Below are 60948 nucleotides of genomic sequence, written 5' to 3' on the forward strand. Positions count from 1 at the left end.
TTGAAGTTTTCTTTATCTCTGGGGAACGTTCCGAAACACTCTTACTGAGATAGTTGAAGAGTATCACCACTAGATATAGTTCATATAACACTGATATTTAGTTTTTCAAGGGATATGAACCCTTTATAACGTTCCTAAAACACTGATTAAGGTTGATCGACGTTTTGTATCTGTAGGAAAAGATCTGGAACACTCATACGGAAATTTTAAGTGATTAACTCATAGATAACGTTTACTAAAATTGAGAAAGGAAATGGTGAATATGTCAAAGCGACAACCACCCGACCATCTAGTTTACTAGTATATAACACTGATATTGAGATATTATAAGAGAACTAGCACTAGCAAACATTCGTAAAACACTGATAATAAGTTGTTCGATGTTGTTTCGGGACGTTCCGAACCACTCTTACCAAGATGTTTGAAGTTCATAACCTCTACATAACGTTCACATAACACTGTTTCTGAGATGTTCGAGTTTTATAACCCCCTATATAAAATTTATATACTACTGATACTGAGATTTTCCAGGGTTGTGATCCCTATATAGCGTTCTTAAACACTAGTACTGAGCTATTCGAAGAGTGTGACCACTATATAACGTTCATAAAACACTGGTCCTGTATTTTAAAATTGATATGACCCCTAGAGATTTTCAAGGGATATGCACCCTAGATAACGTGAATTTAACACTGATTCTGAATTTTTCGAGGAATATGACATTTTGGTGACGTTTTTATAAGACACGAATTGACTATTTTGAGATCTAGTGTTTTACAAAACATACAAATAAGGTTCACAATTTCACAAAATTTCAACAAAAACAGTCCTCGTTTGGTAAGAATCTATCATGTGTGTCGTAATTTGATGTTACTTGGTCAAGCATATATGTGTTCCACTTTGAGTTTTGAAAGAAAGTGTATAATAAAACGTTCATATGGCACTAGCAATTGAAGGTGTTTGATCCCTAGATAAAAGAGATGCCAAAGATACCAGATGGACATACAATTCATTTACCACATATGATTAGTGTTATCAGAACGTGATCCTTAGATAACGTCTAATTAACACTGGTACTGAGTGGTTCGAGGTGAATAACCCCTTAACGATATTCATATACTACTGAAACTAAATTATCCAGGCAAATGATACCAAGATAACGTTTCTTTAACACTGGTACTGAGTTATTAAAAAAGTATGACCACTAGATAACGTGCCTATAACACAGATATATTCTTAACAAAACGTTAATAAAGATTCTCGATTTCTCAAAGTAAGTAAGAATCTATAATGTGTTTTCCCACTTGATATTACTTGGTCAAACATGTGTTTCCAAGTCTGATTTTTGTAAAAAAAAAAGAGTGTATAACCCCTAGATAACGTTCATATGGCATTGGTGATGAGTTATTGGAGGTGTATGGCCCCTAGATAAAAGAGGGGCGAAAGATACCAGATGGACATTCAATTCATTTACCATATATACTTAGTGTTATCAGAATGTGATCCTTAGATAACGTTTAAATAACACTGGTACTGAGTTATTCGAGGTGTATAACCCCTGCAAAAAAATTCACACACCACTGATGCTGAGTTTTTCTATGGATATGATACCAAGATTACGTTCTTAAACATTAGTACTAAGTTGTTCGAGGGGTATGACCACTAGATAACTTTCATATAAAACTGGTATTGAGTTTTTCAAGAGAGATGAACCCTGGGTAACGTGCATATACCAATGATACTTAGTTTTTCAAGGAATATGAACCCTATTAAAAGTTCCTACAACACTGATAATGAGTTGTTCGAAGTTTTGTATATGTAGGGAACGTTCAGAAACACTCTAGCAAACATAAACAATCACTAAAATGAAGAGAACATAAAACATAAAAAAAAACCGGAGTACATCAGCACAATAAACATGGTAAACTACAAAAAACTTTATCATCTTAATAAGTCTTATATGATTTGCATATTTACATGATTTACAAAGACTACAATGTCCGTTATATCCCTTGAACAAAAGACATGATCATTTGTATTTTCTATTTTTCGACTAATGAAGTGATGTTTGAGAGCAAAGACATATCGGCTCGAAGTCGAAATAATGTGTTAGGGATAAACATCAACAGGTCATTTTCTTGTCCAGCGTATAAATTTAACTTGTACATTGAATGTAAGCAGTCATCATTTTTATCGTCATCTTTATCGTTTTGAGGTTCTAAATAAAAATTAGACTAGTTCTAATTGAGTTACCCGCTTAACACATTGTTAAATATAGAAATTATTATTTCTATTATTATTATTATTAATATCGTTGTCTTTGTCATCATCATCATCATCGCCGTCGTTCTCATCGTCATCCTGATTGTTATCCATGTTCATGTTATCGTTATCGTCATGATCATAATCACCTCTCAAGCATTCAAACTAAATGTTAACAGGTTAAAATTGTGTAAACAGAAGTCGTCGTCAGAAATACAAAATTTCTTTACACAGATTTTAAATATCCAAAAGGCGTCCGATATTTTGATTCTTGTTCTAATTCGTTTGTATTGGGAGGATCAAGTAGGTTATATAACCTCCTTGATCCTCCTAATACAAAAGAGGTTCAAACACCATAGATGTAATACACATCAGGTATTTACGAATAAAGATCGGAGTTATGCCGCTTTGTTCAACGAATATAACTTAAAAAACACAAACTGTCGAATAATGAAAAACATACACAACGTGGCCTCAACTCACCTGATCAAAACTTAAAAACTGTTGGAACATATTAAACACTATATATTATGAACATTGCATCTCGTTGCAAGCTGCATAGGTAAACTCTCAAAACTAAATTCAATACAAGTATATCGGTAAAAAAGTTGGCTAAAGTTGTTTGCCCAGTTTGAAGCGTACTTAAGGCGTAATTGAAACCATACTACTCATCTGTTTGAAAAGAACATTATAAATTAACGATATCTTCACCAAATGTAATATTTGTTTTTCACATACAGACAAAAACATTCTTTAAAATTCTTATAGTTTTTTTTATGGAGATAGAGTCAATATTTACAATATTTTGGCAGAATAAAATTTTGTTTGAAACCTGAAGGGAAATTTGTGGTACTTCCGATAAGATTGCTTTAATGCCACATATTAAACTTACATACACGAAAAAGAGGCAACAATCAGGTGTGAAATGAAAAAAGTGTTCTAACACATACAAACAGCTATACTAAATTTAACAAGACTTTTAAAAATTACACATTTCGATAAAGATTAAACAAGTCAGTATTTTGATAAAGGCAATCCACAAACTACCAAAAAGTACAAATGGGGAGCAAAATGACTGTGAGGTACAAAAGTTTATCCAGAGGTTTCATGAAAAGACAGTTATTCATGAAGATGCAGAGTGTGGAAAGGTTGAACTTCGGTATGCTACTGTTGTATTTATATGTCAACTATACGCATAAAGGAATGAAAGGACAGAAACAATAATCATAATTTTTCGCTTTGCTAACAGGTTTTATAAATTAATTCAGCGTTATCATGATGCTATATATGTTAAAACTGTAAGAATCGTATTGCAATTTAAAATCATAATATTTAGGATATACAAAATATTCCTTACCTTTTGAAGTTCAAATCGTAAAACAAAATGTCGAGAATGGCTGGTTGTTGTTGCTTGAACAAATCAGAAAACACACCAAACGATAGATTTGTATGATGGATTAGTAACATTTTGTCGATGTCGGAAATAAAAGTGCAATTTTACTTTCTGAAGTTCAACATAATAAGACACGTGGAAATTAGATAAGAAGCATATGGAATATGAAGGACAGTATAGGCGTGTATTGTTATAGTGCAGTATGCAGTTGTTTGACGTTGTAACGTGACAAGATCATTGGTTTAAATCCACACGTAGTATGTTAGCAACAGTAGACGCTTGCATTTTTATTGCAGCAGACGCGTACGGTAGCAAGATTTTAAGACATACTTACTATATGACATCGAAACATAATATATCACTGACTGAAGTTATTATTAACCGCAAATGTATGTCTCTGGCACTCAAAAAGTTATAACTTTCCATTTTTTTTCAAATTTGTTTTTATTTTTGTCTCGTTAAAATATTTGCAGAACACAAAATATTTGCTGAACACTATATGTATACACACAATGTTATTTAACTTATCTCTGCTCTAATAAAAAAACACTGAAGTTCATTGTAAATGTTGCATTCTCAAATTCATTTCGGTATATATGTTGTGAACAAGTTGTAATGTTGTACTAATTTTAATTTGTACAGATTTGTTGTACAAGTTATCAGTGTTTAATGAACTGCTGAACAGAAATGGGAAATGCAAGCACACAGTCTTTTGTTTCGCATATTTCTGTCATATTTTCAGAACTTTATTATACATATTGAATACTGAGCATTGATACTAAAACATTATAAGACCACAGAAAGACTTTATATGAATATGGATATGGTTTAAGGAGAAAATAGAATTAGAATTTAAACCATTCATTTCAAGTTTAAAGGCAAGGAGAAAAGCACTTAATGTTAGGTTGAAGTATATACATTTGAATTTTAAACATTACACTGGTTCATTTTAGAAGATAAACCTGTATCACCTGTTGCAAGAAGGTATGCGTTAAATTAGCTATAGCTTCTCCTAAAACATTTCATCCAGCATGAATTGAATACACCAACAACTAACTTATAACAGATTGAATGTTCTCCTTACCAAAAAACTTTTACTACAATTTAAATCAACCGGAGGTAAACTATTCTTAGCTTGACACTTTCTCTTCAGTAATACATTTATTGTTTACTCAACACATGATTTTCAGACAATCAATAGAAAAGATTTGTGCAGCCGTTTTAAAAGTTTGTATCATATTATTTATTTCATTTTTACAAGAATTATCTTTCATATACATGTAAATATACAAAGTTGCTTTGTGGATCTTAAATAATTGATTTCATTTATGTTCAAGATTTATGAAAGTCAACAATTTTAAGGTGATCTCCAATTAATTTTATTGTTTATCATATAGTTTCCTCAAATAACCAGGTAAAATCTAAATAGTTCATTAAAGAAAGAACCAGAAACAGATTTTTACTCTAATGGCCATCATTGTACTATGTTTATATTTAGTAATGAAAATGAGTAAAATAAGTTTATGCATGTTTTTCCATATTGTCCATGATTATTAATTTAATGATTTTTTATTAAAAGATGTAATGAAGTACAGATTCTGTCTTTTTCAACTTTAAATGTATATTTGTCAAGGGAAATATCAGCAGCTGTTAAATGTAGAGTTAAAATTTTGGAAACGCTACAATTTTTGTGTGTATTTGAATGGATTTTCATAAAGACTGCATTGTGAAAAAAAAAATACCTTATTAGGCACCATGCTTATCATTTTGCGCATCTCATGCGCTTTTCGTCTTTAAATTGATAAAATCCTCTGTGTGTGTTTATAGGTTTTTCAATCACAGCGTTTTGTTTTTAAATTCTTAGTGTGTACATTTTTCGATGTAGGGTTGAAACATAGTTTTGACGAGTACGGCTTGCCATAGAAGCATGTAGGTTTTACATCATGGTATAAAACTAGAGCAGCGTTGTCTTTATAGAAAACTTGGACTTAGTAAATTAGTAAATAACGCAATTCAATTATAGAAGGCAGTTAGGCATTGTGAGTCTCGTCTTTTTACATAATTATTATCTATAAATTAATGACAATTTAAACTTGGTACTCTTAAGTAGGCAGTATAGGTTAAAAAACCTGAAATCGTACATGTATTGCAATTACCATTTGTTTGTATATAACTATGGTTTCTCTTATTTGCTTTCTGACACATATACCCCGGTTATGTTCTTGTATATTTTGTGATGGCATGATACTTATTCCTAACGTGAGGTATTGTCATGGATTTTAATATGATGAATACATACTCTTTCAATGATTTAAATTGAGATCTGGAGCTCGCATGTCAGAATCTGCTAGTAGTCCCTTGTTAATATGTGCATCATTTATGTGTTAAATATTTATTTTTCGTTCATAAATTCGGCCGTTAGTTTTCTCGTGTTTGTTTTTTATTGTCATTTCGTGGCGTTTTATTGTTGACAATGCGATTTGGACTTTGCTCATTGTTGAAGGCCGTAAGGTGACCTATAATAGTTAATTTCTGTGTCATTTGGTATTTGGTAAAAAAGAATGGCCAACGTAGATACAAGTATCTTGTCTTAGTAAGGGATAAATCATACTTTGTAAAGGAACATTCTGATTAAAACAAAAAGTTCTCTGAAACTGACATTATCAAGATGCTTTATTTCTTGATTGACAACAAATTTGTTACGTTCGGAGGACGTGTTTTTCAACAGACTGTTGGCATTCCAATGGGAACAAATTGTGCCCCTCTTCTTTCCGACTTGTTTCTTTATCATTATGAGGCTGACCTCATAAATGAACTTCTTAGTAAGAAAGATAAAAAGTTAGCAATATCCGTTAACTCTACTTTCCGCTATATAGATGATGTTCTTTCACTAAATACTTCAAAATTTGGTGACTGTTGAACGCATCGTTAGAACGCATAAGTTGATTTGGTTTGTGCATTTTATCATTTGTTTATATTTTGATATCTTAATGGTTTGTCTGTACATGTACGTACTCAATCTATTTTGATTCAACATTTCAATACACGGGTTACTGTCATATTGATGTTCTTTCCAAGATATGAAAGTAGAAGTACATTTAAACGGGCTTCATAAACCACTTGTCTTAAGCAAAAACCTGTTAAAAAGACCTTCAATTTTAGATCCCTCTGTAGGTCATTTAATTTGAATCGAACCTGTATTTAAAGACCAATCAAATTCAGGAGAAAACATATAAAACACACTGACAAATACCTACCATCAGCAATGAAAGAATATTTCTTTATTATATAATGTTAGACTTCGTGTCTTGTTTTGAAAAAAAAAATACATTTGTAAAAAATAAAAAAATGTATATAGAAAAGATGTGAAAACGATCTTATATGTAATAGAAATATCCATTCTTTTAACAAGCAAACATTTGGAAAAAATCTCGGATCAACAGCTGTATCACCGTGTGCTAAAAATAGAATAATTAAATGGAACGAATAATGCAATCCACTTATCTCCACACACAACGAGATTGGCTGGTTCGACATTCAGTAACAGACAATCTACTCCAATCGTAAGGAGTAAACATTATTAAATTGATATCTTGCATCTTTCATACTCTTACTGAAATCAAAATATGTTCTGTTTAAGTTGCGATGCTGTTCCCTATAATGACAATTTAACGATTTCCATAACGAGTTAAGAATACAAAGTCGGAGTCCGACTATGAAAGGATGTTGCTTTTAAGTTGACAAACAGGCACATCGTACTGCTCAAATAATTATTACGACGATGACCATAAAACATGGTCTCTCATAGCCATTTTAAAACAATTTAGGGGTGATTTGGACACATTTCTTATAATATGAACAAACGGACGAGTGCAAGATATCAATTTAATCATGTTTACTCCTTACGATTGCATGGAGGAGATTGTTTGTTACTGATGTGAAATGGAAAATTTAATTGTCATATTCGTCAAAGAAAATAGTATGAAGGCGTAAATCAGAAAAAGATTTAAACATACAAACGTCCTTCAAATGGCTGCTGTGTCTTTAACCTGACAGAGAATGAACGAGCAAAGACACTAAAACCATTTCTCGATATTCGGCTATATTTGAAAGTAAAATAACAGAACTGTTTTATTTTGTCTACGGGATATAAAGGAACAGAAATAGTTGAAACAGATCAAAAGGACCGGACAAAATAGCCAACGAGGATGATTTAATTAAATCTTTGTTTTTATCCAGGGTGTGTGTGTGGGCGGGGGGATCCCTTTTTCGGGACGTCGGAATCGGCTGTTTTTAAGCTCGTGATTTCGGGGTTGATCCTTGATCAGGGATGTCTGTAAACGAATGACACATGTGTCATATCTGCAATTCGGACGATGTTTGAAACCTATAATATTTGAAAATTAAATCTAAAATATATTGATACTTAGGTTACAGATACAAATAGATACGTTTCTCTTACAGACATCCCTCTACAAAAAAAAAGTAGGGTAAATTTTCCGTGAATTTATTTCGTTTGAAAGTCATTTTCAAAATTTATAAATAAGAAGATTACGCATGATTGCAAACGAGACAGCTTCCTTGCAGATACTAAAAAAAACAAAAAAAAACACGACGCATATTTAGCAAATATTGATCACTATACGGTTATCAAAATGGAACTAAATTGAAGGTCCGAAATCATATAATGTAAAATCATTCAAACGAGTAAAGCATTGGCCTCATTTATGTACAAAACAATAAATAAAAACGAATTATGGTGGAGAACGACCTACTGAATTAACGATCCATGCTTTTGACAGGAGCGTGGATAAAGCAGTGGTGTTTAAACCGACAAATAGAAATGTCTTTACTACTCTCCAACATTGTATAAAAGTGTTGCTGCAAACTTTAGAAGAATAAGTAAAAGTCAGTTGAAAAAGCCTAACCTGATAAAATTCAAAGAAACAGCAAAAGCACTCATTCTATCTTATTAAAAAGTCAAAAGAATAATCAGTTTCAACAATAAGAAACTATTTTCAAAAGCTTTATTACAAAAGTTCATGACATTAAGTTTTGCGATAGTTATAAGGGAATCAATTAAAACACTGAAAATACTTGTGAAACATTTACAAAAAAGGGTTTCAATCTTTATTTAAATCTGCAGCATCTTAGCTCCGTGTGTGTTTACTGTTTGAAATGGTTTACCGTTACATGTAATTGTATTACAGCTTTTTTGTTAAAATATAAAAGATCATTAAAGTACACTGCTTGGAGTTAGCCCCATATTCCATATTTGGAAAATTTTAGACATGCATATTTAAACCTTCGCCTTTTAGAAAAATTCAGATACTTTTCATTAATTAAAGCCATGTTGCGTCAATATTTCCAACTGTTTAAAGACACCTGCTACAAGTGACTTAACACCTATCATTTCTTCTTGTAAACATAAAAATGGAAAAAAAGGAGCACGTGAAAGACATGTGATATGTTTATCACGACTCCTGATTTTACCAGTAATTTAACATCTAAAACATATTATACTAAATCTTTCGAGCCTCTGGACTGTTCCACGGACAATGTCGTGTACGGAATCGAATGTATTTTGTGTGTGGACTACTTTATGTTGGTGAAACTCGTCAAACTTTGCGTAAAAGAATGAATCAACAACGGTCTGATAATAAAGATCCGCAATTTAGGGTTCTGTATAACCATTTTAATGAACCGGACCATGATCCTTCTTTATCTATGAAAGAACTCATCACCGAGAAAATTTATTACCACAATTAGCCCTGGACTAAGTACTCCTTTCCGTAAAGATATAGAAAATTTCTGAATAAGGGAATTAGGGACTGCAATGATAATCTCAAAGGAGTAGGAAATTTATCAAGTCCTGCCTATAGTGATGTTCATGTAATAATGTTATTTAATACTACCGTACGACAACAACGTATAGTCATGGGCAAACACATTACCATCGGCCTACTGTTAAAAAGTCTTCCAAATCTAGATCAACTTCCTAAAACTATGCAGCTATCTTAGATATATATCAAGCTTATTGAATCCCATTTCATTTATTTTTTTGTTGTATTGCTGTAAATTTAAGAATTAAAGTAATCTTGGTAAAAAAAAAAGCTAGGATTTGCAATTTGGACAAAATAGAGATAGTACACTTTAATTTTTTTTATAACTTTTTAAATCCAACTTGGATTTTCATCAAACTATGCAGCTATCTTAGATATATATCAAGCTTACTGAATCCCATGTCACTTAGTTTTTTTTTGTTTTTTTGAAAAATTAATGATGCCTATCTGAATTTTTATATAATAATTCTTTAATTTCACAGCAATAAATCAAACTACCTAATAAGCTTGAATTTTGTAAGATCAATATTTAATATAGTTAGATGGGCTGATTTACACCAGTCAAAACTAAATTTGAAGGTGTAGACTAGTCGAGACAGGTCGCGACTGGTTGAGACTGAGTGGAGACTAGTCGAGACAGGTCGAGCCTGGGTCAAGACCATTTCAGACTACACAAAGATCATCAAGTACTGAATCAGACTAATTAAGTAAAGTCGAGACCTAGTCGAGTACACTTAAGTACAGTTAAGTACAGTCGAGACAATGATGAGACTAGTCGAGTAAAATGTGTGCTCGATTTTACTGGTCGAGCACAAAAACTGGTCAAGTCAGATTCTGAGCAGTTTGTAGTGTTATCATCTTAACAACGTGTTATATTGTTCTTTCATTTGTCTTTGTCCTATTATTGTTATTACTTTTACTGTTTAAATTGATTTCTGTGATATTCATTTGACGTGGCTCGGTACTTATACATTCCGTCAATGTGTATTATCTTTCATTTTTGTTGGTGTGTTTTGTATACGCGACTGTTTCTTTGATACTTGTTACATAATACGGCACTTTTCCTTTGAAGTTTTTACGTGATAATCTGCTTAATAGTTCGGTTTCTGAAAACCATGGTTTAATATAAAGATTGATATGTTATTCGATAAAAAAGAATCATGACGTACTTTTTCCTTGCATTTTTATGTAAATAGGCGGAGCTTGTACTATGGTTTAATCTGATAATTTAAATGTTAAACCATGATTTTAACTTTGTCTCTTTGTTTTACGCCTTTACGGTGTTCTGTGTGACAATCAGTTTTTTCTATTCATTATATGTATGTGTTTTAAATATATCAATTCATAAACAGCTCCTTTTTTACAACATCACAGATTTGTCCATTCGTCCTTGTTGAAATTAAAATAACAATATGAAAACGTCCCTTTAATACCAATCTATCATCGACGTAAATCTTTAAGTACTTGAGTTTAATGTAAGCGAGAATACGGATAATTTCTTTCCGTTAAATGCTTACCTGGTAACCGCATAGTAGAGTGCATATATGAAAAGACACTTACGCAATGAAACATTTTCTATAAGAGAAAGCAATCTACAGGCAATATGCTTATACATATGCATGTGAGTAAGTATATGATCTCAATCATGATACCACAAAGTGTACTGCGTAATTAGAAAATAAAAGTAATAACTAACTAGTTGCAAAAACTTTATTTCAAACGAAATTCTAAAAAAATATTACAAACTACATGAATATATATTGTCAACATTTTTTTTGTGAGAAATATTTCTTTAAACACAGTATGTTTTAAATTATAATGTAGATGCAAAGTTCAAAATAACGCAGAGAGTTAAAATTTTCTGTTATCGATATAATCGAAAAATAAGAAATCTGCTTTTAAAATATATTTGGTCAACTAGAAATGTTTACTTATTATGTACTTATTATTAATTTTATGTACAATAGATGATATCATAATTTCAAGAGTTATTTACAATTTAATACGTATAGATTATAACATGCCTTTTTCCATATTGGCCCCGGTATATTATTATCTATTTATCACATATTTAAGTTATGCAGAATAGAGCGAAAAAAATCAATTATAATAAAATTAACGGTATCAATTTTCTTGCACCAGATGCGCATTTCGACAATACATGTCTCTTCAGTGATGCTCGTGGCCAAAATATTTGATAACAATTCAATGAAAAAGAACGGGTAAAATTTTAAATTTCTTATCACAAAAGTGTTATAAATTGTCGTTAAGTGCGCAATGATGTCACGTCATTTGGAATCAGGGCACAATAACCAATAACCTCTTTTTTTGCCCCGGGCAATTTTGAGGTTATTGCATATTCAAAACCCAACGTATTCGTGACAAATATGTGATAAATGCTGGTATACAATGTTTATATATTTGATATTACAGATATTTTAAAACATAGACAAATATGCTTTCATTGTTTTACTTGTATTCATATCACATTCCGAAACTGTGATTACATTATTATTTCCTCTCCATATAAAACCTCTTTTTAGATTTTGTCAATATATATACTGTAAGCGGAACCATAAGGTACTATGCTAACAATTAATGGACTGTGTGTCCTGTACATATAAACATAACTAATACTTATATAATACAGATTTATAAAAACATGTAAAAAAGTACACTGACAAAAAAAATATATGATAAAATATAAGAAACCAAAAATAAACAAAAATAAACCAAATGCAAAAATTATATATATAAGTATGACCTCTATCTGTACAATGTATATATAAAATGTATGACTAAAATTATAAGTAAATTGATAATGCTATTATCATCCATCTTCATTTCTAATGCCTATTTAACAAAGAGGATACTTTTCATATAACTTTATTGTTACGGTTTCAAAAGCCTTAAATCATCGTTTCTGAAGTTATAAATTTATCGTCTGTATGATAAAATATTTGAATAATTTTCAACAACTTTTTAATGTTCAATCATAGGCCAGATACAATATTTTCAAATTCGTCTTAAGAATAATGCAAAATCGTTCTGCTGTGTAGAATTTTCATATATTCCTACATCAACTGGCATTTTTAGGTAAAGGTTCTAAATTAAGTGAGCATGAATTAAACCATTTCCATCTAGGCGTCACTGATGAGTCTTATGAAGACGAAACGCGCATCTGACGTATCAAATTATAGGGCTGATACCTTAGATAACTATCAATAATTAAAAAATACTGCTGCAATCTTATAATGTCACATTCTGTCATTAATCTTAATGTTGGGGAACCCCAATGTTGACATGATGGTCATGATTATAAATTAACTGTTTGCAAAACTTAAACTTTTTTAAATGCTAAAGCTTTTATACCTTAGGAATATATTACCTGAGCTGTATGTGGCAAAAGCTTGCTTTGATTCGAGCGTCACTGATGAGTCTTTTGTAGACAAAACGAACGTCAGGCGCAAATACAAAATTTTATTCCTGGTATCTATGATGAGTTTATTTGCTTTATCTCTGAAAAAAATAATCACAATCTTGATTTTCTTCCCACTTGAATAATTCATCACCAAATCTCATTGAATGCTCCGGTTTGTAGAAAGCATAACATGCTCATCGAAGTAACTCATTTGTAGTACATGTATAATAATGTGATTATATGCGGCAATTTAAAGAGAGCACTTATACACGCTCGGTATGTGAAATGTTAGTTAACATGTTTACAGATCTACTTTGAAAAAAGACCGAACTTTTAGTGTTTTGCTTTCTTAAATTCTGGATAACTATAATCGGTACGGCATTGTTCTTGGAAGCTAATAAAATGTATGTACATTGTAGTATTTTAAAATCATTTGAAAAAAATTATAATACAGTGAGCATCCATGATGAATAGAATATAAAAAAGAGGTTAAATATCATTGGAAGCACATGATCCGAATATCAGAAAACCCAAATGCAAACCGTACAATAATTCACTTAAATACAAAAAGTCGTCAGATACCCCCGTCCAACCCCACCTAAAACGTAAAACACACCAATGTTCTTAGGAAAATAAGTGTATCAAATCACAAAAATGGCAGTTGCTTTCCAACTTTTCATTGTTTTGATAAAGTCTTGCGATTGCTTCCGTCAGTTTTTATGGACTTATCGTTTTAGAAAACTAATGAAACTGATAGAGTGATAGAAAGCAAATATACTCTGTGTCTTAACAAGAAACAGAATGCTGTAACTTGAAAAATAAGGGAATGGATTTATTTGTCTTTCGATCACAATTTTTAAATACTAAAATTGTATATTTTACCTTAAAGCAAAACCATTTACTGTATTGTCAGTCAATTGATAATCTTCGATACCCGAAATGGCTTTCCAAAATCATTTATATTTATTTCCATCAGCGTTCTCCCAAGATTTTCTGTTAAATTGATGTTCAAAAAGCGATGTCAATCGAATATGTGTCCTAAAAGGTATAACAAGAGTGTATACAATCAAATTCTCCTAGTATGATAGTATAAAACATTTTAGTTCTATGCTCTTGCCATACGTAAACCGCATTTCATCCTTTAGGACAGAATTAATAAAAAAAAAATCTATATTGGTGTTAAAATTGAATGATCATAGATAAAGTAATCTTGTTTTAACTATTTAAAGATATGATCCCTACAGATAGTAAAGATCATGGTATCAAAAATATTTGAATCAAAATACGAATAACTATATAGATAAAGGAAGATGTGATGTGAGTGCCAATGAGACAACTCTCCATCCAAATAACAATTTTAAAAAAGTAAACCATTATAGGTCAATGTACGACCATGTCTATTTAGTGGATATTTAGGGCTCAGCATTCCCCATTCACATTTTCAAAATCACAATCGTGATTCCTATATAATATAGCATTTTCCAAAACTTCTCTTTCTTGCTGTGGTGTTCTATCAGAATTGCCTTCATCTGTTGGATGTCCAATGATTGACCTAGCTGGATCTTCAATATTATTTTCCTGAAAAGCAATTAACTTTCCTAAAACATACCTAGCATTGATTGAAGTACTAAAGTTTAGATGATCTATATTAGATGTCAATCATCGAAGGATACATAAAAGTTCTAACGATCTACTCCAAAATCCTCTATCACAATCTTTGCAATCTTGCAGTAAAAAAAAAGCCTTTGAAATTTCTGCACTTCCCTCTGATTAACCATGCTCAATTGAGCGTTCCTCTACATCGACTAATTAAAACTCTCTAAATATAAAAGTAAAAAGGGAGGAAGATACAAATTCCTTATTTTAGGCCAAGGTAAATCTCTTTATGAAAATTAGCACACTGCATGATTGTCAAAACAAATACATCAAATGAAATCATAAAAAATGCTAGATTCATTTTGGTCAAAAACATATTTGCTGAGTTAACTGGGTTAATACCTAACAGTCGGTATTCCAATGTGTACTTGTTGTTCACTACCAAATAAATGTTTTACTTATTATATAAAAACCTTCTTACATAAACTTCTAAATAAATAAACTCATTACCTGAAGAAGAAATGTGTAAGAAAGAGACACCTTTCCATTACATAAGATTCATCGGTGACACGCTAATATTTTAAAGGGTCAAATTTGTAAAATAAGATAAGATAAGATAAATTAATTTTATTAAAGTGTCACGTATTGTAAGAAGTTGAAGAGCATTTAAAACCAAAAATTTCGAAAAGTTTTGCCAAATTTAGCTTAGGTAATACATTCTAAGAATGTCCATAGTATTTCGAAAAAAATCAAAGATGGTGTTTCCACTTGATATAAGTAAATAATCAATCTATAACACATTGAAACATTTGAAGTAGTGATACATCTTATGTATCACAGCGACATTGAGAATCCTCATAACTATAAAAAAAAAAAAACCGTGATGTTTTCAAAGTGTTAACTGCCTAACTTTCAAATACATCAGCAGTAATATCATTCTATTTTCCTATTCAACTACATCACTTGCGCATTTCGGCAATTAATTTCTCTTTATTGAGTTTTACAAAATGTCATGGAACTGAATAAACCTTGTATAATGAGTTTATTTTAATGGAAAAAATCAATTCATTTTCTAATATGTATATGCAAACAGTAATTATCTTTATAATTCCATAATATTTATCTATTCATTAATTAAAAGGAAGTAGATATACGCACTTATAGGCCACTGTAACGCCCCAAACATGGATAAAACCAAATAGTCTTAAATAAGCTTCGAAATGCCCCGACATCATAAATGTGAAATAATTCAGACATGGACTAATGATCCCATTTATAACAATTTTGCAAGAAAAATAATAATGACATACACGAACCAATGACGACCGTTGAAGTACATGCTAAGACGTAAGCTTTTATTTTGTATACATGTTATTATGATGAGCACGATCACTATGGAATTAAGATCATAGTTTTTACAATAACTGTGAAGTTGCATTACCTTTGATATCTGTACAGCTACAATCAGAGCTATGCAATACACGAATCGCCTCAAGTAAGCCAACTTTTCACAAGGGCTGATGTCCTTAAAAGAAAATCATATAATGTAACGCAAATTGTTGTAACTAATTTAAGCATTTTTTAGTATCAGTAGTTTTACTGTGAACCTCTTCGAAAAGTACTATTTACAATATGATGTGGTCATACCATTGTATGAAATTCAGGTCTAAAATTAACAATATAAAATAAAGATTGCTGTAGTTATCGCAAACTATTAAAGGAATGGATACAGAATGTATGTTTTCGTGTAAAACATGCAATTATTTTACAAGTATCTCTTGTGCTGTGTAAAGAATGCTCCTGTGTAGTTTTACTCTATGTTCATGAAATCAATCTCAACCTTGCTCGCTAAATATATTTAATTATTCCAATATTTACATTATATATTCCTGTCGCAATTTGTGGTTTACGTCATGCAATAATTATCTGTTAATGATGTTTTTACAGAATATTCTGCTGATGACATCTTTGTTATTAACCCTTTCCCTTTCATGCATTTAAGACCTTTACTTATTGAAAATACATTATCGAAGTTTAAATGAATACAGAATTCGCATCAATGGTCATACACATGCCATGTTGGGCTCAAATGAAAGATAATTGGTAAAATATTTCAAAAAATTAAGTTTGACGATAATTCGTCATTTTTTGGTCAAGTGGTATATTTCCAAAAGTCACGTGACTGTTGGAGAAAAAGTGAAAAAATACGAAATCCTTGAGCAAAAAGTCGTGCAGGGACATATTGGTGGGCTAATAGGGTCAGGTTTTGATGGAAACACAATGCCTCGAGTCTGTTGAAGCCATATTAGTTATCATAGTGGTATAAATAGACGCATAACGTGCTATAGGCCTTGAAATATCGATGTCCATAACCTTCAAAATAATTGATCTTAGACGCTCTTTTTGTCCGATTTCAAACTTGGACCCTAGTTATTTGTCTAATTCGTTTTCAATCAATCAGCAACCTAAACTTTGTTTTTACAAGGGAAAATTCATTGAATTATCAATGCTAGCTCGATCTGGGACACCCTTGACCGAGCCCGATGGAGCAAAGGGGGTAAAAAAAGGGGGGATTTTGCACACACATTCTTTTAAAAAAATATTTGTAGGTTTCCTTTTTGAAATTGAAAGTAAAGTTAAGTTAAGTTACATTTAATATAGGAAATTATTTTTCCAACACCGGCAGTGAGATTCGAACTCTCAATCTTAGCGCCTTGGGATAGATCAGGGTACCCCTGCGCCACTGACATTGTAGTGAATTTATCGAAATTTAAGTACTTAAGTCTACTTCTACGAAAGAAATGAAAAAAAAATAATATAAAGATTCTCACCCAGTTTGTTTTCTTTTTGGAATTATGTGTTCAGATGATAATTTTTTGTTGCCAAATGCATGATTTTTACGCAAATCTAGGAGGAATCCACTCTTTAAACTGTCATTTTTTCATTGAAATATACATGTTTCTTCATTCAAACAAAAGTGTTTTCAACTTTAGTATACTGCATCACTTACGAAACCATGTTTTGTTACATCTATTTCAACTTTGCCAAAAAAAATCAGAATATTTTAGCGGTTTTTGTCTCTTTTCTCATAATATCTTTAAGAAATGACTTCAGATTTTTAGCGTAATTCAAGTTTATGATTGCGCTGCTACACTAAAAATTACATTTGCAACTAGTGTACAAGTTAGAACTATTAGTTTAATACTATTCTTCAAAAACTCACTGCACAGTTATTGAAAAAAGAGATAAATCCTCTTAAAAGAGCAGTTTTCTTTGCACTTCTATTTGAGAATATCCCTCAAAATTCGAAGAAAAATAAATGGTTTTTACAGTAAAATTACACATCAGTAAGGGGCGACTTGTTTATTAACTAATAATGATAGAGGTTTGATGCACATTAAATCGCATTGCTGGTTATCTGAGGATTAATTTGAGCCCTTAACCATATCTGTACGTCAGCAAATGGCGATTAAACATGTCTAAATGTCCCAAAAAAATCTTGAAATTGGTTTCACCGGTAAGCTGTACCAGTGTGAAAGGGAGAGGGTTAAGGCTGCAAGATATAGAACTTGACAAACTTGATAGACAACTGTATGGTTAAATCTAGAATTATTTTGATTATGATAACTGTTATGTTTTTTTTTTCATTTACGTAAAATATTCACCTTCTTTTATTCAAAATATCACATCTACAGTATGAAAAAAAAAATAGTCGGCGATAAAACTGGAAGTAGTCGGAATCAAAGTTAAACTACAACATCTATATTTTTTCCATTCTTTCAGTTTAATAGAACACTGTGCGTTCATGAAAACATATCTATTAAATATAAAGTAGCCTATCATATGTTTACTGTGAATAAAATATTTCTTTAAACAAACAGTACAACAGACACAATAAATAGTAATCGTCCGATTTTTCAATTAATTATATAACTGAAGTGATGATGAAATTAGCGATCAAAAATGTTGATATAATTAGCATTGAGAAATATTCCATTTTTAGAATTATATAAATAGTATTTTAAGATTTAAATATAACAACACACAATTGAATGTATTTGGATCGTGTTAGTGCGTAGACACTCAAGTTAAAATTATGTTGATAGAAGGACAATTGAAAAGGGCTAATCGGATTGTTATTATATCTAAACAATTATTCATTATGACAAGACAAAACAAACTATAGACACGATTCATAAGCATACGATTGCATTAAAACTAAAATAGGAAGGAGAACATTTCTACTATTAGAATAATAATAATATTAGTATTTTAAAAGTTAGTATAAAATGGATTACCATAAAGAAGACTTTACGATATTATTCGGTTTTCCAAACAAAACCTACATGCCATGAGGGACCAGTACAAAATAAACAAAAATGTTGTTTTTGCAACTAAATGAAGGAGACATTTCGTACGACAATCGTTACCTATTTTTATATATGCTCGTTCTCCAAATGTAACAGTTAATTGTAGTTTTATAATAAGTGAGGATAAACAGATTGATGTCGTTTTACAACATAAAATGTAAATATGTAACTGAATGTTGAACGATACATTATAAGCTATAATAGAAAAACACTTACAGTTGATGAAATGTAGTTTGGTTCATAAATGGCTGCATTGGCATCTTGTTTGATGGTTCTACAACTATAATAATGCCATTTTAAAAATTTCAAACCTATAAAAACTACTAATGCCCCCGAAATTGCGGGCAAGTGTTGAAACAAACAGTTTTTAAATTTCGCGGGCAGTACGTCGCCAGAACATGCACGAAAGCGTATGAGACAAACAATCGATAAAGGTCTTCTTATTGGGCTATTTTCAAAAACACAATGGCAATTTCTTTTGAACAAAAGATTATTTCAAAGACATATTAAGAAAGTACAAAACACTACATGCATACGTCATATCACAAATATTTCCGACTTTGTATGGTTTGAGAGGAGATGCAGTTCAATGAAATCGTAATCTTTCATTAGTAAAATTGAAAATATAAAATGGGAATGTGTCAAAGAGACAACAACCCGACCAAAGAACAGACAAATGCAGAAGGCCACCAATGGATCTTCAATGCAACGGGAAACAGGGTTAAACATTTTTTTGAGATCTCTACCCTCCCCTATACCTCTAGCCAATGTAGAAAAAACAAACACACAACAATACGCACAGTAAATCGTAGTATAGATATAAAGCATGATGTATTAAGATTATTGGAAAGAACAAGTGATAAAATCCGATTTACACGGCTCTAAATGTGTTTCATTTGGTTATTGCTCTGAATTTGCGGTCGTATTCCTACACATATACCGCACTTTAGAAATATGTAGACTATAATCGTATTCTTAAACAATTTACCTGTTATTTATCTCTTGTGAACTGCGATTTCTCAAAGAGCTTGCAAAACATTCTGGGTTCTCAATACTATGTATAAGCATAGGTGCAAATAGCAGTAACGAGTCTCTGTTCTGACATGATAAAACTGCGTTAAAGGAGTCATTTAAAAACTTGATAAATCTTTCCATCATTTCGGCGTGTTGATTTGACATTATTGCAATCCAATAATGTAGGAACATTTTACAGAATTCACTTTCATCGCCAAAATGCCTTCTGCTATTAAAGACGTCAGCTGTCGTCGAATTTGGTCTGTCTGGCCTACTGTATAAAATTTCAACTTCGCTTTCATTTAGTCTGCCATTTGTACTTATCTTTTTTGGGTTGCATTCCTTTATGCGTTGTGGAATTTCTGACTGGACTTTTTTTAAATCTTTGATCCGTTCTTCATATACACAATCGAGGGTTTCAATATCATGATTATTTGACAGGTGAGCTTGCACAAGGTCATCAGTGCAAAGTAAAAGTTTGCATTGGACACAATACAAATACAGTTGATTTAATAAATCAGGAGAGCAGTTTAAATCATTTGGTAGTGACAGAATTGTGTGATTTGACCAAGGAATTATCGAACAATGGCTTTTTGCACAACACTTTCCAAGGAGACTTTTACATTGAAGGCAAAACTTAACAGCTGCATCTCGTACTGTACATAATTGACATATAAAAAATAATTTTGAAATAGCTGAACATGGTATCAGAGGTTTTGTGATTCGTTTTTTTGCAGCAGAACATGGACCTGCAATGAATTGGTAATGAGTATAATTGTATAAATGAAGAAGTGTGTTGATTTTTCGTTTGACGTTATAAGTTATTTACAAAAAAATATCAATGTGCTTGAAAATGACTACCATTATCACTATATTATTTGATGAAAATGTTATACTTCGTCCATATATATATATTGTATTCTGTTACTTCATATCGTATTATTATTACTATATTTGTTTTCTCTAATTTGCTTGATTGTGCTTATTTCTCTTGCTTGCTTTATAATGTGCCACTATAGATAATATATGCAAATACCTGTCAATCCCTGATGAATAAAAAAAAAAATATAAGAAAAAGTTATGAGTTAGTTTTTAATGTAATCATGATAAGATGAACTATTTCAATAACATGCACAAATCAAAGGACTGGTGTGAAAAATGCTGATACGAATCGCTAATCCAAAAGCTTAAGTACAAGGAAGAGCAGCTTAACTAATGGCCAATTGAAAACGAAAATAACAACCAGCAGTTTATCTACGAAAAACGTTCAAAAGGTATATTTATTTTGTAGATTTTTATACACAATAAATTTCCAATTTCAAAGTGCCCGTATATGTTGTTTATTTTAGATCCTGTTTGTTAATATAATTCTTCAAGTTAGTTTTTTTTTTTAATTTCGGCTTTTTTTGTATTAGGGCGTTCCGGTTGGATGTATTTAAAATATTTTCATTTGTCAAATTTTAATTCTTATAATTTGCCATAAAAGGAAAAATCCTTGAAGAATTTAAAATATTTATTGGAACGAAACAGACCCCTTTTTACATTATGTAATTAGGATATGAATTATCTATGAATTCACAATAGAGATGTTAAAAGTAAAAACCGTTTAGTCATTTTAGTGTCAATCTGGAGACAAACGTATAAAAGACAGAACGCAGATTTAAAACGGCGAAACCTGTAAATTAGTGCCTTTACAGTCATATAAAAACAATGTAATTTAATATGAATAACAAGTAGTTTTCACCGAGAGAAATTTCCTTAGAAACCAGAACTACAGTAGGGTTTGCAATGTTCAAAACAAATGTATAAATTGCAAACCATATACCTAACTTTAATCATTTATTATAGATACTATCGTAGAAACAACTGCAATGTATCTTGTCATATTAAGAGATACAATAGACATAGAAAGAAGTATTTAATATAGCATAAAACAATGAAATTGTTCCATTATATTCTATTATTACTTTAAAAAAAAGATCAAACAGAATAAAAAGAGTGTAAGTGTATTCTTTATATTAAAACATGATTTAAAAAAAAAGGTTTATGATCTATATACTCCCTGATATTGAAACTAGTTTCAGGTTTTAGAAAAATGTCAAGCGCTCAGCCTCAAAAACGTTTTAAATATCATGTTTCTTTCGATATGAGTTGAACAAACGTTTTCAATTTAGTAAACTTATTAACACTGGTTAGATTTTAAGACCAAATAGATATTATGGACATAACTGTTAATATCTTTAACAACGTCTAAATATTTATACCTAGAACAAATATTTCATTAAAACCCTTTAAATTCGGTCGTTTTTGGTCCAAACCATGTATCAAGTAAGATGACATAACACGATCATTGTAATCAGACAAACTATTGATTAAAAATCCTAGTTATTTAAGTCAGAATTGTTTATGTATCTAGGCAATACCTTAACATAAGATAGTTTCTTAAGCATTACACGTTTGTCTTGGATATTATCAAATTATGAGAAGTGGCGATCAGTTGAGTATGCTAAAATAATTATATAATGCCATTAATATAGTTATATCAGTATACTTATTTTAAAATCATTGAACGTTAGTCGCATGCAAAGAATAATAACCATTGAATTAACGTTGTCACGTATTACAAAGTATAATTCAGGATCACATTGGCTAAATTAATGAGAAACCATGTTATCTTTTACAAGTACAGTGAAACCTGGCTAAACCGAATCCTGCCTAAACCGAAAATCTGTATAAACAAAAAATATACTTTAGTACCGTCATATATAAAGGCAACAGTAGTATACCGCTTTTCAAACTCATAAATCCATGGACAAAAAACAAAATCGGGGTAACAAACTAAAACCGCGGAAAACGTCATATCAAATTGTATGAGTTGTGAACATGATAAAACCGAAAATCGACCAAAACCGAACAAAATCTTAAGTCCCGAAGATGGTCGGTTTAAACAGGTTTCACTGTACTTACATTTGACAGTTATGTTCTTATGTGTGCGTTTGCTATATGCATTTTATTGTTAATTTACACCATCGAAAATTATATATAAATTGCAAAACTTTGTTTATATTAAAAGTTATAAAGTGCAACAGCTTGTCGCAAATTGTTTAACTGTCCATTTAAACAAAAATGGATTTTAATATTTCATATTTAGAGTAAAAAGGAACACATAAAATAAGTATAATAAAATATTTTTAAATTTTAAGTTTATGTGAGAACAAATAAGTTTGACAAATAAATATAACATTTGATAATGTTGGCGCTTTTTAAGTGCTTTCTAAATTAGCATTCACCAGGAACGCTAAAGTAGAAACAGTTGAGATTATGAAGTGTAAAGAATTTAATACGTGATGAGTTACTATGTATATGAACAAAAGGAACCAGAGATCAACATAAGCAAGTTTGATCCTTAATTGATTGATAAATTCATTAACTAAGAAATATGATAAAGGTATCTTGAACATCATGTCAGTACTAATGCAGAACTGGATGCTCAGCTAGCTTATAAAACTATATAGAACTAGCATCCCACCAACAACAGAACATATCCAGTGCTACATAGAAGAAGACGATATGGTATTGTTTTCAATGAGATAACCTTAGCAATTTACTTTCATCGTGTAAGTTAAAATCAAGAATGTGAAATAAGTTTGGGAACCAAATATTCAAATATTGTTTTATAAAACATCTTGATAAAAATGACATTTATTCCATAATGTGGTTTAATAAGTAATTTACGTAATCAACAATATATATTGCTTACTTACCGCATTCTTTTCTGTTCATATCTAGATGTTATACGATCGTGGTTTTAGCAAACGTTTAATTTAAAGCAATACAAGTTTAGTTCTATTTTTAACTTGAATGAAATAAAAGGTTTAAAATACATAGTTTAAAATAAGACGAAACGAAATATTCTAAATATATCTGATTCCGTAGTATTCAATTTGACTAGACCTATAGTTTGTTTATGTTAGACATAACGAGTAACTACTCTGGGAGTAAATATATCAGGTAAGAAAATATATTTTCATAGCGCTACAAAATTAATTCTAGCGTTTAAAATAAATCTATATATTTTGTCTCAACTGAGAACACATTTTATTGCTTTTGAATTGTCTTAAAAAATAAGAATCCAAAAAGGGAACTTGTGGATAGAAATATTTTCACTACATGTCATCTTACGACAAGTATTAAAACCCTTGCTAAATCACGGCGACTGATGGCTGTGCACGACGTACGCATCCATATCCGGTCAGCATGGGGACGTTAAATCAAATACCTCATGTAAAGAGAGTGGCGTGATCTTTTCACATTAAGAACCCTGGCGAAAACAATTCGAAGGGTGTGTAGGCGGCCTGTTGCAAGGCTTAATTTGTTTATTCGTCAAATATACCCTTATCCCCAACCTTCATCCTTATTTCATGACCTACCTATTGACTTTATTGTTAATTTGTTCTCTTCGTGATCAAAAATACAGTATTTGTCACTAGACGTGAATCAACCAAACAGATAATGAACAATCTTTGGATAGGGTACAATTGTAGTCCGAAAAAGTAAATATATAGTTATCTTATTATATAAATGTTTAAAGTGTATTGTTAGTGATGCATATAAAAGAGTGTATAGTTAATGGAGAAGAGTTTATGGTTATTCAGTGTGCACCACATTTGTTATGTTATTTTTTCATAGACAGAAAAAAATATTACAGTCATTTCTTCAGAGATTTTTTTTCCATGAAGATCAGTTCTACTTTCAAATACACATGTTAATTGCATAAAAAACAACAAAGAATTTATTAGGAAATTATGTTATACATTGAATGTTAATGCTAAACACAGCTCACATTCAATTTACAAACACATATCGTTTCTTATCACGATGTTTGGTTTATAGTTGTATGAATAACCTTGAGTGTGGGAGGTAATGGGTTCGGTTCATAAAACTGTTTGTTTTTTTGTTTGTTTTTTTAGTGTTCGATTAAACCTTTCTGATGAAAAAAACCCCAATACCCTTTCCACAGTTTTGCAGCTGTTCGAGTTCTACCAAGGAATATGTTAAGATTCAATCATTTCTAGACTAGTAGTATTTACAGTTTAAACCTTGGATAACTTTTGATTAATTAGATGAAGTCTAAACTATAATGTCTGTTTCCAATTTTTTTCTCGGATGTGTCTATGATCATCATGATGTTGATAACTGGTTTATTCAGTTTAGCAGTAAATTGGGTACTAAATGCTTTCATGATATCTTCCATTTTCAATTCTTTTCTTTTTCTAATTTGATATTGTTATTTATTTACAGAAAGTCGAGAAATGACGACTAGAAAAGGACTCTTTATTTTCTGTATTCAAATAATTCTAGTATTTACTACATATACAGCAGGATTTCAAAATGAAACCACAGGTATTTTAAGTATGCTGTAAATTACATTTTAGTCATGAGATTAATTACACGTAAATCAATATAATCTTTGATAGTTATATGTTAAAAAATGTAGGCTAAAATTTAGTGAATACCATTTTTTTATAATTTGTTAAAATAATGTGATTTGACCGAATCTTCACAAAAAGTTGTCAAGAAAGCAAACAAGACACCATTTACCTTGAAAATTTTAACAACTGAAATTTACGCGGATGTATGTCATTTTGCATTTAATATAGCAAGTATATATAACGGCTTTTTTTCTGATTTTACATATGTTAAAAAGCCAAATTTGTAAGGTTATCAAGCTGTTCTATCTGGATTATTAGTCAAGAAATATTGAAATTGTACAAGTTTGAAATTAAAACACCGATACTAAAAAATGAGAATAATATTATCATAATGTTTACTCAATTGTGTTATTAACACTTTAATCTGTTCATTGCTGTGAGAACTCTTGGGAATACATATCGAATAAGATGCCTATTTATAATTTAATGCATTGATCCTTTTGAGATATTAGCTACGATTAAGTCAGAAAATGAAAATATGTTGTTTTTTTTTAATATTGAAACATTTGTAAAACCGGAATTTTGAAATAAACCTTCGGGCCAACCAATTTTTATCTCGTTTGTGAACATAGGCTAAGAATTATCGCTGATATTATTGGCTTGCATGTCACTTCTTCAAACTCATTTGAAACCATATTCATGCTACATTTTATTTGACCGTAAGTTTGAGATGGATTACGCAAGTGCTTAGCGTGTTCAGTTATTAAAAAGAAAAGAAACAAGGACGAACAATTTTTTTATACAAAATGAAATATGCATAAAAAAAGAAGATGTGGTATGATTGCCAATGAGAGAACTCTCAACAATAGACCAAAATGACACAGACATTAACACTTATAGGTCACCGTATGGCCTTCAAATATAAGCAAAGCCCATACTGCATAGTCAGCTATAAAAGGCCCCGAAATGACAATGTAAAACAATTCAAACGAGAAACCTAACGGCCTTACTTATGTTATAAAATGAACGAAAAACAAATATGTAACATATAAACAAAATATCGTATGATTTCCAATGCGCCGACTCTCAGCCAGATACTAAATGACGTCGAAGAAAAGCTATTTGTTCGGTGTGATACAATTATGTCATATAAATGTATACAGGTAAAAGACGGTTTAATGTTGTTTTTTTTATATCTATGAAATAAAACGAAATAGAGCTTTAAAATCGTCATTGCTCATTTATCAATTATGTTGATGTTTATCTTGAGATCGGGATATTGACAACCGAAAATATAGACCACTTTCGAGTTTGTCTGACACCGAAAAAAATCCTCAATTATGCTCGCCTTTATGACGTCATTTACCAGACAGAGGAGATCACCTGTATCTCTGCACTATAAACGTTTTTCAAGCGTCTTAGTGATCGTCATTGTGCAGGATAAACTAGCAAAATATTTGTTCTGTAGGTGCTTAATCACAATTCCCTAATGACAGCAGTGCTGAAAGACAGTTATGAGAATTCAATTTGCCGAATAATTTGTGCAATTACAGCTTTATAGTTTTCCATACACTCGCTCAACATTGAAACAGAAGTGACAACGCACCTAAACGCACGAACGATGTTCACTTAAACCAAAGTTTTTGACGGAAACGCATCAAGCCTGAAAGTTGTCTATTAGGAAGTCATCTAGATAGCTATAATCAGCATATAATCTTGTATATTGGGTGTTTAAAACTGTTTGTAATTTGGATATACGTTTTATTAGGATATTAATCATTTTTGAGAACTTATGTCAAACAAAATAAATACAGTCAGACACATATATTGTTTACTTACAAGAGGAAAATATGAAAGACAAACAACTACTTACAAATCACTGTCGGGATATTTATTTTTCAGATGATTGTTTAACCGCAACGCACATCAACGGTAAGTATTTAAAAATATATACTATTCAACTTTAAAGTATATTTCGTTTATTCCCTTCATGACAACTGATTTATCGACAATTCAAATTCTAAAAAAAATTAAGGAAATTGTGGATTTTTCAAATATGACAGCTAGTGTGCAATAAAATTGATTTTTGAATGTCCGAGGATAAATATAGCTTTCATAGTGGGTTTATAAGAAAATCAAGATTGTGCAATTTATGTTTTATGGGCTGAGACATGACAGTCCGTATTTTATATTTAATATATCAATAATTTAGAAAAGTTTATTTGGAAATATCTTCAATTGTTCTCTAAGCAATTGGTTTTAATAATAATTGTAACTTTTTGTTCTTCCTCCTTATTGTTTTCTTGCGGAGTAGAGCGGTTTTGCAGGATTTTTTGCATGCACTATCGAGCAGTTATTGCCCTTTTGAAGCTGATTCTATTTAACCGAACACGTTTGTTGTAGGATTTATATCCCCAAAACACTGTTTTTCTTGTGTGTGTGCATCTTATTCGAACCGTACAATAACACGACTATCTTTCACAAATTTGCTCGTTAAATCAAACTGGATTTGAAAAATAATTTTTACTGAAGCCATGCGTATGAGAGTTATTTCCATTGATGCATTTGATATTAGTGATGTGCATTTGTTACTGGTAAACCATAAGTGATACAGACCTAGTGTCTTTTGAATTGAAATCCTTGGTATGAAAAATCCTAACAAGTAGGTGGAGTTTGTTTTACATCCTTATTGGTTTTTCCCTGACGGAGTTATAGATTTCGACAAAACAATCCCCAAAACGTTTGTCGCGGCAGGTTCTAACTAAAAACTTCTTGTTATCATTGTATGGGTCTCTTTATTGCAGGGTCGATGTCTCTGAAATGATCAAATCAACAAATTACTAATTAAAGTTTCAAACTTTGCAGATATCGTGTTAGAAATGTATCTTACCTCAAGTATTAACCACAGTCTACCACTGCACAACCCCTCCTTTTTCCGACGGCCTTTTTTAAAAATAGTTATCCCATGTCTATTTAAAGAAAAAATCATATACAATTTACTGTAAAAATGCTAATTATGTACAAATTCATCCTTGCAAAAATCTACTCCCATTTATGTGTTTTCTGAAATTAATCGATAGACGAATTGGGAAAGTACTACAAGAGGGTTTTTTTTGCGCTCAATACATGAAAACTCGTGAAAATGAATTCAAACTTGTGATAATCGATTAGAAATCATTTTTGGAGTAAAATAAATCAAGAAAAAAATTCCCGTTAACACAATAACAGCCTGACCTGGATTGAAAAAGTAAAATCAATCACGCAGAAATCGCTCCCAATATAAGTAAAATCCTTCAATCAAATTTCTAAACATGCATTAAAATACAAATGTGTACTCCCGTAAATATGTATTGTTGCATAATTCGACATCACTGACCTTTTAAATATAAAACCAATAGTTATCGTGTTTCTCTTATCAATTCACATGTGCTCTGTTCAACAGTCTTCCTTGAAAAGGAAAAGATAATATTATTCTCCAGACATATAAAGAAATAAACTCATCATAGATACCAGGACGCGCGTTTTGTCTACAAAAGACTCATCAGTGACGCTCGAATCTAAAAAGTTAAAAAGCCAAAATAAACTACGAAGTCGAAGAGTATTGAGAACCAAAATACCTCAAAGTTTAGCCAAATTTTGTAAACAGTTAATTTATAAAGATAACCATATCAATGATAATTCCTGTCAGTACAAAAAGTTATGACTACTGGGCTGGTGATGAATAAATCTCCACCAGCAGTAGCATCGACCCAGTGGTTGTAAATTAACTCATCACAGATACAAGGACTAAATTTTGTATATACGCCAGACGCGCGTCTACAAAAGACTCATCGAAAAAGAAAGTGAAACTTCCAAGACAAAATTTTATTAATTTTTTCTATAAGTTTAAAGAAAATGTACACACAGTATATACGAAAAACATCATGAAGTCCAAACTCCTGGAGAAAATAGAGAAAATTTATTAAAAGATGTAAGATATTAATCCATTAACAAATCCAGTCCGTTCGTTTAGTTGTCCGGATATATAAGTACACATCCGAGTTCGGTTGGAATATGAACGTTTAGGTAGCATTCCACAGTGAGAAAATAAAATTAAAAATTATCCACAAAATGTTTTATCATCTCCTATTCCTGTATTTCTAATGCATTAACCTAACTGTTTATGTTGTATATATGCATATGTATATAATCAGTATCTTCAATAGATTTGATTTTCAAAAGTTAAATGGGTGAAATATAATTCCTTTAATGTGTATCCATGGCTACATTCTGCAATTATTTACCATAACATATTGCAAAAAAAGGGAGGGTGAAGATGTCACATACCCCCCCCCCCCCAAAAAAAAAAAAATGTGGATCAAACTAGAATTTCAATGCTTTTGAGTGATACATTTTTAGAAATTGTTGACATTAATCTTCCTAATGATCAAATACAAAATGGGTGTCTTTCGCCTCATGTTTTCGTAAAATTTAATCACAAATTTCGTGCGAAAAGAAGTTGGAAAATAACATTACAATAATTGCGGGACCAAAGTATTGTATGGATATGCAAATACGGATTGTCATACAGAAAACAGCCTATATTACATACATTATATAATATTGATGTTCATATAAACCCAATATGAAGGCTATGTTAATTCTCAGCTATCCAAAAATGAATTTTATTGCACACTAGCTCTCATATTTTAAAAATCCACAGGGCCAAAATGCCAAACTACACACCTAACTGTGGAGTGCTACCTTAGTCCGATAAATCGCATTGGGAAAGTACCATGCAAACTTTAAATCAATAAATGAATCAACCAACCAACAAACAAACCAACCATTTAATCGATCTGTTTCATATGGGGTCCACGTTCTCAGCTGTCTCTTGTTTGCTTGTTCAAAGAGACCCTATTCCATGTGTTTGGTAATTATATCATTCATTCAGTCAACAAACCAACTAACCAATCAATCAATTAATAAATTATTCAATCATGCTTCAGAGGGAGAAGACCGTTAACATTTGTTTTTAAAACAATTGATTTATATTTGTATATAAAACTTGTATTTTTGTTTCAGTCACTGATATAACAATGTGGTACTTTGTTTGTGAAACACAATGATAAGTGATGAAATAATAACTCATCAAATATGAGTTTTGATTAAAATGCTCATAATTCATTAACCTTAATTTCCAAGGTTTTATATTACCGTAGATAAAGACAACAGTAGTATACCACTCTTCAATAGTTGTAATTTTATTAAGCAAAAACAAAGGAAATAAAGGAAATAAACTCATCATAGATACCAGGACTAAATTTTGTATATACGCCAGACGCGCGTTTGGTCTACAAAAGACTCATCAGTGACGCAGAAAACACATTGACTATAAAGGAAAAACAACAGAACAACGGATAAATTGAACTACATCAAATGCCAATATACAAAGAAACGTACTATAGTTACAACTGCCATATTTCTGACTTGGTACAGGACATTTAAAGAATAAAAGAAAGGTTAAACCTGGTTTCTAAAATATCCTACATTTAAAACCCACTTTTGATAACTGTTTTTATTGTGGAAAAGGATGAAAGTTTCTCATATATTTTGAAAGCAGGAGTCTTATATTGATTTTAAGATTTTAGATTATAAAGGATGATGTACATTAGGCACCATAATTTATGATTTACTTACTGTTTTAACAGACGGTTGAAACACCTGTCAAATGTCATTACAACGACCGCTAAATTGTTTGAAATCCCATAATGAAGGAAAGGTACACCATAAGACGCAGTAATTAATCAGTTATGTCTCATAAATTCTACTGTAATAAATTTTATAAAATGTGGATTTTAAAATATGTTTGTCTCGGGCATCACCGAAGAGGTATTTATTAAGTCAAACTTGGTTCAGATATGATTAACCTTTACAGAAATATTTAATGTTAATATTTTCTTTATAGATACAACTGAGTTTTTCTGGGAAAGCATGGATTTAGATGATAGAGATTGCTGGAAATGTGAATGTCCAAGCTTATGCTACTATGGTAAAAAAATAATCTTTATCAGACACAATACTCGTCATCCTATCTTATCTCTTGGAAACTCATGACACTTATGTTTGGACGTTTTCGTTCAGTAATTGAACAAGTAACATGAGTTCTATGAATGAATTGGATGATGCAAACATATGAAGGTCAAACCATAGACATATACTTTAACAGTATTATAATCAAATTAATTAATTTCCAAATAGCAGTCTACAAATAAGATTGAGAAAGGCAAGGGGAAATGTGTCATACACACAACAACAAAGAGACAAAAAAATGGAAGCGAACTGTACATAACAACCGTCTCTCTGCCACATTCCCTATTTCATTCTAAATTTTAATATGAAAATCTAGTCGCTCGTAATATCATGTTTCGCTTACCTTAAGCTGTAAGCTCCCTGCACTTTTCTAACTTTTAACTGCCTATTTATTTATTTTTCATTTGTTTTATGCTATCCCAATAGTATTTTCTGTAGTATAGGCACAAAAATTCAAATATTGCGTTATCAAAATTTTCTGTTACAAAATATGGGAAAGCATAAACGTTAAATTTTAGAAGAATCTAACAGTTCTCTACCTTAATTTTAAAATAGTAAGTGATTAATAAGATACACACAAAAAGATGGCATTTACTACAATGAAAAAAAGGAAATACCAAACATCAATTGGATAATAAAAAAGACAATAACAATCAAAACCAAGGAGTAAACAAAGACTCATAAAACCAAAAAGACATTTACATCAACAGTTACAAACAATAAATAAGAAACAACACGAAAACTAAAAACCAGGAGTGAAATCAGGTGCTGCGGAAGGGTTGGCATTTCCTGCACCGTATACGGCATCGATAAAGAATGTTGTTTTTATTTTTACTTTGTTTACTTTTTCAACTTTGTAACCTGGATGGAGAGGATTGTCACGAACACTCATTCCACATCTTCTGACTTCTATGTAGAAGAAATACAGACTTTTGTCAATCATCTAGTTACATCCCGATTGAGCAATATTGAATATTCACCAAAAATTGGCTTAATCACACAACCAATAGAATTCTCTTAGTACAACGTCATCGCTTCCGGACTTTATTCTGTAAACGATATATTTATCAATAAACATCCTTCTGTTTATAGCAATTATCATCAATCATTAGGATATATGTTTCTTAAACTTTTTTCTTTTTTAACGGCTCTGGATATACTTTTTTAATGGTTTGTTTTATTCATCACGAAATGTGGGTCCGATTACTTTCAATATTATTGATTAAATTAAAATTTCTTTGTCAATTGTACAATTAAATTAAATAACTGATTATTAAATTTTTCAAAGTAGCTGATTAAATTATTGATGACATTGTCAAGTAATCATGATTACATCTGATTATACTGAATTTCGAAATAACCTATTTGAATGATGTTAATATATAAAGATTATACCTCTAGCAGGTTTTGAGAAATGATTTTATTTGATAAAATTTTCTACCATTTTTTTTATCCATTCATGTGATGTGTTTGAGCTTTTGATTTTCAATTTTGAATTATCCATGGAGTACGATATTTTGTAATTTTACTTTATTATATGTTATTAAATGATAACTCAAAATTGCATCGATTAATATAACACAAAGGTTCACAACATATATATATATATATATATATATACACGAACATGTCATCACTGATTATGGCCCTTTACATTGTACCATCATATATTTATTAATCTTTTGAATTATTTTGACTTCGATTGAATAAAGGTTTGTAGTATAGAAACTTGGTTATGTTTTTGCAGATATCTTTATTTAAAATCATTTTCATTCTTTTATCCTTTATCATATTGTCAGACTATTACAGACTATTTAATTCCTGCTGATAGAAAGACATACTTTGAATAATCTCCTTTCTGTCAATTCAAATGCGACATTATCAATTATGATATTGACAAAAGGAGTATGATTCTGGGGCCGTGTCATCGAAGGTGTCTTAGGACTAAAATATGTCCTTATATCATTTTAGGAGAATGTTCTAGTCACTAGTAAGTCTTGTGTGGACGCACTTCTGGCGTATTAAATTTTAAACCTGGTGCCTTTTGTTAGCTTTTATTCGTGTGTTTCTTTGTCAATTGTGTTCTCCTATTTATTTTATTGTAGTCCTGTAATGTTGTGTTGTCATTTTAATGTTATATTCAACATGGCCATAAAAGAGGCAGTTTTGGCATGCCACTAAACCAGATTCAACCCACCATTTTTTCTTTAAAAAAAGTCCTGTACCAAGTCAGGACTATGGTCATTGTTACATTAAAGTTCGTTTCTTGTGTGTTACATTTTAACGTTGTGTTTCTTTTGTGTCGTTTGTTTCCTCTTATATTTGAGTGTGAATTCACATTATTATAAGACGTGTCAAGGTACTTTTCTATCCCAAATTCATGTATTTAGTCTTTATGTTATATTTGTTATTCTCATCGGATTTTGTCTAATGCTTAGTTCGTTTCTGTGTTTGTTACATTCGAATGTTATGTCGTCATTCTCTTATATTTAATGCGTTTCCCCCGGTTTTGGTTTGTGACCCGGATTTTTTTTTCTATCGATTCAAGAGTTTTAAACATCGGTATACTACTGTTGCCTTTACTTAGCCAAGTTATCGAAAAGATCTTATCTTAAGTAATAAGCTGTCTTAGGATAGTCTTAAAACCATTTTAACTTTTAAGAGAATTTTATGATGTCCTAGCATAGTGTAAACATGACTGCCGAAATCATGCATAGTATAGCAACCATTTGAATTTCGAGAGGGGATAGGTACAAAAAAAAATGCTGTTCAAATTAAAAATAATTGTTTTCGACTTGTCATGATAATAGATAAATCCTTTTAAAATTTGTCATAACAATTGACTCAGGATGAAATCATAACACCCCACACTCTTTTTTCACATGTAATCCGAATGTTTTATCATAAGCAAGCATTCAATTTCACGAAGCTAGTTTAACTGCATTAAATGAATAATTTATGTCTTGACTTTTTATACCAATTTACACGATATTCTTCTTTGAAATTATAAATCTGAACAGTTTGGCACTTATTTATAACTAATATTTATTTGACCGTTTATGCATGTGTACAAAATTTAACGGTATAAATTGTATTTATTCCTAGTGACATTTTCTTCTGTACTTCCTTTTACATGAATAAAAATATTTTTAAACTTATATTTTAAATATTAGAATTAATTTAAAGCATAATATGTGTGCAAATGTAATGATGCATACAGAAATCCTACTTTGTTTGTATATTTTTGAAAATAATTGCATCCTTATACGGCAACGAGAAAAATGCACTTAGGACTACGATAATACATCTTTTTTAGGATTATCTTAGGATACATTCGATGTACAGTCAGAGATATGTCATAAGATAGTCATAAGACCGTTCTATATGTCTTATGACAAATCTTAGGATACTTTCGATGACACTGCCTCTGGGTTAAAGAAGAGACTAATATAAACAAAACGATCATTGGCGTATAAATATCTTTTAAATACAAGTATAAGTATAATACTTTTTTTAGGCTAATAAAGGACTTTCAAGACCCTAGCAGTTTATTTTTCAAGAAGTAAATGAGTCAATTCAGCCTAAACTAATATTACATGTAGCATGAAGTTTTTAATATAAAAACCTATATTCAATAGCATACTAATTCCTTTGAAAAACGCCTTTTTTTAGATGAAATAAACAAGAATGTTAAGACCATGTTCCCTTCTTACATGTCTAATATGAATTATATCAGAATTTTTCATCATATAAAACTTTGTTAATATTAACCTCAAATAAATCAAACAAATCAAACATTTTATAATAGTTATTTATATTTTGAAATGTGTTAAAAAGTTTGAAGTTATCTTTGTATGTCCAGATTTGACACCTGTACAACTTAAAAATATTCACACAATTTTATGATTATTTTTTATAGTAATCAGAATTTTATTAAACATTAATCAGGATTACAAGGCATTTTTAAATGTAATTGATTAAGGCAATAACATTTAATCATCTTTTTGGCTGTGTAATGATTACAATGATTACTTGAAAAATTGTAATCGATTTTAGCTGATAAATGATTACAATAACAGTTATCCCAAGTCTGTTCATCACTTCATTTTTTGAATAAACTTTGACTTTGCAATATATGATGAGACTTTTATTGTCGAAACATGCACTAGAATTGGTACAATTATCAGTGAAATTTGTACCTTCATTTATTATTGCAGACGGTACATCAGTAGTCTATAAACCGAATATGCTGGAATATAGTTTTGGATTTACGACTAGAATTAATGGTAAGCGATTCGTTGTTGTAAGCTACTGGTTTTATCAATATATAGATATAAAAAGATGTAGAATGAGTGTCAATGAGACCACTTTCAATTTAAGTAATAATGAGTAATAGTAAACCATTATAGATCAAAGTACGGTCTTCAACACGGAACATAGGCTCGCACCTATTTACAAGCTATAAAGGGTCCCAAAAATTACTGGTATAAAACCATTCAAATGGGAAAACCAACGGTCAAACCATAGGTCAAAGTACTGTCTTCAACACGGATCCATAGTTCATATGGAACAGTAAGATATAAAGTGCACAAAACAATGACTAGTGGAAAACCATATAAATGGGAAAACCAACAGTCTAATTTATATAATAAACGAGAATTGAGAATCATTTATGAACCAAATCAACAAACGAAAACAACATCAGGTTCGTGACTGTAAACAGGTGCAAACAAAGGAAGCAAGTTTAAATGTTTTTATAGGTACCAATCTTCACCCGTTCCTGACACAATAGTGTAACATCACAAAATAGAAAGACACACAATAAAATATCAATCAAAATACATATAAATACAAACAAGTGAATATACACTGAATCTATGAGAAAATGTTAATACAAAATCAATAAAATAAAGGTCAGCCTAGAAACTTGATACGATGTTCCCGTGCTTGCATTTCCTATCATGATTTTCTTGATAGAGGGTTGCTGCTTACAAGGAAGCTATGAAACCCAGAGAACTAAATGGCGAAGTTGAAATCATTCCTTCGTAAATTTTACGGACGCTGTCACGAGTTGGTTGACAGTTATGGAATAAGTGTTCACAAATGATATCGGATATGTTCCTTACGTCGTAACTACAATCCCCTTCCCTTTCATGAATGTGACCTACCGAATTTGACTATTTACCGGATTTGTTATCACATAAGCAACACTACGGGTGCCACATGTGGAGTAGGATCTGCTTACTTTTCCGGACCACCTGAGATCACCCCTAGTTTTTGGTGGGGTTCGTGTTGCTTATTCTTTAGTTTTTTTATGTTGTGTCATGTGTACTATTGTTTGTCTGTTTGTCTTTTTTCAATTTTAGCCAGACGTTGTTAGTTTATTTTCGATTAATGAGTTTGACTGTCCCTTTGGTATCTTTCGTCCCTCCTTTTATGGCCCCACGACGAAGTTGTCGTTGTTATATAGTTTAACCTTGTCCGAAATCCGAAATTCCGAAATTCCGTAATTCCGTTATTCCGTCATTCAGCAACAAACCATTATACAGAGTTTTTTTCTAAACGCCTTCAGATATTGGGCTGAATTTTGGTATGTGGGTTTACCATGATGAGTTATAGATCAAGTTTAAGTTTCGTTCCGCTCCTCTAATTTTTGCCGAACAGCTTTGGACTTTGATAAATTGTACAAAATCACAGTTATACGGATTTTTTTTCTAAACGCCTTCAGATATTGGGCTGATTTTTGGTATGTGAGTTAACCATGATCAGTTACAGATCAAGTTTAAGTGTTGTTCCGCGCTGCTAATTTTTACCGAAATTACGGGCTTTGGACTTTTTTTTGTAATTACAAGTATAATAAAATCCCAATAGATACCTTGGATGGTCGTTCCTGCAGTCAGGAACGGCCGGATTGCTCTACACTATTATTGTCGTCTGTTTTAACCATTGTTAGTTACCGGAAGAGGAAGATTTCTGGGTAGTTATTCGGACATCTCTAGATGGTCTGTCTAACGACCTAAAACTAACCCTACGAATACTACATTCCATCCAGTTTTATTAATAAGGTCCCCTCTACTGATGTCTGCCCTGTGAATTTCGGCCAAAATCAACAAAATACGGAAAACATACTAAATTTATAGAAAATGCATCAGTTTTAAAAAGTATACAGCCTATCCCCTAGCAATTTATAAAAAGTACACAACCTATTCCCCCAAAACAGACCCTATGTATTCATGGGTATACTGATACACTAAAAATATAGTATAATTGGATCCGAAAAAATTTGCAATCCAGCCAACTGTAAATTGTCCTTCTTTTGATCGTATGTCTACTTTCCTCTTCCTTCATACAAACAAAGCCCTCGACACTTAGTGTCTACAAGTCCTATTTATAGTTGGTCTCCGTCGGGTTCAGTCTCATTTTTCTTCACTTGTACTGTATGTATTCTTATGTTAAGGTAGGGAATTCCAGGGTACAACTATTTTCTGTTGGGACCACATCTAAATGAGACAATGGTCACACGTAAGGCTGTTGCCCCACTGTCTACTGGTGGCAGCTGCAGATTAAGATATCTAGTGCCAACATTATCTGTTTGAAAAGTAGGCCCAGTCCCAAATCAGAGTTTTATGGATTAATGTATACAGATTCCTCGAAGACAGAAGACATGAAAGTTATAACTGTTTCTTTGTTGAGCTGACTGTAGCTTTTGATTGCGACTTTTCTGTTTATTTTAAATACAAATGACACCTAACATCCACGCATTCCAACATCTATCCAAATCCCAAATGCAAATACAAATTTATTCGGAAGACTCCATATACATAGTATTTAATTGTAATTAATTTACAATATAATGGTAAAGAGGATGCCAGTATTACTAGACTTGAAATTGCTTACAACAATTCTACACTAATTTAGTGTTTCGGCGGTTTTTGTATTATATGCTAATGATACATGTATAACATTTATGAATGGGTTTAAGCATTGTAGGCCCACCATCATCAAGGTTTACCTATCAATTTATTTTAATTCATTATGCTTTTTATAAGCTATCATTGGTTTGATCGAAAATGTTTTGTTGAAACTGCATCCTGTATTAGTAGATCCAAATGTTTACTAATGCATTGTTTAATTTATGAATGCAAGGATTGAATTTCGTTGCCAATACTTAAGGAGTTTCCTTTGTATGTTTTTGGCCTTTTTCTAAATAGATCCGATCTATAACAAGATAATGCCTCATTTATGAACTTTTCGATTTCAATCTCCTTGTATCCTCTCTTTATTAAGTTCGATCTGAACTGTAATAAAACATTTTGTAAATCAACATCATTATTTGTTGTTCTAATGTATCTGATTAATTCGCCCTTGATAAACCCTGCAAACATATGTCGATTGTGACAGCTTTTTCTTGTAAAAGATCGGATTTATAAATTAAAATTCATGAAATCAAGCAAACCAATAATAGCTTATCAAAAGCATAAAATATTGCAGATCTATTGACAACGACAAATTAAAATAAATTGATAGGTAAATCACTGATGATGGCGAGCATACAATGCTACTTATTCGGCACAACTTTTTGGAATTTTGGATCCTCAATGCTCTTCAACTTTGAACTTGTTTGACTTTATAAATATTTAGATTTAGGTACCTTTGATAACTAATTAAACCCATTCATAAATGTAATACATTAATCATTAGCATATAATACAAAAACCGCCGAAACACTATATATGGGTAGGATTGTTGTAAGCAATTACAAGTCTAGTAATACTAGCATCCTATTTACCGTTATATTGTAAATTAATTACAATTGAATACTGTGTATATGGAGTCTTCCGAATAAGTTTGTATTTGCATTCGAAATTTGGATAGATGTTGGAATGCATGGATGTTAGGTGTCATTTATATACGAAATTAAGGAAGGGTCCACATATGTGAAGGATGTATAACTTTATTAGTATTGTAAGTCATTCCGCCGTCAAAAACAGTAGTAGGAAATGTCAAATCCTGGTATTTGGGGCAAACTGTGACTATCTTTTCATCACTGGCCCCTTCTACCACAGTGGTATATGCCTCGCTATCTCAGGTCTAGTCTCAACTTTCCTGGGCCTCCTTATCACTTGTCAAGTTGTCTCGGTTTGGGCAGCAACCATGTGAATGCTACTGCTATTTTCAATTGCCAAGATAGCTCCTTTGGGTTTCCTCATTATTTTGGCTACCCCAGTTCCCCTATTAGCAATGCTGAAGCGACTAAGTTTCCTTGGGGCACCTTACATTTCTCTACTAATGGTATGGCTGGTGTATCCCCTCTCAAGAAATACCCCTGGTTGTCCCTTATTTTCCAACAACCACTGTACATGTCCTTGTCTTTTTATTAAAGTGAACCTCATGTCCACATCAACCTTGATCAGTTTATGAATATCTGGTAAAGAGTACCCGGCATATCCGAAGTTCTGATTCGGTGCCAAGCTTCAGTTTTATTGTTTGTCTATTTTGGCGTATACCAGTTCTAGAAATTTTGAATTTTGAATTTCAAGTATTTTGACCTCCCTTAGGATACATGTATTGTCTGCATATGCATCTCGTGCAGAAGAAATATGCACCAACAATGTAACCTTCAACAGGCTCTGTATCTGCAATCTGTAAACTGAAAAGGCATATAGATAAAGAATCTTTTTGCATATAATATCAAAAAGTTAATTCGCTTTTACCACTGACATTGTTTAGACTTTTTATTTTAAGAGTTTTCTCCCAAAACAGTGTTTTCTTTTTCATGAGATCTCCTCCATCTCCGTAAACGAAAGCAATACATTTAGTTTACCAAATTCCTCGGTACATCCTCAAGATGTGTTGTCCAATTTAGACGTAAGCAATACGAAAACTCCATATGAGAGTTATTTTCCTTTCTGTATTAGTCATAAGGAAATATAAATGTTATTTGCCACTGGACGTTAACTAACCAACAATCAGTCAATCAATATATAAATGTATAGCATGAATGGAATGTGTTATAGACCGAGGGTAATTGATTTGATTCCCTTCGTTCATTTAAATCTAAATTGAGGTCAGGTCAAAGGTCAAGGTCATATTCTGTATATTGACTTTCCAATGTTTCATGGTTTTCTCTCTTATTTTTAAAGATACATATGAAAGAACGAGTGTAAAATGGTTTCCTCATTATTAAAATATGATACATTTGGTCTTAACAATGGAATGACATCTTATAGGGGTTAATATAATGACACAACCACATCATATAGATGTTTTCACATATTATAAGAGCAAACGCACATCATATAAGGATATTTGCACATCATGTATATTTGCACAACATATGATTAATATAGGAAGATGTGGTACGAGTGCCAATGAGACAACTGTCCCTCCAAGACACAATTTATAAAATTAAACCATCATAAGTCAAGGTACGGCCTTCAACACTGAGCCTTGGCGACAACCACTGAACATGAGATTCCTGATTTAGGACAGGTGCAAACTATTGCAGCGGGATCAAAGTACATTTGCACATCATATAAGGATATTTGCACATCAAATAAGTATGTTTGCACATCAAATAAGTATGTTTGCACATCATATAGATATTTATCTTACCTCCTATACATTTCAATGAATGTGATTGGTTAAAAGCGCCCTCGTAGAGACCGGGTTAATTTCATATTAGGTTTGTATGGAGGCGGGGCTTATCTCATACACGGTCAGTAGTGGTTTTTCGTCCCTTTACATTCCATATAAGGTAGTAGGGAGGCGGGGCTTATTTCATACACGGTTAGTAGTGGGGCTACGTCCCTTTATAAAAACAAAACGGTACTGAGAAAATAAAGGCAACAGTACTATATCGCTGTTCAAAACTCATAAATCCATGGACAAAAAACAAAATCGGGGTAACAAACTAAAACTGAGGGAAATGCCTTAAATATAAGAGGAGAACAACGACATTAAAATGTAACACACACAGAAACGGACTAAGCATTAGACAAAATCCCATGAGAATAACAAATATAACATCAAAACCAAATACATAAATTTTGGATAGATAAGTACCGTGACACATCTTATAGTAATGTGAATTCACACTAAAAAATAAGACAAAACAAACGACACAACGGAAACACAACGTTAAAATGTAACACACAGAGAAACGAACTATAATATAACAATGGCCATATTCCTGACTTGGCACAGGACATTTTTAAAGGAAAAAATGGTGGGTTGAACCTGGTTTTGCGGCAAGCCAAACCTCCTTCTTTTATGGCCATGTGAGATATAACGTTAAAATGACAACACAACATTACAGGACTACAATATAAATGAATAAGAGAACATAACTGACAAAGAAACACACAAATAATAGCTAACAAAAGGCAACAAGTTTAAAATTTTAATACGCCAGAAGTGCATTTTGTCCACACAAGACTTACTAGTGACGCCTAGATACAAAAATAGGTATATATGCAGATCATATAAGCATATATGCACATCATATAATTATATAGACATCATATAATTATATAGACATCATATAATTATATAGACATCATATAATTATGTTTGCATATCATACACAGATGTTTGCACATCCATTTAAAGATACTTACACATGATATTAGGATATTTTCACATCATATAAAGGTAAATGTACATCATATAATGAAAATGGTCATAACATGACAGTTTTGGCGTTCCATACAATACTCAGGATAAACCTTAAAATTGAGAAAGGAAATGGGGAATGTGTAAAAGCGACAACAACCCGACCACAGAGCAGACAACAGCCGAAGGCCATCAATGGCTCTTCAATGTAGCGAGAATTCCCGCACCCGTAGGTGTCCTTCAGCTGGCCCCTAAAAATATGTATACTAGTACAGTGATAATGGACGTCATACTAAACTCCGAATTATATACAAGAAACTAAAATTAAAAATCATACAAGACTAACAAAGGCCAGAAGCTCCTGACTTGGGACAAGCGCAAAATTGCGGCGGGGTTAAACATGTTTATAAGATCTCAACCCTCCCCTATACCTCTAGCCAATGTAGAAAAGTAAACGCATAACAATACGCACATTAAAATTCAGTTCAAGAGAAGTCCGAGTCCGATACCAAAAGATGTAACAAAAGAAAATAATTAGAATGACAATAATACATAAATAACAACAGACTACTAGCAGTTAGCTAACATGCCAGCTCCAGACCTCAATTAAGCTGATTGAAAGATTATGTCTTCATCATATGAATATCAGGCACAATCCCTCCCGTTAGGGGTTTAGTATCATACTATCATAACATATATGATAAGAACATAACCCGTGTCATGCCAATAACTTGTTTTTATAAATGTGTTTAGTTCCGATGCAAAGACCCTATAAGGGAATCAATATTAAAGCCAAAATATGCAATCTTTAATGACCTGACAACAGTATCGTAACTATATCCCTTCATAATAAGTCTGTTTAAAGGTTTTGTAAGCTTATGAGGTGAATACTGACATTGTTGTGCTTTGTCAAGAATATTACCATAAAAGATTGGATGTGAAATACCTGAACGTATAAGATGTTTGCATGTTGAGTTATATTTACGAATTAATTCCTTATACCGGTGATAAAATTTAGTAAATTTTTTGACCAGTTTGTGATATCGAAAACCTAGGTGTAATAATTTTTCAGTAATACATAAATTTCTCTCGCTAAAATCTATACGTTGTTACATACTTGGTTGTATTTAATGTGTTTTAATAGATTAAAGTGGAAACGGCAGTATCGGAGGACCCAACAAGACATGCAATATATCGACGTTTTAACCGCTATGTTTTTAAGTTAAACCTCACATTATACATGTTATAATGTACAAAAGATACATTTTATGTTGAAATCCGTTATTCCCAATATATATTTATCAATGCAATTGTAAAATTTGATTGCCTGTTCCTTTAAAAAAAATTATAATGATAATGTATTTTGCAAAGCACATACCTTTGGTAAATATACACAATTCGACTCTGTGATTACGAATAAAACCTTCAATAAATCAGCATGTAGGAGAAATAAATTGTTGGGTTATTGAAAGTTTACACATTTATTAACGGAATCAGAATTAGTGGAAGGACTAGCAAGACATGCACTGTATCAATAGCAACACTTTAACTGCTTGTTTACAGAATTTACAGTAATTTTATACTGTGCGTTAGTATACATTTTCCTTTATGTTGAAAATCCGCATCACAGGAAATAAATAAAATGAGCACGCAATCAAAATTAGAAACAGAAAACTGGAAATACATCCACAAAATTCTCAAGTGCGCAATATTGGAAGCTTCAAAACATTACCTATACATCAAAAGCTTTGTATCACCTAGAAAAGATCGTTAAAACGGCCGCTGTTGAATTACTTGAAAGTCCTAAATGTAGCAAAAGTACATTAAACGACACAATAAATGTTAAGAAATTTATTACTGCATCAAATTTCTAACTATGGATTGAGAGTTTCATGTATATCATCACAAACATGCTTGCTGTAGATTCCTTTGGTATGACGACATTGCTACATAAATATCTTATTCAATTTTAATCGTCAATATCTAAACATGATAAAGTAGGATAAAAAAAATTGTGCTATTTGATTGACAATTTAAAGGTAAAGTACATTTACCAAAACAAAATCTTTCAAATGATTGCAAGAAATTACTCAGTAATTTTGGAAATATTTGAAGATCAAAAAACTATTTTTCTCATCCAAGCTTCTGATTCGTTGACAAGATAATGTTTTTTTTTGTCTGTTTTTGCGTTTACCAGTTTAAACATATTTCGGAATTCAAGTATGTTTGCCTCCCTTAAGAAACATTTATTGTCTGCATATGAAGAATAGACAAAAATAGGTAGCAAAAATGTAACCGTGATTACATACACCAGACACTTTACCTGCAATCTGTAAAATAAAAAAGGCATAGATATAACAACACATGTAAGCACAGATTTTATCGTAAGCATTTGCAAAAGATGAATAGCATCAACACCAACATTTAGCAAAGGTACAATCTACGACAAAGTAACTGTCTAGTTATTACCTTATAATTTCTATTGTTTTATTTTTTATTTTTTAAAGATTGTAACCACAGGCTTCACTGGAGAGACATTTGTTTGCTAGAAGAGTATCTCTCTGAACGAAAAGTGTCCGGATTTGAAGACGTATCTAGAAAGAACTGGTTTGAAAGTAAGTGACTTGGTATTTTAAAAAAAATGTATTCATCAAGGCACCCTTTTGTCAATAAACATTTTAACGCTGTCATTCAGCAGAATGTCCTGCAAAAATATGACCAAATAAGATATGTCAATGTCTATAATTAATGAGTTCTATTGGATATGAGTAGAATCAGAAATATCTTAGGATCAAACAAGGGAGGATTAGGTACAAAATCAACAGGTTTACATCTTTGTTAACAAAATTGACAATCATTGTACGTTGTGTGTTAGGATATGTTTCTGTTTACTTTTAAAAAAAAGTATACACTAGAACATACTGAATGAGAAATCTACAACTCAACGCGACAAAAGAAATACAACAGAAATAGAAAATGAGCAGCTGTAATAATATCTCTACTGCCATACGAAATATATCAGTATACTTTTCTTGTTTTAATTTAAAAAAAGCATATAATATAAAGCGTGACCAATCAATTTGCGATCACATTTTTTCAGCTGACCAAATACTAACAATGTGGATTAGAAAACTCTAGTTTAAAAACGTAACAGACGTAAAGAAAATCATTACTATCAAACGAACTGAAAGAACCTTGAAAAGGACATTTTTTTTTCTTTAATTTGATTAAATCAGTGATATCTGGATGGCTAGATATTGATTTTGTTAATATTTCCATAAGTGTTTGTTAAATTTGCGGCATTATATTCACTGACAAAACTGAGACGTGATAGAGAGAGAATGCTACTATGACAGCGAGACACACATTTGTAATAGTAATGAAAAAGATAATAACCTGACAAATAAATTTCCTAATGAGAATATGATTATACGTTATACCACTGCTCATTTATATTATACAAAAAAACATGAATTCATTAATTTAAAATAATTGTAAATACTTTAAACACTTTTCAAGTTACCGTAAAAAAAAAGAATACATGCTAGTTGCAATAACTGTTAACAGAGGGTTAAACCGCCTGTCAAATATCAGTACAACGCGTGATTAATCACTTAAAAGTCCGCCAAATGTAGCAAAAGTAAAAACTACGACACAGTAATTGTTCTGAATCTCGTAATTGATCACTGTACATTCAAAGTTTTGCATTTAACTCATACAACAAAACGAATCGAACTTTATACAATTATAATGAGTATCAATATTACTACCGTATAGATACAAAGATTGAATTCTTGAATTTTGTAGTTATTTATGAATCTGAAGCGAGATATCTTATCAATGAAGAGTTTGAATATCCATACAGTTTGCTCACTTGTAAGTAACTATGCGTGATAAGATATAATAACGGTTCTTTGTTGCTCCAGACACTTATGTATTTAAAATGAGTGGTTCTTCAGTTTTTGAGCATGTATAGAAACGAATTTGATACCGAAACAAATTATGAGGATTGCGGCGAAACTATTTGGACAGATTAATAATCAAATAAGATAAAAATGGATTTGTGCTCAAAATAGGTTATTTCGTTTACTTTGATCAATATGCACCTTTCATAATGACCCTTTCCAATTATTTAACTGTCTGTTTTATTTCTTTCATTTGTTTTTCATTTTATTTAAAAAAAAAAACAAGTACATGTATAGACTAAATAGTAAGTGAGTTGTTAAAGTAAGATAATGCATTTATCAAAGCCTGTAGTTTTAGTCATCCAGATACTGAAACACTGTACTTTTGTCATAATTACGAAATATTCCTGCATTATTCAGCACGCAGGATAGAAATCGGTTGTATAACGAGATTTAATAGATATCAGTGGAAACGGCAATATCGGAGGACCCTACAAAACATGCAATACATCAACGTTTTTACCGCTGCGTTTTTTTTAAATAAACCTCATATTACACTGTACATTTTGATCATTTTATGTTGAAAACCGTATTACACCATCTTCGCTAGTTAAGGGTTACGATCCACTTCCCTCCTCTCCACTCTTTGCGGATTGAGATAGGATTTCGGAGACACACGGTAATGATTTTTTATTTAATGCTTGGTGGTGTCAAACATGTACAGTTTACTGGATCTGTTTGTATCATTCTCGCTGCCTAATGTAAACAACATAAATGTTTGTTTACTGTTGAATTTACTACTATGTTAAAACGCACAAATGACTTTCAATGCATGTGTAAGAGTTGTCTCCCATATACCAGGTCCACCCCCTTAAGAACAGAAGTGATCTCGATTAACTGCAAGTTGTCAATTATCTTCTGTTTTACAGGCAACAGTATAAAGCAACTATATATTTTTGGAATTAGTGTAAAAGAAGCTATTATTTGAGACCGGAAGCCACATGTACTTCGCCGGAAGTAGCACATTATTTCCGTTATTTCACCCATTTATTAATCGCGTCAGTGTGGGTATGAAGTTTCGCATTTTGGTCCCTGTGGATTTTGCAAATATGACAGCTAGTGTGCAATTAAATTGATTTTTTTAAAGGCCGATGATAAATATAGCTTTCATAGTGGGTTTATAAGAACATCAAGATTGTGCAGTTAATGTTTTATGGGCTGCGACATGACAGTCCGTATTTAAATATTCATACCAGACATCGGTCCGACAATTATTGTAAAGTTTTTATCAAACTTTTTGTCGCACAAACTGGTTGATAAATTTTTTTTGGAGAAATTAGGTGAAAGACACCCACTTTTTATTTGATCATTTGGTAGATAAATGTTTAAAATTTCAGAAAAGGTATCACTTAAAGGCATTTGAATTCTCGTTTAATGAAATTTTGGTGGAATATGTGATATTTCCATCCCTCTTTTTGAAATATTGTATGGAATAAATGCATTATGTTGCCATGAATACACAACACAGGTATTACTTTTCACCATTTTAACTTTTGAATATCAAATCTTTAGAAGATACATACATACGCATATGTATCACTCAAACAGTTGCGTTAATGTATTAGAAAGCCAGGTATGGATGATTAAACATTTTATGGTTCAATTTTTTTTTCTAAATGTGGAGTGCTGCCTATAAAAAAACTGATTGTATGCCAATGTTAACCGGAACTAGATTCTTTTCATAAACATTGAAGGCAAGCTATATATATATAGAGACCCTCTATTCATTGTATAACAAACCTATGCTTGGACGTATAGTAACTATTAGTTAACCGGAAGAAGCTTCTCATCAATAATTTAGAAAAGTTTATTTGGAAACATCTTCAATTGTTCTCTAAGCAATTGGTTTTAATAATAATTGTAACTTTTTGTTCTTCCTTCTTATTGTTTTCTTGCGGAGTGGAGTGGTTTTGCAGGATTTTTTGGCATGTACTATCGAGCAGTTATTGCCTTTTTGAAGCTGATCCTATTTAACCGAACACGTTTGTTGTAGGATTTATCTCCCCAAAGCACTGTTTGTCTTGTGTGTGTGCATCTTATTCGAACCGTACAATAAAACGATCAAATTGAGAATGGAAATGGGGATTGTGTCAAAGAGACAACAACCCGACCAAGTAAAAAACAACAGTATTTCACGAATTTGCTCGTTAAATCAACTGGATTAGAAAAATAATTTTTACTGAAGCCATCCGTATGAGAGTTATTTCCATTGATGCATTTGATATTAGTGATGTGCATTTGTTACTGGTAAACAATAAGTGATAGAGACCTAGTGTCTTTTGAATTGAAATCCTTGGTATGAAAAATCCTAACAAGTAGGTGGAGTTTGAGTTATAGATTTCCACAAAACAATGTATGCGTCTCTTTATTGCAGGGTCGATGTCTCTGAAATGATCAAATCAACAAATTACTAATTAAAACTTCAAACTTTGCAGATATCATGTTGGAAATGTATATTATCTCAATTATTAACCACAGTCTACCACTGCACAACCCCTCCTTTTTCCGACGGCCTTTTATTTAAAATAGTTATCCCATGTCTATTTTAAGAAAAATCATATACAATTTACTGTAAAAATGCTAATTATGTACAAATTCATCCTTGCAAAAATCACTCCCATTTATGTGTTTTCTGAAATTAATCGATAGACGAATTTGGAAATTACTACAACAACAGGTTTGTTTTTTGCGCTCAATACATGAAAACTCGTGAAAATAAATGCAAACTTGTTATCATCGATTAGAAATCATTTTTGCAGTAAAATAAATCAAGAAAAAAATTCCCGTTAGCACAATAACGGCCTGATCTGGATTGAAAAAGTAAAATCAATGACGCAGAAATCGCTCCCAATATAAGTTAAATCCTTCAATCAAATTTTTAAACATGCATTAAAATACAAATGTGTACTCCCGTAAATATGTATTGTTGCATTATCCGACATCATTGACCTTTTAAATATAAAACCAATAGTTATCGTGTTACTCTTATCAATTCACATGTGCTCTGTTCAACAGTCTTCCTTGAAAAGGAAAAGATAATATTATTCTCCAGACGTATAAAGAAATAAACTCATCATAGATACCAGGAATAAATTTTGTATATACGCCAGACGCGTTTCGTCCACAAAAGACTCATCAGTGACGCTCGAATCCAAAAAGTGAAAAAGGCAAAATAAACTACGAAGTCGAAGAGTATTGAGAACCAAAATACCTCAAAGTTTTGCCAAATTTTATAAACAGTTAATTTATAAAAATAACCATATCAATGATAATTCCTGTCAGCACAAAAAGTTATGACTACTGGGCTGGTGATACCCTCAGGGAAATAAATCTCCACCAGCAGTAGCATCGACCCAGTGGTTGTAAATAAACTCATCACAGATACAAGGACTAAATTTTGTATATACGCCAGACGCGCGATTCGTCTACAAAAGACTCATTGAAAAAGAAAGTGAAACGTCCAAGACAAAATTTTATTAATTTTTTCTATAAGTTTAAAGAAAGTGCACTTACAGTATATACGAAAAACAACATGAAGTCCAAACTCCTGGAGAAAATAGAGAAAATTTATAAAAAGATGTAAGGTATTAATCCATTATGAAATCCACTCCGTTCGTTTAGTTGTCCGGATAAAAATTATCCACAAAATGTTTTATCATCTCCTATTCCTGTATTTCTAATGCATTAACCTAACTGTTTATGTTGTATATATGCATATGTATATAATCAGTATCTTCAATAGATTTGATTTTCAAAATTTAAATGGATGAAATATAATTCCTTTAATGTGTATCCATGGCTACATTGATTTATATTTGTTTATAAAACTTGTATTTTTGTTTCAGTCACTGATATAACAATATGGTACTTTGTTTGTGAAACACAATGATAAGCGATGAAATAATAACTCATCAAACATGAGTTTTGATTAAAATGCTGATAATTCATTAACCTTAATTTCCAAAGTTTTATATTACCGTAAATAAAGACAACAGTAGTAAACCACTCTTCAATAGTTGTAATTCAATTAAGCAGAAACAAAAATAAACAAAGGAAATAAACTCATCATAGATACCAGGATTACATTTTGTATATACGCCTGACGCGCGTTTCGTCTACAAAAGACTGATCAGTGACACAGAAAACACATTAACTATAAAGGAAAAACAACAGAACTACGAATAAATTGAACTACATCAAATGCCAATATACAAAGAAACGTACTAAAGTTACAACTGTCATGTTTCTGACTTGGTACAGGACATTTAAAAAATAAAAAAAAGGTTAAACCTGGTTTTTAAAATATCCAACATTTAAAACCCACTTTTAATAACTGTTTTTATTGTGGAAAAGGATGAAAGTTTCTCATATATTTTGAAAGCAGGAATCTTATATTGATTTTAAGATTTTATATTATGAAGGATGATGTCCATTAGGCACCATAATTTATGATTTACTTACTGTTAACAGACGATTGAAACACCTGTCAAAGGTCATTACAACGACCGCTCAATTGCTTGAAATTCCATAATGAAGGAAAGGTACACCATAAGACGCAGTAATTAATCAGTTATGTCTCATAAATTCTACTGTAATAAATTTGATAAAATGTGGAATTTTAAAATATGTTTGCCTCGGGCATCACCGAAGAGGTATTTATTAAGTAGAACTTGGTTCAGATATGATTAACCTTTACAGAAATATTTGATGTTAATATTTTCTTTATAGATACAACTGTTTGGGAAAGCATGAATTTAGATGAATTGCAACCCGTCCGCTACTATCGTAAGAAAATAATCTTTATCAAACACAATACTCGTCATCCTATCTTATCTCTTGGAAACTCAAGACACTTATGTTTGGACGTTTTCGATCAGTAATTGAACAAGTAACATGAGTTCTATGAATGAATTGGATAATGCAAAAATATGAGGGTCGAATCATAGACAGATACTTTGACAGTATTATAATCAAATTAGCTAATTTTTAAATAGAAGTCTACAAATATGATTGAGAAAGGCAATGGAAAATGTGTCAAACACACAACAACAAAGAGACAAAAATATGGAAGCGAACTGTACATAACAACCGTCTCTCTGCCACATTCCCTATTTCATTCTAAATTTTAATATGAAAATCTAGTCGCTCGTAATATCATGTTTCGTTTACCTGAAGCTGTAAGCTTCCTGCACTTTTCTAACTTTAAACTGCCTATTTATTTATTTTTCATTTGTTTTATGCGATCCAAATAGTATTTTCTGTAGTACAGGCACAAAAATACAAATATTGCGTTATCAAAATTTTCTTTTACAAAATACTAGTATTTGACATTTTAATTTTAATTTTTTTTTAACACACATAAACGTTAAATTTTAGAAGAATCTAACACTTCTCTACCTTAATTTTGAAATAGTTAGTGATTAATAAGTTACCCACAAAAAGATGGCATTTATTACCCTTAAAAAACAAAAGAATACATGCTACTTGCAATAACTGTTAACAGAGGGTTAAACTACCTGTCAAAGATCAGTACAACGCTTGATTAATTACTTAAAAGTCCGCCAAATGTAGCAAAAGTAAAAACTACGACACAGTAATTGTTCTGAATCTCGTAATTGATCACAGTTTTGCATTTAACTCATACAACAAAACGAATCGAATACAATTACAATGAGTATCAATATTACTACTTTATAGATACAAAGATTGAATTCTTGAATTTTGTAGCTATTTACAAATCTGATATCAATGAAGAGTTTGAAGATCCATACAGTTGGATCATTTGTAAGTAACAATGCGTGATAAGATATAATAACGTTTATTTGTTGCTCCAGACACTTATTTGTTTAAATGGAGTGGTTCTTCAGTTCTTGAGCATGTGTAGAAATGAATTTGATACCGAAACAAATTATGAGGATTGAGGCGAAACTATTTGGACCGATTAATGATCGTTTACTTTGATCAATATGCACCTTTCATAATGACCCTTTCCAATTATTTAACTGTCTGTTTTATTTCTTTCATTTGTCTTTCATTTTATTTCAAAAAAACAAGTACATGTATAGACTAAATAGTAAGTGAATTGTTAATGTAAGATAATGCATTTATCAAAGCCTGTAGTTTTAGTCATCAAGATACTGCAACTCTGTACTTTTGTTATAATTACGAAATATTCCTGCATTATTCAGCACGCAGGATAGCAATCGGTTGTATAACAGATTAAATAGATATCAGTGGAAACGGCAATATCGGAGGACCCTTCAAAACATGCAATACTTCAACGTTTTTACCGCTGTTTTTTTTTTTAAATAAACCTCATATTACTCTGTACATTTTGATCATTTTATGTTGAAAACCGTATTACACCATCTTCTCTAGCTAAGGGTTACGATCCACTTCCCTCCTCTCCACTCTTTTCGGATTGAGATAGAATTTCAGAGACACAAGGTAATGATTTTCATTGGTTGCAGTCGAAACTCTTTGCATCCAATCAAAAACCGCCTATAACATGATGACGTGTAAATGTAGAAAGTGTATGTACATGTAAACAATTGCCATGTGCTTATTTCGTAACAAGTCTTTAAATCCCTAAACATACGACTATATTTAGCGACAATTTGAATGTTTATAATAGACTAATAAAAGTTCCTTTGTGTGTTTCTTGCACAAATGCATGAATGTCAACGTATATTTTCGTGTCCTGCTTTACCAAGTGTCTAGAATCTAGACGCTACCGTGTTTTTACCTCCAAATTAAGGAGTTCAAGTACTACCATTGGTCAAGAATAATTTATTCGGTTTGGGCGTTACTTTAAAATAACGATAGATTGCGCAACATTCTTTTCATATATGTCGGCTAAATCTGCCAAGGGTGGAGAGGAGGGAATTGGATCGTTAGCCTAGGCTAGCGAAGATGGTATTAACCGGGAACAAGCCGAGAGCTCTAAATTATTTAATATATCCCTCATATAAAAGATTTTATTGCCTGTTCCTTTTTTTTTAGATCATGAATTTAACATAGCATGTAATTTTGGTAAATCTACACACTTCAACTCTGTAATTACGAATAATTTCTTCAATAAATCAGCATGCAGGAGAAATAAATTGTGGGGTTATTTAAAGTTTACACATATATTAGTGGAATCGGAAGTATCGGAGGGACTAGCAAGACATGCACTGTATCAATAACAACACTTGAACTGTTTGTTTACCTAGTTTACAGTTATTTTATACTGTGAGTTAGGATACATTTTCCTTTACGTTGAAAATCCGTATCATAGGAAATAAATTATGAGCACGCAATCAAAATTAGAAAAAGAAAACTGGAAATACACCCACAAAATTCTCAAGTGCGCAATATTGGAAGCTTCAAAACATTAGCTATACATCAAAAGCTTTTGTACACTAGAACATACTGAATGAGAAATCTATAACTCAACGCGACAAAAGAAATACAACAGAAATAGAAAATGAGCAGCTGTAATAATATCTCTACTGCCATAGGAAATATATCAGTATACTTTTCTTTTTTATTTAAAAAAAAGCATATATATAAAGTGTGACCACTCAATTTGCGATCACATTTTTCAGCTGACCAAATACTAACAATGTGGATTAGAAAACTCTAGTTTAAAAACGTAACAGACGTAAAGAAAATCATTACTATCAATCGAATTGAAAGAACGTTTAAAAGGACATATTTTTCTTTAATTTGAACAAATAGTGATATCTGGATGGCTAGATATTTATTTTGTTAATATTTCCATAAGTGTTTGTTAAATTTGCGGCATTTTATTCACTGACAAAACTAAGACGTGACAGAGAGAGAATGCTACTATGACAGCGAGACACACATTTGTAATAGTAATAAAGAAGATAATAACCTGACAAATAAATTTCCTAATGAGAATATGATTATACGTTTTACCACTTCTCATTTATAATGTGCAGAAAAACATGAATTCATTAATTTAAAATCATTGTAAATACTTTAAACACTTTTCAAGTTACCGTAAAAACAAAAGAATACATCCTACTTGCAATAACTGTTAACAGAGGGTTAAACTACCTGTCAAAGATCAGTACAACGCTTGATTAATTACTTAACAGTCCGCCAAATGTAGCAAAAGTAAAAACTACGACACAGTAATTGTTCTGAATCTCGTAACTGATCACTGTACATTCAAAGTTTTGCATTTAACTCATACAACAAAACGAATCGAATACAATTATAATGAGTATCAATATTACTACTTTATAGATACAAAGATTGAATTCTTGAATTTTGTAGCTATTAACGAATCTGAAGCGGGACATCTTCTCAATGAAGAGTTTGAAGATCCATACACTCGGTTCATTTGTAAGTAACTATGCGTGATAAGATATAATAACGTTTCTTTGTTGCTCCAGACACTTATTTATTTAAATGGAGTGGTTCTTCAGATCTTGAGCATGTATAGAAATGAATTTGATACCGAAACAAATTATGAGGATTAAGGCGAAAATATTTGGACCAATTAATGATCGTTTACTTTGATCAATATGCACCCTTCATAATGACCCTTTCCAATTATTTAACTTTCTGTTTTATTTTTTTCATTTGTCTTTCATTTTATTAAAAAAAACCAAGTACATGTATAGACTAAATAGTAAGTGAGTTGTTAATGTAAGATAATGCATTTATCAAAGCCTGTAGTTTTAGTCATTAAGATACTGAAACTCTGTACTTTTGTTATAATTAGGAAATATTCCTGCATTATTCAGCACGCAGGATAGAAATCGGTTGTATAACGAGATTTAATAGATATCAGTGGAAACGGCAATATCGGAGGACCCTTCAAAACATTCAATACATCAACGTTTTTACCGCTGTGTTTTTTTTTAAATAAACCTCATATTACACTGTACATTTTGATCATTTTATGTTGAAAACCGTATTACACCATCTTCTCTAGTTAGGGTTACGATCTACATCCCTCCTCTCCACTCTTTGCGGATTGAGATAGAATTTCGGAGACACAAGGTAATAATTGTCATTGGTTGCAGTCGAAACTCGCTGCATCCAATCAAAAACCGCTTATAACATGATGACGTGTAAATGTAGAAAGTGTATGTACATGTAAACAATTGCCACGTGCTTATTTCGCAACAAGTCTTTACATCCCTAAACATATGACTATATTAAGCGACAATTTGAACGTTTATAATAGACTAATAAAATTTCCTTTGTGTGTTTCTTGCACAAATGGATGAATGTCAACGTATAATTTCGTGTCCTGCTTTACCAAGTGTCTAGAATCTAGACGCTATCGTGATTTTACCTCCAAATTAAGGAGTTCAAGTACTACCATTGGTCAAGAATAATTTATTCGGTTTGGGCGTTACTTTAAAATAACGATAGATTGCGCAACATTCTTTTCATATATGTTGGCTAAATCTGCCAAGGGTGGAGAGGAGGGAATTGGATCGTTAGCCTAGGCTAGCGAAAATGGTATTAACCGGGAACAAGCCGAGAGCTCTAAATTATGTAATATATATCCCTAATATAAAAGATTTTATTGCCTGTTCCTTTTTTTTTTACATCATGAATTAACATAGCATGTGATTTTGGTAAATCTACACACTTCAACTCTGTAATTACGAATAATTTCTTCAATAAATCAGCATGCAGGAGAAATAAATTGTGGAGTTATTTAAAGTTTACACATATATTAGTGGAATCAGAAGTATCGGAGGGACTAGCAAGACATGCACTGTATCAATAACAACACTTTAACTGTTTGTTTACCTAATTTACAGTTATTTTATACTGTGAGTTAGGATACATTTTCCTTTACGTTGAAAATCCGTATCATAGGAAATAGATTATGAGCACGCAATCAAAATTAGAAAAAGAAAACTGGAAATACACCCACAAAATTCTCATGTGCGCAATATTGGAAGCTTCAAAACATTAGCTATACATCAAAAGCTTTGTATCACCTGGAAAAGATCGTTACAACGGCCGCTGTTGAATTACTTGAAAGTCCAAAATGTAGCAAAAGTACAATAAACGACACAATAAATGTTAAGAAATTTATTATTGCATCAAATTTCTAACTATGGATTTAGAGTTTCATGTATATCAGCACAACCATGCTTGATGTAGATTTCTTTGGTAAGACGACATTGCTACATAAATGTCTTATTCAATTTTAATCGTCAATATATAAGGTAGGATAAACAAAAATTGTGCTATTTGATTGACTTTTTAAAGGTAAAATACATTTACCAATTTAACATCTTTCAAATGATTCCAAGAAATTACTCAGTAATTTTGGAAATCTTTGAAGATAAAAAAAACTATTTTTCTCATACAAGCTTCTGATTCGTTGACAAGATAATGTTTAATTGTTTGTCTGTTTTTGCGTTTACCAGTTTTATGTTTAAACATATTTCGGAATTCAAGTATTTTGGCCTCCCTTAAGAAACATTTATTGTCTGCATATGAAAAATAGACAAAAATAGGTAGCAACAATGTAACCGTGATTACTTACACCAGACGCTTTACCTGCAATCTTTGAAATAAAAAAAGGCATAGATATAACGACACATGTAGGCACAGAATTTTTCGTAAGCATTTACAAATCAATAGCATCAACACCAACATTTATATAAAGGTACAATCTACGACAAAGTAACTGTCTAGTTATTACCTTATAATTTCTACTGTTTTTTTAAATTTTTTTAAAGATTGTAACCACAGCTATCACTTTATAGACGTTTATTTGCTAAAAGCGTGTCTCTCTGAACGAAAAGTGTCCGGATTTGAAGACGTATCTAGAAAAACCTGGTTTGATAGTAAGTGACTTGGTATTTAAAAGAAAATGTATTCATCAAAGCATCCTTTTGTCAATAAACATTTTGACGCTGTCATTCAGATTGTCCTGCAAAAATATGACCAAATAAGATATGTCAATGTCTATAATTAATGAGTTCTATTGGATATGAGTAGAATCAGAAATATCTTAGGATCAAACAAGGGAGGATTAGGTACAAAATCAACAGGTTTACATCTTTGTTAACAAAATTGACAATCATTGTACGTTGTGTGTTAGGATATGTTTCTGTTTACCTTTAAAAAAAAGTATACACTAGAACATACTGAATGAGAAATCTACAACTCAACGCGACAAAAGAGATACAACAGAAATAGAAAATGAGCAGCTGTAATAATATCTCTACTGCCATAGGAAATATATCAGTATACTTTTCTTTTTTAATTAAAAAAAAGCATATATATAAAGTGTGACCACTCAATTTGCGATCACATTTTTCAGCTGACCAAATACTAACAATGTGGATTAGAAAACTCTAGTTTAAAAACGTAACAGACGTAAAGAAAATCATTACTATCAATCGAATTGAAAGAACGTTTAAAAGGACATATTTTTCTTTAATTTGAATAAATAGTGATATCTGGATGGCTAGATATTTATTTTGTTAATATTTCCATAAGTGTTTGTTAAATTTGCGGCATTTTATTCACTGACAAAACTAAGACGTGACAGAGAGAGAATGCTACTATGACAGCGAGACACACATTTGTAACAGTAAAAAAGAAGATAATAACCTGACAAATAAATTTCCTAATGAGAATATGATTATACGTTATACCACTTCTCATTTATAATGTGCAGAAAAACATGAATTCATTAATTTAAAATCATTGTAAATACTTTAAACACTTTTCAAGTTACCGTAAAAACAAAAGAATACATGCTACTTGCAATAACTGTTAACAGAGGGTTAAACTACCTGTCAAAGATCAGTACAACGCTTGATTAATAACTTTAAAGTCCGCCAAATGTAGCAAAAGTAAAAACTACGACACAGTAATTGTTCTGAATCTCGTAATTGATCACTGTACATTCAAAGTTTTGCATTTAACTCATACAACAAAACGAATCGAATACAATTATAATGAGTATCAATATTACTACTTTATAGATACAAAGATTGAATTCTTGAATTTTGTAGCTATTAACGAATCTGAAGCGGGACATCTTATCAATGAAGAGTTTGAAGATCCATACACTCGGTTCATTTGTAAGTAACTATGCGTGATAAGATATAATAACGTTTCTTTGTTGCTCCAGACACTTATTTATTTAAATGGAGTGGTTCTTCAGATCTTGAGCATGTATAGAAATGAATTTGATACCGAAACAAATTATGAGGATTAAGGCGAAACTATTTGGACCAATTAATGATCGTTTACTTTGATCAATATGCACCTTTCATAATGACCCTTTCCAATTATTTAACTTTCTGTTTTATTTTTTTCATTTGTCTTTCATTTTATTTAAAAAAAACCAAGTACATGTATAGACTAAATAGTAAGTGAGTTGTTAATGTAAGATAATGCATTTATCAAAGCCTGTAGTTTTAGTCATTAAGATACTGAAACTCTGTACTTTTGTTATAATTACGAAATATTCCTGCATTATTCAGCACGCAGGATAGAAATCGGTTGTATAACGAGATTTAATAGATATCAGTGGAAACGGCAATATCGGAGGACCCTTCAAAACATTCAATACATCAACGTTTTTACTGCTGTGTTTTTTTTTAAATAAACCTCATATTACACTGTACATTTTGATCATTTTATGTTGAAAACCGTATTACACCATCTTCTCTAGTTAGGGTTACGATCCACTTCCCTCCTCTCCACTCTTTGCGGATTGAGATAAAATTTCGGAGACACAAGGTAATGATTGTCATTGGTTGCAGTCGAAACTCGCTACATCCAATCAAAAACGCTTATAACTTGATGACGTGTAAATGTAGAAAGTGTATGTACATGTAAACAATTGCCACGTGCTTATTTCGCAACAAGTCTTTAAATCCCTAAACATATGACTATATTTAGCGACAATTTGAATGTTTATAATAGTTTGATAAAAGTTCTTTTGTGTGTTTCTTGCACAAATGCATGAATGTCAACGTATATTTTCGTGTCCTGCTTTACCAAGTGTCTAGAATCTAGACGCTACCGTGTTTTTACATCCAAATTAGGGAGTTCAAGTACTACCATTGGTCAAGAATAATTTATTCGGTTTGGGCGTTACTTTAAAATAACGATAGATTGCGCAACATTCTTTTCATATATGTTGGCTAAATCTGCCAAGGATGGAGAGGAGGGAATTGGCTCGTTAGCGTAGGCTAGCGAAGATGGTATTAACCGGGAACAAGCCGAGAGCTCTAAATTATTTAATATATATCCCTCATATAAAAGATTTTATTGCCTGTTCCTTTTTTTAAATCATGAATTTAACATAGCATGTAATTTTGGTAAATCTACACACTTCAACTCTGTAATTACGAATTATTTCTTCAATAAATCAGCATGCAGGAGAAATAAATTGTGGGGTTATTTAAAGTTTACACATATATTAGTGGAATCGGAAGTATCGGAGGGACTAGCAAGACATGCACTGTATCAATAACAACACTTTAACTGTTTGTTTACCTAATTTACAGTTATTTTATACTATGAGTTAGGATACATTTTCCTTTACGTTGAAAATCCGTATCAAAGGAAATAGATTATGAGCACGCAATCAAAATTAGAAAAAGAAAACTGGAAATACACCCACAAAATTCTCAAGTGCGCAATATTGGAAGCTTCAAAACATTAGCTATACATCAAAAGCTTTGTATCACCTGGAGAAGATCGTTACAACGGCCGCTGTTGAATTACTTGAAAGTCCAAAATGTAGCAAAAGTACAATAAACGACACAATAAATGTTAAGAAATTTATTATTGCATCAAATTTCTTACTATGGATTTAGAGTTTCATGTATATCAGCACAACCATGCTTGATGTAGATTTCTTTGGTAAGACGACATTGCTACATGAATATCTTATTCAATTTTAATCGTCAATATATAAGGTAGGATAAACAAAAATTGTGCTATTTGATTGACTTTTAATAGGTAAAATACATTTACCAATACAACATCTTTCAAATGATTCCAAGAAATTACTCAGTAATTTTGGAAATCTTTGAAGATAAAAAAACTGTTTTTCTCATCCAAGCTTCTGATTCGTTGACAAGATAATGTTTTATTGTTTGTCTGTTTTTGCGTTTACCAGTTTTATGTTTAAACATATTTCGGAATTCAAGTATTTTGGCCTCCCTTAAGAAACATTTATTGTCTGCATATGAAAAATAGACAAAAATACAAATATTGCGTTATCAAAATTTTCTTTTACAAAATACTAGTATTTGACATTTTAATTTTAATTTTTTTTTTAACACACATAAATGTTAAATTTTAGAAGAATCTAACACTTCTCTACCTTAATTTTGAAATAGTTAGTGATTAATAAGTTACCCACAAAAAGATGGCATTTATTACCGTAAAAACAAAAGAATACATGCTACTTGCAATAACTGTTAACAGAGGGTTAAACTACCTGTCAAAGATCAGTACAACGCTTGATTAATTACTTAAAAGTCCGCCAAATGTAGCAAAAGTAAAAACTACGACACAGTAATTGTTCTGAATCTCGTAATTGATCACTGTGCATTCACAGTTTTGCATTTAACTCATACAACAAAACGAATCGAATACAATTATAATGAGTATCAATATTACTACTTTATAGATACAAAGATTGAATTCTTGAATTTTGTAGCTATTAACGAATCTGAAGCGGGACATCTTATCAATGAAGAGTTTGAAGATCCATACAATTGGTTCATTTGTAAGTTACTATGCGTGATAAGATATAATAACGTTTCTTTGTTGCTCCAGACACTTATTTATCTAAATGGAGTGGTTCTTCAGATCTTGAGCATGTATAGAAATGAATTTGATACCGAAACAAATTATGAGGATTAAGGCGAAACTATTTGGACCAATTAATGATCGTTTACTTTGATCAATATGCACCTTTCATAATGACCCTTTCCAAT

The 60948-nt window shown here is 31.4% G+C and overlaps 2 protein-coding genes across 2 annotated transcripts; one reads left to right on the forward strand and one right to left on the reverse strand.

Annotated features, from left to right (window-relative positions):
• Positions 1 to 11313: 11313 nt before the first annotated feature.
• On the reverse strand, positions 11314 to 23723 carry LOC143080231 (uncharacterized). The gene is made up of 5 exons (XM_076255959.1): positions 23664 to 23723; positions 19874 to 20648; positions 19102 to 19165; positions 15957 to 16040; positions 11314 to 14497 (listed from the first exon to the last, which is right to left on the reverse strand). The coding sequence occupies exons 1-5, from the start codon at positions 23680 to 23682 to the stop codon at positions 14339 to 14341; spliced, it is 1101 nt and encodes a 366-aa protein (XP_076112074.1). The 5' UTR covers positions 23683 to 23723; the 3' UTR covers positions 11314 to 14338.
• A 7560-nt stretch (positions 23724 to 31283) lies between these two features.
• On the forward strand, positions 31284 to 58076 carry LOC143081017 (uncharacterized). Its single transcript, XM_076257250.1, has 9 exons — positions 31284 to 31362; positions 35621 to 35689; positions 44525 to 44632; positions 45825 to 45893; positions 50711 to 50767; positions 51710 to 51766; positions 54272 to 54340; positions 56713 to 56820; positions 58000 to 58076. The coding sequence occupies exons 1-9, from the start codon at positions 31305 to 31307 to the stop codon at positions 58074 to 58076; spliced, it is 672 nt and encodes a 223-aa protein (XP_076113365.1). The 5' UTR covers positions 31284 to 31304.
• Positions 58077 to 60948: the final 2872 nt, after the last annotated feature.

Source organism: Mytilus galloprovincialis, chromosome 6, assembly GCF_965363235.1.
Source record: "Mytilus galloprovincialis chromosome 6, xbMytGall1.hap1.1, whole genome shotgun sequence".
In the NCBI taxonomy this organism is placed as follows: domain Eukaryota; kingdom Metazoa; phylum Mollusca; class Bivalvia; order Mytilida; family Mytilidae; genus Mytilus; species Mytilus galloprovincialis.

What these genes read in the sequence shown, in the direction of transcription:
- LOC143080231 (XM_076255959.1), bottom strand. An exon ending in TCACAAGAGATAAATAACAG is followed by an intron (nt 19,166 to 19,873) that starts GTAAATTGTTTA and finishes GCATTATTATAG; the next exon opens with TTGTAGAACCATCAAACAAG. An exon ending in CAAACTACATTTCATCAACT is followed by an intron (nt 16,041 to 19,101) that starts GTAAGTGTTTTT and finishes TTTTCTTTTAAG; the next exon opens with GACATCAGCCCTTGTGAAAA.
- LOC143081017 (XM_076257250.1), top strand. Translation starts at nt 31,305, where the DNA reads ATGGATTTAGATGATAGAGATTGCTGGAAATGTGAATGTCCAAGCTTA. An exon ending in TCCAAGCTTATGCTACTATG is followed by an intron (nt 31,363 to 35,620) that starts GTAAAAAAATAA and finishes TTATTATTGCAG; the next exon opens with ACGGTACATCAGTAGTCTAT. An exon ending in TCCATACAGTTTGCTCACTT is followed by an intron (nt 45,894 to 50,710) that starts GTAAGTAACTAT and finishes TTTTCTTTATAG; the next exon opens with ATACAACTGTTTGGGAAAGC.